General features: G+C 44.5%; 2 protein-coding genes and 2 pseudogenes across 3 annotated transcripts; 2 read left to right on the top strand and 2 right to left on the bottom strand.

Moving 5' to 3' along the window:
- The first annotated feature begins 13,054 nt into the window (after positions 1–13,054).
- Positions 13,055–13,852, top strand: LOC121405237 (annotated as a pseudogene).
- A 5,307-nt stretch (positions 13,853–19,159) lies between these two features.
- On the bottom strand, positions 19,160–25,320 carry LOC121405266 (annotated as a pseudogene).
- A 174-nt stretch (positions 25,321–25,494) lies between these two features.
- Positions 25,495–47,130, bottom strand: LOC111076103. Of its 2 annotated transcripts, none has more exons than XM_041595888.1 (3): positions 46,814–47,130; positions 46,381–46,664; positions 25,495–26,167 (listed from the first exon to the last, which is right to left on the bottom strand). In XM_041595888.1, the coding sequence occupies exons 2-3, from the start codon at positions 46,550–46,552 to the stop codon at positions 25,695–25,697; spliced, it is 645 nt and encodes a 214-aa protein (XP_041451822.1). In that variant the 5' UTR covers positions 46,553–46,664; positions 46,814–47,130; the 3' UTR covers positions 25,495–25,694. The 2 variants fall into 2 exon arrangements, with proteins under 2 accessions (XP_041451822.1, XP_041451821.1); XM_041595887.1 differs by having other exon boundaries at positions 46,381–46,661; positions 46,742–47,130.
- An 11,784-nt stretch (positions 47,131–58,914) lies between these two features.
- On the top strand, positions 58,915–62,653 carry LOC121405238 (uncharacterized protein K02A2.6-like). The gene is made up of 5 exons (XM_041595862.1): positions 58,915–59,730; positions 59,814–59,928; positions 59,987–60,167; positions 60,495–61,826; positions 62,527–62,653. The coding sequence occupies exons 1-5, from the start codon at positions 58,915–58,917 to the stop codon at positions 62,651–62,653; spliced, it is 2,571 nt and encodes an 856-aa protein (XP_041451796.1).
- Positions 62,654–72,089: the final 9,436 nt, after the last annotated feature.

The following is a 72,089-nucleotide window of genomic DNA, read 5'->3' on the forward strand; positions in this document are numbered from 1 at the left end:
TAAGGAAATACGTCCGCAGCTGCACCAGCTGCCAGAAGTTTAAAGCCCAGCAACGCAAGCCGGTAGGTCAGATGCTCACTCGGAAAGCAGAGGAACCATTGGCAACACTATGTGCCGACTTCGTTGGACCACTACCCCGATCCAAGAAAGGGAACACCATGCTGCTCGTATTCCACGACACCTTCACCAAATGGGTAGAACTGGTGCCGCTCAGGAAAGCCACCGTCGCCACCTTGGAGCTAGCTTTCCGTGAGCGGATGCTCAGCCACTACGGCGTCCCGAAACAATTCGTGTGTGACAACGGTACCCAGTTTACGAGCCGGTCGTTCCAGACTTTTTTGCAAACGGCAGGGATAGAGTTGCAACACACCGCCCCGTACTTTCCCCAGGAAAACCCCACGGAACGAGCAAACAGAATGGTCAAAACCATGATTTCTCAGTTTGTGGGAGAGCACCAGAATACTTGGGACGAGCTAATTCCAGAAATCTCACTCGCCGTGAACTCCAGTGTCCGGAACTCCGGAGACAACCGGATTTAGCCCAGCCTTTCTACTATACGGGAGAGAGCCACGCTTACCTGGAGCCCTGTATGATGAAGTTACACCTGGCACAGGAAGCCCGCCTGACACCGCGCTCCAGAAAACAGCGCGACTCAAGGATGTATTCGCGATAGTGAAAAATAACATCCAGCGAGCCTGCCACGAGCAGGCAAGACACTATAATTTCCGTCGAAGACAATGGCACCCCACGGTGGGCACTTTGGTACTGATGCGACAACATCATCTGTCCAACGCCACTGACGGCTTCGCTGCAAAACTGGCCCCGAAATATAACGGGCCCTACAAAGTTCGAGGATTTAGGTCAGCCAACATCAGAAAAATACAACACCTCAGAACCCGGAAAAAGAAAATCGCTAACATCAATGATCTGAAAGAATACCACGAACACGACACGGGAGAAACTGCGAACGAAGCAGACACCACGGCCGACCTATAAACAAACAGAGCGGTAAGTGGGGCATGACCGGTCACAAAATATGGCTGACGGAACCCAAACGATCGGCGGACCCACATCGAAAAGGCACCGACCCCTAAAATGCAAGCTCCGCACGCCACGCGCGGACAAACCATCCCGGAAGAAAAATTACCTAAAAAAAAAAAAAAAAGACCCTCAATCTTGCTTGTCACACCCCAATACTTTTCAGAGAGGGGAGGTAAGCTGAAAACACAGCAGAAAGGCCAACACTGCAGCAGTAGAAAATATAACGTTACCGCCGCCACGCTAAAGTGACGAGATTAAAAGCGACGAGTCCGGAGACTCGGCACAAGCCAAAGGACAGGAAAAAGGCGAACCTCAGCACCCGCCAAGCGACGCCACTAATCTCTCCATCACCCACCCGGAAGAAAGGGGGGGGGGGTGTAACGAACCATGGTTCTAGCCATGGCTCGTCACAAACGGCGAAGGCTCAGCGCATCCACGCTGGCGGGAGACAATAATCTAACTGATATACACAGAGCTAGCGAACCATGGCTCTAGCCACGGTTCTCCACAAATAGCGGTGTGTCAGCACCCCGGAAATAAAATAGTCTTAAGCAACGCACGCAGTTACTAAAATTAAGAACTCTCGATCAGCGAAAAACACAGCACGAAATTCTCGGTCACCCACTTCTTGGCGATATTTCGCAACCACTCGGCCTCGAATCACAGATATCACCTTCGCGATGCGGAGGTAGCAAAAACCCAATTTCCAACTGCAGCCCGCACCTTCCGGGATGCAGCCTCAGCAAAAACACACTGCCCCACTAACAATTGTCAACGAAGCACCAAGCTTCGACCTAATTACCACACCCTACAATTATTGTTATCCAATAACCTTAAGTCAGCAAGAATTAATTATTTCCGGGTCTCAGGTGCGATCGCCAGCTGCATAAAAGGGCCAAGATCGGTTGAAAGAGTAGGCAGTCCATCAGCCCAAACACAAGACACTGCACAAGGCAGTCCCTCAGTCACACACCCAAGACACTGTACTAGGCAGTCCATCAGCCCAAAACACAAGACACTGCACAAGGCAGTCCCTCAGTCACACACCCAAGACACTGCACTACGCAGTCCACCAGCGAACCATTCAACTACGAGTTGAAGTAGCAGAATTTAAGTGAATGAAGAAAAACAGAATACTAAACAAAACCCAAGAACAATCCAACAAACAAAACGGTCGCCTCTTCATTTCTCGCTGCCTACTACATTCTTTTACGAGCCAGCCCGACACCTGAAGTCACCTACATACTAAAAATTTTCTTGTAGCGGACCCTGGACAGACTGATGCATACCTCAGCATGAAATAGGACCTCACAAGTGGCGCCCGAGCAGGGACTTTTTGGTGACTTTAAGGAGACGAACACCTTAATACGGAGCTTTGTGGAGTAAAGACCCACGGCCACTGAAGGAAACTAGGCTAGCAAGGATCAATAACCGTCAGGCACAAAAACGCAAAATCCAGTCGCGAGCAAAAGTGCTACAGTACCACAAACAACCCGTAAGTCAGTGCTACTAACCGCAGAAACACACCATGGAAGCCCATGGACCCTTCCATAGATGGACGACACCACAGCCACACCGCCCACATCGCGGAACAGATTCGGAAATGGGGAATCAGGTTCGACGGACAGGACGACCCTCTTACCTTTCTGGAACTACTCGAAGAACGTGCGCTCTCATATGGGGTGGACACGAATCAGCTACCTCGGGCCATGACAGAGCTTCTCACCGATCGGGCCAGCCGCTGGTACCGCACCAGCCAACTACAAGGCAGCTCATGGGCATATTTCCGCCAGGAATTCTTGACTTTCTTCTTGCCGCCACGATATTTCGAACAATTGGAGGACTGAATCCGGGCCTGCAAGCAAGCGAGAGGAGAATTGTTCAAGGATTACCTCATCGAGATACGGCTACTCGTGCACCACGCCGGGTACGACGCAGCCAAGGAACTGAACAGGATCCACGATAACGCCCTGCCAGCATACCAGATGTACGTGCGGCGACACGAACTACAAAGCTTAGCACAGCTCACAATGTTGGCCACCGAGTTCGAGAGCATCCAAGAGCGGACCATCCCGACCACTTTCGCACCCCCGCGTAACACTCCAAGATACGCAAGGCAGGCTTCAGAGCATAGGAATTGCGACTCGCACCAGACGCCATTTCTGAGTCCCCATTGGGAATCGACAGACACACCAGGGAGACCACCAGCTCATACAAACAGTACGGTGAATCCCGACGTAGCCCATCACATGATCACGACCCCCATCACCAACCCACGCGCAGCCTGTCGCCGGTGTGGTGAAGCGGGGCATGCGGCATACGACTGCCATAATCCCTCCATCCTATTCTGCTGGGAATGTGGCAAACGCGGCACACGGACCGTAAATTGCTGCCGCCTAAACACGTCGGAAAACGACATGCGTCCCCAACTGACACGGGATCAGCCGAGAACGACGCCTCCTCCAACCCGCGACAAAAGAACTCTATACACGTGAGCAACGGCCGGATAGTGGCGATGGTGACCATAGGAGGACACGCAACGGAAGCCACAATCGACACCGGGGCAGCCAGAAGCTTCATCAGCGCAAACCTCGCCCGACAACTAGACAACAACACCAACCTGCAAGATGCATGTGTCCGCATACGCCTGGCCGATGGCTCGGTCAGAGAGATCTCGCAAGTTCTACTGGCGCACATCAAGCTGGATCAACGAGAGGTTCAAATCCCGCTCCTGGTCCTGCCAAATATGTTGGGACAAGTCATTGTCGGCATGGACTTCCTAGGTGCCACCGAAACGACGATCCAATGCGGCTCCACGCTGCTACAGCTACGAGACCATCGCCCCATGCCCACTGAACTCGTGCTTACTACCATCCACGTACAAGACGCCGAACCCGGATGCCAGAAACCCCAACAAATCGCAACGAACCTACGTCTACGACCTACCACAACGCACACGGCACCCAATAACGCAACGCAGCACTTGACACCCAAACCAATGGCAACGAAAACGAAACGCCGGCCCACAACGGAGAACACGAATCCAAGGCCAACACCAGCAAACCGCAAGCAAGCAATCGGGAGAACGAGTCCCACGGCCACTACGGAGCAACCGCGTCCTAGGCCAACCACAGGGGACACATACCCCAAACAAACCACGAGGATCTCACACACGAGACAAACACACTTGAACCCGGCGCTCGACACAGGAAGCCCAGGTTCAAGACAAGCAACAGAGCAAGCACGCACAGAAGCCACAACGGAAGAATTGAACGCACGGACACCCTCAAAACCAACCACCAGCATCGAAAAAGGACAACGGCAACCACCATCCGACAGCCCAGCCACACGGGAAGCAGCCACGCTAACCCCACGCTGGACGGGGCCCATAATCGAACTGATCTCCACAGAGCCCCTCAACGAGGGCCCGGAAACCAGCACGATGCCCCCACGATGCCCAGACCGCCGCCCTGTCCCCCCCACTGCCGACGCCACACCGATCCTCGCCAACGCAATGGAGTACCTTCCGCGTACTGACATGATTCTTAGCGCCATGCAGCGAGCCATGCCTAGAGCCTTGTCCGAGATCTTCGTCGCCCACACAAGTCGTTGCTGCGATACCAGAGGTGTCATCGCGACTCACCTGTTCACGTACCAGTCTGGCTGTAGTATAACACGAGTACTACACCCGGCGTACCAAAACATCGTACCCATGGCCAACGCCACCCCGATCGTCACCCACATAAGCGACTACCAACGGAGGATCGAAACGCCCAGCGCCTTCGACACAACCCTCTTACCCGAAGACCCCAGCCAGCCATTTGACTCCGAAGCCGCCGATCCAACCGAACATGAGCCCGAACCAGTCCCGGAGCCGTGGCCGCCGGACTTGGCCCCGCAGATCCAAGCATTTACATTCGACAGACCCATCCTGCCGAAAGACCCGAATCAAACCTTTGACCCCGGAGCCACCGAACCCACCGAAGACGACCCAGAACTGCCCACGGATCCTTGGCCACCCGACATAGCCCCGCCGATCCAAGAATGCCTGGACAAAGAACTACCAAAGAAAACTGCCGAGAAAACCATCGTCATATGGGATAAGCGACCCACCAAGCAAAAACCAACTACTGTAATGTCCTATCTCAGGCTGAGGTATGCATCAGTCTGTCCAGGGTCCTGAATTACAAGATATTTCTTATTCACGAGGACTTTATCGGGAAAACCAGGAACTTTGCCAGCCACTGAAATGAAATCACAACACTTTTTGGTTCTTTTAATTTTAATGGATTTCTTTATTCTTCCGTATTATTATTCTACCTGGTTATGTTATGTTTAATTGTTCTACGACGCGTATGGGGGTTTGACTGACTGCCTCCTACGATGGCTGGTGGACTGCCCTTTTCTTCATGCAAGGCAGTGCCTTTTATAGATCGGCCGGCCTTCGATTTTCCCATGAATGTCTTACAGATATCTTATTTCTACTTCAGAATGTGGGAAGTGTTCTTACATAAATATATATTGCCGAATTATAGTCTGCGCGTGCAGACGGGCTGATCGGTAACAGAAGGTTACCTAATCATTAGCCCTGCAGTCAGTGTCCAATATTCCCGGTAAGGAAAGTCGGAGACTGCTGACTGGTTCGCGCATGTGGGGGGTTTGCCCGGTAATCGAAGGTTACCTAAGCAATCGCCTCCCAACAAGTGTCCAATGTCCCAGGTAAGGTGATCGGTGTGCACCGGTAGCGTGGGAAAGGTATTTTGTTGGCACTTCGGGAATATATTGTTAGGAATATTTATTTATTTAATATTATTTTAGGTACTTATTACGTAAGCCCCTTGTACTGGTCTCCTGTCTTTTGGCGTGTGCTGAGTTTGCATTTTTGCTGGGTGTTGATCGCTTCACTTGGGAGTAGCGTTGGCTGCGTCGTCTGCTTGTGACGAACCATGGGATCCATGGTTCGTTACACTACAAAGCACCCAAAACGGCAGAAAGGCCACGATCACAGCAGCAGTAGAAAATATAACGTGACCGACGCCACGCTAAAGTGACGAGATTAACAGCGATGAATCCGGAGAGTCGGCACAAGCCAAAGGACGGGATAACCTGGAAAAAAGGCGAACCTCAGCACCCGCCAAGCGACGCCACAAATCTCTCCATCACTCACCCGGAAGAAAGGGGGGCGTGTAACGAACCATGGTTCTAGCCATGTCACAAACGGCGAAGGCTCAGCGCATCCACGCTGGCGGGAGACAATAATCTAACTGATATACACAGAGCTAGCGAACCATGGCTCTAGCCACGGTTCTCCACAAATAGCGGTGTGTCAGCACCCCGGAAATAAAATAGTCTTAAGCAACGCACGCAGTTACTAAAATTAAGAACTCTCGATCAGCGAAAAACACAGCACGAAATTCTCGGTCACCCACTTCTTGGCGATATTTCGCAACCACTCGGCCTCGAATCACAGATATCACCTTCGCGATGCGGAGGTAGCAAAAACCCAATTTCCAACTGCAGCCCGCACCTTCCGGGATGCAGCCTCAGCAAAAACACACTGCCCCACTAACAATTGTCAACGAAGCACCAAGCTTCGACCTAATTACCACACCCTACAATTATTGTTATCCAATAACCTTAAGTCAGCAAGAATTAATTATTTCCGGGTCTCAGGTGCGATCGCCAGCTGCATAAAAGGGCCAAGATCGGTTGAAAGAGTAGGCAGTCCATCAGCCCAAACACAAGACACTGCACAAGGCAGTCCCTCAGTCACACACCCAAGACACTGTACTAGGCAGTCCATCAGCCCAAAACACAAGACACTGCACAAGGCAGTCCCTCAGTCACACACCCAAGACACTGCACTACGCAGTCCACCAGCGAACCATTCAACTACGAGTTGAAGTAGCAGAATTTAAGTGAATGAAGAAAAACAGAATGCTAAACAAAACCCAAGAACAATCCAACAAACAAAACGGTCGCCTCTTCATTTCTCGCTGCCTACTACATTCTTTTACGAGCCAGCCCGACACCTGAAGTCACCTACATACTAAAAATTTTCTTGTAGCGGACCCTGGACAGACTGATGCATACCTCAGCATGAAATAGGACCTCACAAGTGGCGCCCGAGCAGGGACTTTTTGGTGACTTTAAGGAGACGAACACCTTAATACGGAGCTTTGTGGAGTAAAGACCCACGGCCACTGAAGGAAACTAGGCTAGCAAGGATCAATAACCGTCAGGCACAAAAACGCAAAATCCAGTCGCGAGCAAAAGTGCTACAGTACCACAAACAACCCGTAAGTCAGTGCTACTAACCGCAGAAACACACCATGGAAGCCCATGGACCCTTCCATAGATGGACGACACCACAGCCACACCGCCCACATCGCGGAACAGATTCGGAAATGGGGAATCAGGTTCGACGGACAGGACGACCCCCTTACCTTTCTGGAACTACTCGAAGAACGTGCGCTCTCATATGGGGTGGACACGAATCAGCTACCTCGGGCCATGACAGAGCTTCTCACCGATCGGGCCAGCCGCTGGTACCGCACCAGCCAACTACAAGGCAGCTCATGGGCATATTTCCGCCAGGAATTCTTGACTTTCTTCTTGCCGCCACGATATTTCGAACAATTGGAGGACTGAATCCGGGCCTGCAAGCAAGCGAGAGGAGAATTGTTCAAGGATTACCTCATCGAGATACGGCTACTCGTGCACCACGCCGGGTACGACGCAGCCAAGGAACTGAACAGGATCCACGATAACGCCCTGCCAGCATACCAGATGTACGTGCGGCGACACGAACTACAAAGCTTAGCACAGCTCACAATGTTGGCCACCGAGTTCGAGAGCATCCAAGAGCGGACCATCCCGACCACTTTCGCACCCCCGCGTAACACTCCAAGATACGCAAGGCAGGCTTCAGAGCATAGGAATTGCGACTCGCACCAGACGCCATTTCTGAGTCCCCATTGGGAATCGACAGACACACCAGGGAGACCACCAGCTCATACAAACAGTACGGTGAATCCCGACGTAGCCCATCACATGATCACGACCCCCATCACCAACCCACGCGCAGCCTGTCGCCGGTGTGGTGAAGCGGGGCATGCGGCATACGACTGCCATAATCCCTCCATCCTATTCTGCTGGGAATGTGGCAAACGCGGCACACGGACCGTAAATTGCTGCCGCCTAAACACGTCGGAAAACGACATGCGTCCCCAACTGACACGGGATCAGCCGAGAACGACACCTCCTCCAACCCGCGACAAAAGAACTCTATACACGTGAGCAACGGCCGGATAGTGGCGATGGTGACCATAGGAGGACACGCAACGGAAGCCACAATCGACACCGGGGCAGCCAGAAGCTTCATCAGCGCAAACCTCGCCCGACAACTAGACAACAACACCAACCTGCAAGATGCATGTGTCCGCATACGCCTGGCCGATGGCTCGGTCAGAGAGATCTCGCAAGTTCTACTGGCGCACATCAAGCTGGATCAACGAGAGGTTCAAATCCCGCTCCTGGTCCTGCCAAATATGTTGGGACAAGTCATTGTCGGCATGGACTTCCTAGGTGCCACCGAAACGACGATCCAATGCGGCTCCACGCTGCTACAGCTACGAGACCATCGCCCCATGCCCACTGAACTCGTGCTTACTACCATCCACGTACAAGACGCCGAACCCGGATGCCAGAAACCCCAACAAATCGCAACGAACCTACGTCTACGACCTACCACAACGCACACGGCACCCAATAACGCAACGCAGCACTTGACACCCAAACCAATGGCAACGAAAACGAAACGCCGGCCCACAACGGAGAACACGAATCCAAGGCCAACACCAGCAAACCGCAAGCAAGCAATCGGGAGAACGAGTCCCACGGCCACTACGGAGCAACCGCGTCGTAGGCCAACTACAGGGGACACATACCCCAAACAAACCACGAGGATCTCACACACGAGACAAACACACTTGAACCCGGCGCTCGACACAGGAAGCCCAGGTTCAAGACAAGCAACAGAGCAAGCACGCACAGAAGCCACAACGGAAGAATTGAACGCACGGACACCCTCAAAACCAACCACCAGCATCGAAAAAGGACAACGGCAACCACCATCCGACAGCCCAGCCACACGGGAAGCAGCCACGCTAACCCCACGCTGGACGGGGCCCATAATCGAACTGATCTCCACAGAGCCCCTCAACGAGGGCCCGGAAACCAGCACGATGCCCCCACGATGCCCAGACCGCCGCCCTGTCCCCCCCACTGCCGACGCCACACCGATCCTCGCCAACACAATGGAGTACCTTCCGCGTACTGACATGATTCTTAGCGCCATGCAGCGAGCCATGCCTAGAGCCTTGTCCGAGATCTTCGTCGCCCACACAAGTCGTTGCTGCGATACCAGAGGTGTCATCGCGACTCACCTGTTCACGTACCAGTCTGGCTGTAGTATAACACGAGTACTACACCCGGCGTACCAAAACATCGTACCCATGGCCAACGCCACCCCGATCGTCACCCACATAAGCGACTACCAACGGAGGATCGAAACGCCCAGCGCCTTCGACACAACCCTCTTACCCGAAGACCCCAGCCAGCCATTTGACTCCGAAGCCGCCGATCCAACCGAACATGAGCCCGAACCAGTCCCGGAGCCGTGGCCGCCGGACTTGGCCCCGCAGATCCAAGCATTTACATTCGACAGACCCATCCTGCCGAAAGACCCGAATCAAACCTTTGACCCCGGAGCCACCGAACCCACCGAAGACGACCCAGAACTGCCCACGGATCCTTGGCCACCCGACATAGCCCCGCCGATCCAAGAATGCCTGGACAAAGAACTACCAAAGAAAACTGCCGAGAAAACCATCGTCATATGGGATAAGCGACCCACCAAGCAAAAACCAACTACTGTAATGTCCTATCTCAGGCTGAGGTATGCATCAGTCTGTCCAGGGTCCTGAATTACAAGATATTTCTTATTCACGAGGACTTTATCGGGAAAACCAGGAACTTTGCCAGCCACTGAAATGAAATCACAACACTTTTTGGTTCTTTTAATTTTAATGGATTTCTTTATTCTTCCGTATTATTATTCTACCTGGTTATGTTATGTTTAATTGTTCTACGACGCGTATGGGGGTTTGACTGACTGCCTCCTACGATGGCTGGTGGACTGCCCTTTTCTTCATGCAAGGCAGTGCCTTTTATAGATCGGCCGGCCTTCGATTTTCCCATGAATGTCTTACAGATATCTTATTTCTACTTCAGAATGTGGGAAGTGTTCTTACATAAATATATATTGCCGAATTATAGTCTGCGCGTGCAGACGGGCTGATCGGTAACAGAAGGTTACCTAATCATTAGCCCTGCAGTCAGTGTCCAATATTCCCGGTAAGGAAAGTCGGAGACTGCTGACTGGTTCGCGCATGTGGGGGGTTTGCCCGGTAATCGAAGGTTACCTAAGCAATCGCCTCCCAACAAGTGTCCAATGTCCCAGGTAAGGTGATCGGTGTGCACCGGTAGCGTGGGAAAGGTATTTTGTTGGCACTTCGGGAATATATTGTTAGGAATATTTATTTATTTAATATTATTTTAGGTACTTATTACGTAAGCCCCTTGTACTGGTCTCCTGTCTTTTGGCGTGTGCTGAGTTTGCATTTTTGCTGGGTGTTGATCGCTTCACTTGGGAGTAGCGTTGGCTGCGTCGTCTGCTTGTGACGAACCATGGGATCCATGGTTCGTTACACTACAAAGCACCCAAAACGGCAGAAAGGCCACGATCACAGCAGCAGTAGAAAATATAACGTGACCGACGCCACGCTAAAGTGACGAGATTAACAGCGATGAATCCGGAGAGTCGGCACAAGCCAAAGGACGGGATAACCTGGAAAAAAGGCGAACCTCAGCACCCGCCAAGCGACGCCACAAATCTCTCCATCACTCACCCGGAAGAAAGGGGGGCGTGTAACGAACCATGGTTCTAGCCATGTCACAAACGGCGGAGGGTCAGCGCATCCACGCTGGCGGGAGACAATAACCAAACTGATATACACCGAGCTAACGAACCATGGCTCTAGCCACGGTTCTCCCCAAACAGCGGTGTGTCAGCACTCCGGAAAATAAAATAGTCTTAAGCAACGCACGCAATTACCAAAATTAAGAACTCTCGATCAGCGAAAAACACAGCACGAAATTCTCGGTCACCCACTTCTTGGTGATATTTCGCAACCACTCGGCCCCGAATCACAGATATTACCTTCGCGATGCGGAGGTAGCAAAAACCCAATTCCCAACTGCAGTGCGCACCTACTGCGATGCAGCCTCAGCTAAACACTCTCATCAAAACACACTGACCCACTAAGCAATTGTCAACGAAGCACCAAGCTTCGACCCACTTACCACGCCCCACAATTACTGTCACCCAATAATCATAAGTTAGCAATAAGCAATTATTTCCGGGTCTCAGGTGCGATCGCCAGCTGCATAAAAGGGCCAAGATCGGCCGAAAGAGCAGGCAGTCCATCAGCCCGAACACCAGACACTGCACTGGCAGTCCCTCAGTCACACACCCAAGACACTCCACTACGCACCCCACCCCCCAAGCCGCACTACGCAGTCCACCAGCGCACCATACAACTACAAGCCAGAGTAGCAACGTAAAAGAATTAAAGTGAATGAAAAAGAATACTGAATAAAACCAAAACCAATAAACAAAAACTCTCGCATCATCATTTCTCGCTTGCCTACTGCATTTTTCAAGCCAGCCCGACACCTGAAGTCACCTACAAACAGCGGACCCTGGACAGACTGATGCATACCTCAGCCTGAAATAGGACCTCACAATTTAGTCAACACGGTAAGTACTTTTCAGGGGTTTATTCTTTTAGTGAGGGTAAAATTCGTGAATATTTATTAATATTTTTACATTGAATACCTTTAAATTTACTAATTTTAAAAAGAGATTCGTGCATACTATGATTGTAATTTAAATAGTTTAATAAAAATACTAATTTGTGCTATTAGTGATATGAATGAATTCATTTTAAATCGTGAAATATTTATCAATTTGTAGAATTAGATTTGTTAATTTAATTTCTATTAGATTAATTTGTTTTTTGTTAAGTTTATATTTTTTATTATATAATATAGTTGATTTTATTGAATTTGAATTAGTTTCATTAAATTCAATAAGAATTGTAATGACTTTTTTATTTGATTGACTAAGTTTATTATTTATATCTTTTGGTATAATAATTGCTTCGTTGGTAATTTTTTATAGAAAAGATTATATAAGAAGAGATGAAAATAATATTTTCAAAATATTAATCGATTTATTTTATTAGTTTTAATATTTTTTTGTCAATATTATTAATAATAATAATAATATAATAATAATTACACTGGTCAACACGATTTTTCCTCAAGGAACAAAACCAACTTTTTATTAAAGATTTGGGAAATAGAAATGGTTTGATGATATTTTTTTTTTTTTCTATGGCAGAACTTTTTTTTGAAGAATTTTTGAAAACTGGTATTTTTTTTAAAGCTTTTTTCAGAGGTAGCGTCTGGTTGTAAAGAACTTTGCTATTTTGAAAAGGTAATTAAAACAGCTAGAAGTGAAGCCTAAATACTTTGTGATTTCAGCTTACCGTCTGGGAAATATAAAGCATTGAAATGCAAAAATGATGATTTTTGTGCGGTATTTTTTACGACATTTTGACTTTAAAAACTCAGGAAAAGTCGAAAAAAAATTATATCCTGTTTTGTCTATTTTTTTGTGTAGAGGTGCATTAATTTGGCGTCGTTTAATCGCTCATTACAATCCATGTAGAGACTTTGGAGCTAAAATTCGTTAACCAAACCTAAAATATGGAAAAAATGAACAAAAAATACCTTTTGGAAGGTTGCGGGCCCAACTGCCAATTGGGAACAAAGCAAACGAAAAAGGGTTGTACATTTGGTACCTGATCGCGTTCCTTTGTTCCCAATGGGTAGCTGCGCCTACCCTAGTTTCTGCTTTAGTTCATTCTTCTACATTGGTAACAGCTGGAGCTTATCTTTTAATTCGTTTTAATATTTTGTTAAGAACTTCTTGGTTAGGTCAATTTTTATTATTATTATCTGGTTTGACTATATTTATAGCTGGTTTAGGGGCTAATTTTGAATTTGATTTAAAAAAAATTTTGCTTTGTCAACTTTGAGACAGTTAGGGTTGATAATAAGAATTTTATCAATAGGATTTTATAAATTAGCTATATTTCATTTATTAACTCATGCTTTATTTAAGGCTTTATTATTTATATGTGCTGGGGCTATTATTCATAATATGAATAATTCTCAGGATATTCGTTTAATAGGGGGTTTAAGAATTCATATGCATTTAACTTCTGTTTGTTTTAATGTTTCTCATTTAGCTTTATGTGGAATGCCTTTTTTTGCCGGGTTTTATTCTAAGGATATAATTTTAGAAGTTGTTATAATTAGAAATATTAATTTGTTTTCATTTTTTTATTCTTTTTTTCTACAGGGTTAACTGTTAGTTATTCTTTTCGGTTAGTTTATTATTCAATAACTGGTGATGTAAATTGTGGAAGTTTAAATATATTAAATGATGAAAGTCGAATTATGTTACGTGGTATGATAGGGATATTAATTATAAGAATTATCGGGGGGTAGAATATTAAATTGATTAATTTTTCCTATCCCTTATATAAGTTATTTACCTTTATATATAAAATTATTAACTTTATTTGCTTGTATTTTTGGGGTTTATTTGGTTATTTAATTTCTTTAACCACTTTGTTTAGTTTAAATAAATCTTTATCAGGGTATAATTTATCAGTATTTTTAGGATCAATGTGATTTATACCTTCTATTAGAACATATGGAATAATTTTGTATCCATTAAGTTATGGTCAAATTGTTGTTAAAAGATTTGATCAAGGGTGATCAGAATATTTTGGGGGTCAACATTTGTACCAAAAATTAGTAAGTTATTCTCAAACTTTGTTTTTAATACATAATAATAATTTACAAATTTATTTAATATTATTTGTATTCTGAGTTTTAATTTTATTTAATTTTTTATTATTTATTTATTCAAATAGCTTATATTTAGACACTGAAGTATGACACTGAAGATGTTATGGAGATTAATTAATCTTTGAATATAGTGAATTATATTTAGTAATTTATAAAAAAAAAAATATTTTATTTTTACAATGAAAATGTAATGTTTTGTTTAAACTATATAAACAGAAGTATAAATGGAATCTAACCATTAAAAGAAAAAAATTAGCAGCTTTTACTTGATCACCATACTTCCTTAATTGGATTTTTTACTTAATTGTATCATTAACAGTGATAAGCCTCTTGTGACGCCCAGCGCCACCACAAAAAAAGCGCCGGCGCCACATTGCAACATACAAATTACCTACAATTACAGACATTACCATTACATATAAGCATAGCACATATCACATACCACCTATTATCACATATTTATAAGCGACACAAAAACCATGAAGTTCCTTCCAATAAATAACTAAGAAAAAAACGTTAAACATTTAAATTCAAATCCAAACCAGGAACACGCGCGCCAAAGACTAGTGTGACCAACGCGCACCGAACACGGTCACACTAAAAGATGGGCTGGGACGCGTTATGGCAAAAACCAGAACGCGTTAGGCCCATATCGGGGCACCCACAGCTGATCACCGGCAATAAAAGGAGGATCGCCAGATCGAATCGGGGCAGTCCAAATCGGAAAGCCCTGGTCCAAACCTCTGAATCCTCTCCAGAGTGTGTCAAAACCTCTGAATCCTCGCCAGAGTGTATCCAGACCTCTGAATCCTCTCCAGAGTGTGTCCAAGCCTCTGAATCCTCTCCAGAGTGTGTCCAAGCCTCTGAATCCTCTCCAGAGTGTGTCCAAACCTCTGAATCCGCTCCAGAGTGTGTCCAAACCTCTGAATCCTCTCCAGAGTGTGTCCAAACCTCTGCCTCAATCTTCTCCTCGGAGCGTGTCCAAACCTCCGCATCAGTCTTCTCCTCGGAGTGTGTTCAAACCTCCGCATCAGTCTTCTCCTCGGAGCGTGTCCAAACCTCCGCATCACTCTTCTCCTCGGAGTGTGCTCAAACCTCCGCATCAATCTTCTCCTCGGAGGGTGCTCAAACCTCCGCATCCATCTTCTCCTCGGAGCGTGTCCAAACCTCTGCACCAATCTTCTCCTCGGAGCGTGTCCAAACCTCCGCATCAATCTTCTCCTCGGAGCGTGCTCAAACCTCCGCAGCAATCATCTCCTCGGAGCGTGTCCCAACCTCCGCACCGATCTTCTCCTCGGAGTGTGTTCAAACCTCCGCCTCCATACTCTCGTCGGAGTACCCTCGAACCATTCGACCTCCAAACCCGCGCAGCACGTCGCAAACAGCCACGTGCGGCCGAGTAGCCAAAACCGAAGGAAGACACGTCCCCACGATCCAACCTATTTCCAACTCTGTACAATTAAGACCAATAAAGAAACTTTTTTTAACTTACTACTTGCTTGCGTTATTCTTGAACCGAGATATCCCTTTCAGCTACCACAGCCAGAAACCTAACAAATTTCTGTGAACCCGGCGCGGCGAGCATACCCCGGCCGAAGCAACGTCACACTCTTTTTGGCTTCAATTAAAGAATAAGGGTAAAATAACCTAAGATTAGGTCGAAACTAATTGCAATAAATCGCTTCATATTCTTTAAGGTAGATTGGGTTACCAATACTTTTTGAATGCAAATCAAATGTTATAATTAACTACAACCCTGATTAATTTGATCAGTTTAGTATTCCTTGAATTCATTCGTGGTATAAACAAATTAGTAAGATTAAAATAAAAATAATTAATTTTGTAGTTCAAATAAAAATATTTAAAAATTTTAGAATAATAATTATAGGTAAAATTAAAGCAATTTCTACATCAAAAATTAAGAAAATAATTGTGATTAGGAAAAGTCGGAAGGAAAATGGCAAACGTGAGGAAGATATTGGATCAAATCCACATTCGAAAGGGTATTTTTTTTCTCGGTCGATTAAAGATTTTTTAGACAAAATTGAAGCTAAAAATATTACAATAGTAACAATTGTTAAAATTAAAGAAGCAATTAAAATAATTGAAAAAATTATCTATACTGTTATTAACAGACTTTATGATTGGAAGTCATATATACTTTTATATTATATAGATATTAATATATAATTAACCTCCTCATCAGTTAACTGTGATGTATAAAAATAATCAAACTACGTCCACAAAATGTCAGTATCAAGCTGCTGCTTCGAAACCAAAATGATGATTTTTTGAAAAGTGGTTATTTAAATGACGTAGTAAACATACTAATAAGAAAGTTGTCCCAATTAAAACATGGACTCCGTGGAATCCTGTCGCCATATAAAATTTTGAGCCATATACTGAGTCTGGGATTGTAAATGGTGCTTTAATATATTCATATGCTTGTAGAATAGTAAAATAAACTCCTAATAATACAGTGAAAAATAGCCCTTGTGTAGTTTGTGAATGATTTTTTTCTATTAATCTGTGGTGTGCTCAAGTTACTGTAATTCCTGATGCCAATAAAATTGCTGTATTTAATAGAGGAATTTGGAATGGGTTAAAAGAAATAATTCCTATTGGGGGTCAAGAAGCTCCAATTTCAATTGCTGGGGATAGTCTTCTGTGAAAAAAAGCTCAAAAAAATCTTTAAAAAAATAGTACTTCTGATAAAATTAATAAAATTATTCCTCATCGTAATCTAATAGTTACAGCATAAGTATGTAATCCTTGGTATGTTCCTTCCCGTGATACATCTCGTCATTACTGATAAACTCTTAAAATATTAATTACATTTCCTAAAAAAAATAATGAAATATCATATTGATGAAATCATTTTACTATTCCTGATACAGTTTTTATAGCACCAATTGGTCTTGTTAAAGGTCAAGGTATAGAACACTAGTCAACACGATTTTTCCTCAAGGAACAAAACGAACTTTTTCTTAAAGCCTGGTATTTTTTTTTTAAGCTTTTTTCAGAGGTAGCGCCTTTTTTTCACATAGCTCTAGTATCTTACGTCTGGTTGTAAAGAACTTTGCTATTTTGAAAAGATAATTAAAACAGCTAGAAGTTAAGCCGAAACACTTTGTGATTACAGCTTACCGTCTGGGAAATATAAAGCATTGAAATGCAAAAATTATGATTTTTGTGCGGTATTTTTTACGAAATTTTGACTTTAAAAACTCAGGAAAAGTTGAAAAAAAATTATATCCTGTATCCTCTATTTCTTTGTGTATAGGTGCAATAATTTGGCGTCGTTCAAGGTATCGTTTATTAAAATCTATGGAGAGACTTTGGAGCTAAAATTCGTTAACCAAACCTAAAAAATGAAAAAAATGCACAAAAAATACATTTTCGATGGTTGCGGGCCCAACAGAAAATAAATTTGTTATCATTTTTAATTTATTGAATTTAAATTAATATTTTTTAATTCATTTGATTTAGGTGAAGATGGTATATAAGAATAATAATTAATTGAGCAGAATAAAATAAATGTAATAGAAAATACAATAAATAAAAGTAATCATCTAGTTGGGGCTTTTTGTGGAATCAAAAAATATTAAAATTGTAATAATTTTAGTTTGACATACTAATGTTATATATTTAACTAATTTTTTTCATTAGAAGTAACTGCTTATTTACTATAAAATGGTTTAAGAGACCAGTACTTGCTTTCAGTCATCTAATGAAGAATTTACTCTGTTCGAAATTCATTTAATGAAATAATTTACAGGAACACTTTCGATTACAATAGGTATAAAACTATGACTTCCTCCAAAAATTTCTGAACATTGTCCATAAAATAAACCAGGTCGGTTGATAAAAAAATTAGTTTGGTTTAATCGACCTGGGGTTCCATCAACCTTTACACCTAAAGCTGGTACTGTTCATGAATGAATTACGTCGGCAGCTGTTACTAAAATTCGAATTTGAGAATTTATTGGTAAAACAATTCGGTTATCTACGTCTAATAATCGAAAACCATCGTTAGATAATTCATTTGTTGGAATTATGTAAGAATCAAATTCAACATTATTAAAGTCTGAATATTCGTAACTTCAGTATCATTGGTGCCCAATACTTTTTAAAGTAATTAATAGCCTTTTTACACTGGGCGCGTCTGCTATCGATATCGGCATAGACGCAATGAAGCAGAAAAGGCGTTTACATTGGAAGACGTGCGTCTTGAATTTGGATTTGGGTGTTTGATGACAAGGAAAGATACACAAATTTTTGAAAATCAACAGAATTAAGCAAGACGTCAGGAAAATGGACGAAAAAGAATTGATTCTCATATTTAAATATTATTTTCAGACATTTCATTGTAGAGTTTGTGGGAGTTCTTCTTCAAATTATGAAAACCACCGAAGTTCGTCTCTAGCAGTGTCTTAATGGCATCAGGGGGTCAGAAAAATTTCATATGATAATAATACAAACAGTTTCAAGTATTTTATTTAATGACTTTATGTATATTTTCACCTTTTTGCACAATCATACATTTTTAGCGCCAAAATCTGATTTTTGATTTTTTTGTTGTTATTAGTGGTGATAGTTGCGCTGATAGGCAGAAAATACCAAAAATGAGCGAAATCAATCGAATATACCGAATAGACGCACATGAATCAGACACTGACGCAACTTTTTGCCACCACTAGGGCCCTATGCTTAACCTATGTAAAAAAAACTGCGTCTTCGCCAAGACGCAGAGAAGCATGACGCAGCCCCAGTGTAAACGGCCTATAAAGGTTCATTAATTTCGTCTAATAAGTATAATAGTCGAAGAGAAGGTATAGCAATAAATAACAAAATAATTGCTGGTAAAATTGTTCAAATTATTTCAATTAATTGTCCGTGTAAAAGAAATCGATTTACGTATCTATTAAAAAATAATATAAATATTAAATATCCTACTAAAACAGTAATTATTACTAAAATTAATAGTGCGTGATCATGAAAAAAAATTAATTGTTCCATTAGAGGAGAGGCTCTATCTCGTAAACCTAAATTAGCTCATGTAGACATTAATTTTCTAATAAAAGTAAAATACTTTATATATGGAGCTTAAATCCATTGCACTAATCTGCCATATTAGAAATTAATTAGTTAATAATGGTAGTTCAGAGTAACTATGTTCAGCAGGTGGTGTATTTTGGTATCACTCAATAGATGAGCATAGTTGTACAGGATAAATTACTTGTTGAGACACTAGACTTTTTCAAATAATGTAAAAAAAGAATAAAATTCCTAGTAATGAAATTGAAGACCCAATTGTTGAAACAACATTTCACGTGGTGTAAGCATCTGGGTAATCTGAATAACGTCGTGGTATTTCTGCTAATCCTAAGAAATGTTGTGGGAAAAATGTTAAATTTACACCAATAACTGTAATAACAAATTGACTTTTTAATAATTTATTATTTATTGTTAAACCTGTAAATAATGGGTATCAATGAATAAAACCTGCTATAATAGCGAATACAGCTCCTATTGATAATACGTAATGGAAATGGGCAACTACATAATATGTGTCGTGAAGAATAATATCAACAGTTGAATTAGCTAAAACTACTCCTGTTAATCCTCCAACGGTGAATAGAAATACAAACCCTAACGCTCATAAAATAGCTGGGGAATATGTAAGTTGAGCTCCATGAAGGGTAGCTAATCAACTAAAAATTTTAATCCCTGTAGGTACAGCAATAATTATAGTAGCAGAAGTAAAGTAAGCTCGGGTATCCACGTCTATTCCTACTGTAAACATTGTTGAAAATTACCATTGTTATCAATGCACGCGTGTATTGACACACATATGAATATTTACATGTATGGGTGAGAGACGTGTCGAAGCAACGTCTTCTTATCTTCTTTTTATTTTTTGTTTTCTTCTTTGGTTTCCATCTGCCTGCGAGCAGAACTTCTCAGCCAGTCACAAATAAACATTGCAAATGAACGAACGCAACGGCTACGTCTTTTCTGTTAAAATATAATTTCCACGGCATTGGTCAAACTCTGTTCAACAGGTTATGGGTCCAGGATCGGATATTTAGATCGGAAAATAAAAGAGATTGTTTTAGTTAGGAACTAAAAACATCGGTGTGACTCAGAAAGAAAACGATAATCAGCTATGAGCGGAATTTATCAAATAGACATATTGGAGGAGGGAAACTATGACTCATGGTCCATTCAAATGCGGTCTGTGCTGGTGCACGCGGAGTTGTGGAGTGTGGCATCTGGTGAAGCATCTGGTGATGTCACAGCATCGGATGTCCCTGAAGGTGCAAGGGCCAAGGATGAGAAGGCACTGGCAATGATCACGCTACGTGTGAAAACTTCACAATTGGGATACATCAAGAACTGCAAAAAGTCGGCTGAGGCATGGAAAAAATTAAAAGATGTCCATCAACCAAGTGGACCAGTACGAAAGGTTCAACTGTACAAGAAATTGCTAAGCAAGCGCATGGACCAGAGGCAAAGCATTTCAAGCTACATAAACGAATTTATTGATATTCTCGATGGCCTTAGTTCGGTAGGAATCGACCTAAATGATGAACTTCGCACAATTGTTTTGTTGTCGAGCCTTCCAGAACATTATGAAAATTTTGTAGTCGCCATAGAGACGCGCGACAGTCTCCCATCTTTTGACGTTCTATGTATAAAACTGAAAGAAGAAGGCGAGAGAAAGGGAAATTCAGAAGAACAAAAGGAATGCGCAACAGCATTTGCTGCAACGCAGAAGCCGGCCGTGCAGAGAGCGCAAAAGAAGAGAAACAAAACAATTATATGTTTCAAGTGTGGTGAGCACGGGTATATGAAGGCTCAGTGTAAGAAAGAGAGCTCAAACGAAGGAAAATCAGCAAGAGGAGAGAACAAGCAGTGCAGCCTATTAAATGCGATGGACACAGATAATTTGAAAAATAGTATGTGGTGTTTGGATAGTGGTGCGACGAGCCATATGTGTTGTGATAAGCAGTTATTCACAAAGTTAGAAAAACACACAGAACTGAATGGCCTGGCTGACTCCGGTTTTCTAAAAGCTGAAGGGAAAGGAGAGGTTCAGCTGAAGACATATCTATGTACGCTGTCGTTAAAAGATGTTCTCTATGTTCCCAAAATGAATGGAAATTTTTTCTCCGTGAGCAGCGCAGTAAAAAATAAATGTTTTGTCACTTTTGGGCAAGAATATGCGAAATTAGTCCAGGACGGTGATTGTATTATAAAGGCAAACAAGGTTGGAAACTTATATATGCTTCAAGGAACACAAAACAGCTGTTCTGTTGCGATTAAGGCTGATGGTGCTTTGTGGCATGAAAGGTATGGCCATTTGAATATCAGCAGTATGAAAGACTTACAAACCAAAGGAATGGTGCGTGGCATTGAAAATATGGTTTTCCCAGCAAGTATGAGTTGTAAAACTTGCATGCTCAGCAAGATTCATGCGCAGCCATTTCCTGTTGCATCCACCAACAGAGCGTAAGACATTTTGGAATTAATTCATGCAGATGTGTCCGGACCATTCGGCACACAATCACTTGCTGGATCGAAGTACTTTCTAAGCTTCATCGATGATAAATCAAGACGTATATTTGTGTACTTTCTACGTACTTTCTACTTTCAATAAGTTTGTCGAGTTTAAAACACTGGTTGAACGGCAAACGGGAAAAAACCTTAAATGTATCCGGAGCGACAATGGCGGTGAATTTTTCAAAAAATCGTTTGATGAATTTTTGAAGAACCATGGGATCGAGAGGCAGCTGACAGTTGCCTACACTCCACAACAAAACGGCGTTGCTGAGAGAGCAAACCGCACCCTGGTAGAGATGTCAAGGTGTATGCTGGTCCAGTCAGGATTAGGCGAATCCTTGTGGGCTGTGGCAGTCAACGCAGCTGTATATGTACGGAATCGATCACCAACAAGTGCGCTGACCAGAATGACGCCTATGGAAGCGAGGACTGGTAAGAAACCTTTTGTTGGTCATCTAAAAGTTGTTGGCTCCATTGCAGTTGCCTTGGACAAGGGTCCAAGGAAGAGTAAGCTTCAACCAAAAGGCAAAGAATATCGCATGATTGGGTATTCGGTAGCAACTAAAGGCTATCGACTGTATGATCCGGTGTCCCATCAGGTGATTGAGAGGCGAGATGTCCTCTTTAATGAGCTCCAAGGCGACAGGGATGCAGTCGTAATCGAGTTTCCTATGAAGGAAGTTACCATGAAGTCGGAAGGTACTGAAGGAAACGCTGATGAGGGTGACAGCGACGATCCTGATGAGAATGACAGCAGCGATGGAGGAAGCAATGTCGACGACAATACCAGTAGCTGCGACTCTAACGCCTACGAGAGCGCAACTAAGAAAGCAGACTCAGATGATACGGTTCCTCGTGTTGGACCTGGCAGACCAAGTGTGATTCGAACAGGCAAACCTGGCCGCCCGAGAAAGAAGTACAACATCCTTGGTTCTCTGGTTGCCAGCAACGTGAAGATTTCATTATCCTATGAGGAGGCATTGAAAAGTACTCAAGCATCACAGTGGTCCGAAGCGATGCAACGTGAATATGAATCAGACATGGCAGTTGGCAGACCTACCAACAGATCATCGGGCAGTTGGATGCAAATGGGTGTATAGCCTGAAACGCGGTAAAGATGGCCAGATTGAGCGGTTCAAAGCACGGTAGGTAGCAAAAGGTTGCTCCCAGCAGTATGGCATAAACTATGCCGAAACATTTTCACCAGTTTGCAGACTGGAGAGCGTGCGATTTATTCTCGCTCTAGCAGCAGAATTGAAATTGTTTGTCAACCAAATGGATGTGTGCACGGCATACCTCAACAGTGACCTGAGTGATACGGTGTACATGAAGCAACCACAAGGGTACATTGAACGATCTCACCCAACTAAGGCGTTGTTGCTTAGAAAGGCAATATATGGATTGAAGCAATCAGGAAGGGAATGGAATGCTAAACTAAATGTCGTCCTTATTAAAGTGGGATTTTTTGCCTGCGATAATGAGCCTTGTCTCTACCAGCAAGTAGGGAAAGGTAACTTATCGTTAATCCTGGTATATGTTGACGATTTACTTATAGCATGCCAATTCAAAGAAGACTTGCTCAGTATTAAATCGGCAATTTCCAATTCGTTCGAATGCGTTGACAAAGGTGTTCCAGAGCTGTTTTTGAGTATGGAGGTGCACCGTGATGGTGAGCTTGGGCCTATCACCATAGGCCATTCGCAATATATCAAGGAACTATTGCAAGCTTACGGCATGGAGAAATGTAGACCAGTGGCTACTCCGTTGGATGCGGGTTTCCAGGTAGATTGTACTGATGGGCAGTGTCAAAGAGTTGATCCTGTCAAGTATCAATCCATGATTGGTGAGCTGATGTGGCTGGCACTCACAACCAGACCAGACATTTTGCATTCAGTTGCAAAGTTGGCTCAGAGAAATCAAGATCCACACGCTGAGCATCTGGCTGGCGTAAAACACGTTCTAAGGTACCTAGGAGCAACGGTCAATTTCAAATTACACTACAAAGAGTGTCATCAGCCTCTGACTGGATATGTGGATGCGGATTGGGGCGGAGACCGAACTGACCGGAAGTCCTATACGGGCTACGTTTATTTTTTAGCAGGTGGTCCAATTTCTTGGTGATCCGAGAAACAACGAAGCGTGGCACTTAGCAGCACGGAAGCAGAATACATGGCACTGTCGGCTGCGTGTAAGGAATCTATATTCTTAGGGCGCTTGATTATCGAAATCGGTTGTGGAGATAAAACTACAGCAACTACCCTCTATGGCGATAATCTGAGCGCGTAGGAGCTGGCTAAGAACCCAGTTCATCACTCAAGGACCAAGCATATTGATATAAGATACCATTTCGTTCGTCAGGTTGTAGAAGAGGGTCAAGTTAACTTAAAGTATGCTAGTACAAACGAAATGATTGCTGATGTCTTGACCAAGAATCTCCCTAAGAGAAAGCCTGTAGAATTTACTAAAATGTTAAGTTTAAATTGAATCAAATGAATTTGTAAGCATGCTCGCATTGAGGAAGGGTGTTGAAAATTACCATTGCTATCAATGCACGCATGTATTGACACACATATGAATATTTACATGTATGGGTGAGAGACGTGTCGAAGCAACGTCTTCTTATCTTCTTTTTATTTTTTGTTTTCTTCTTTGGTTTCCATCTGCCTGCGGGCAGAACTTCTCAGTCAGTCACAAATAAACATTGCAAATGAACGAACGCAACGGCTACTTCTTTTCTGTTAAAATATAATTTCCACGGCATTGGTCAAACTCTGTTCAACAAACATATGATGGGCTCAGACAATGAATCCTAATAATCCAATGGCAAGTATTGCATAAATTATCCATAGTGATCCAAAAGTTTACTTTTTTCCTGATTCTTGACTAATAATATGAGAAATTATTCCAAATCCGGGTAAAATCAAAATATAAACTTCTGGGTGACCAAAAAATCAAAATAAGTGTTGGTATAAAAAAGGGTCTCCTCCTCCAGCTGGGTCAAAAAAAGAAGTATTTAAATTTCGGTCAGTTAATAATATAGTGATTGCTCCGGCTAGTACTGGTAAAAATAATAAAAGTAAAAGAGCTGTGATTACTACTGATCAAACAAATAAAGGTATTCGGTCAAGAGTAATACCAGAAAATCGTATATTAATAACAGTTGTGATAAAATTTACTGCTCCTAAAATAGAAGAAATACCTGCCAAATGAAGAGAAAAAATTGCTAAATCTACTGATGCTACACCATGGGCAATCCCAGATGATAAAGGTGGGTATACTGTTCATCCAGTACCAGCTCCATTTTCAACTATTCTTCTTACTAATAATAAAGAAAGAGCTGGGGGAAGTAGTCAAAATCTTATATTATTTATTCGTGGGAAAGCTATATCGGGGGATCCTAATATTAAAGGACTAATCAATTACCAAACCTTCCAATTATAATAGGTATTACCATAAAAAAAATTTGATAAACGCATGAGCTGTAACAATTACTTTATAAATTTGGTCATCTCCAATTAGAGCTCCTGGGTGTCCTAATTTAGATCGAATTAAAATTCTTAGAGATGTTCCGACTATACCAGCTCAAGCTCCAAAAATAAAATATAATGTTCCAATATCTTTATGATTTGTAGAAAATAATCATTGTCGCGATTAAGTGGCTGAAGTTTAGGCGATAGATTGTAAATTTATTTATAAGAGTTATTCTTCTTAATCAATGGTCTTATAGTCAACTGTTGGAAGCTGCCGAGCTTTTTCGGCAACTCTGACTCCACATTTACAATAATTTACTCCGTTGGTTAAGTTTACAAATGTTTTTTATTTTCACGACGGGTTACAAATGGTTTGAGGCCGTGGCCGTGAACTACGACTCGATGCGTTCGACGAATCTTTGGACTGCACCGAGAACAGGGCGAAGCAATGCACTATAAGCAGTACTGGCATATGTGCGTGTGTACGGGAGCGTACTGAGAGAGCGATAAGTATAAGCAGTATAAGAGATGATGTATGACTATATGATATTAAGAAGAACTATTATCGGCTGCTGCTCCGAACATACTCCCCCCCGTTGAAAGACTAGGGCTTTTAACAGGATCCTCAACGGGTAGGACGCACAGCTTGTTGACAGCTCGACGAGTGGTTCCAGACGGTGTTCTCAGGACGGCAACTCGCACAGTGCCATCAGCTCCAGCGATGATGTCGATCACCCGTGCTAATGGCCACTTCAACGGCGGCAAGTTTTCGTCCTTTATACAGACGATGTCGTTGACTTGGATCGATGGCTGCGGTGTGCGCCATTTGGCACGTTGTTGTAGCAGAGTCAAATACTCCTCACTCCAACGCTTCCAAAAGATCTGCTGAGCACAGGCGACTCTTTGCCAGCAATCTAGTCTGTTAAAGTTTAGATTTGTAACATCAGGCTCGGGAAACTCCATCAGCGGACGACCAATTAGAAAATGTCCTGGTGTAAGGACGCCAAGATCTTCAGGGTTTTCTGAAATTGCGAGAAGAGGACGAGAATTTATTACAGCCTGGATTTGGCAGACCAATGTCCGCAGCTCGTCAAAGCCAAAGAGTGACGATCCCAGGGAGTGATATAAATGCTGCTTGGCCATCTTCCCTGCTGCCTCCCACAAGCCCCCGAAGTGGGGTGAGCGAGGCGGGATAAACTTCCAATTGAAGCCATTGTTGATGCAATGATTATGAACTGCATCACGATGCTTCTCGCTCATAAACAGCCGCCGAAGGTCCTCCAACTCGTTCCTTGCGCCCACAAAATTGGTGGCATTGTCCGACCAAATGCATCGGGGTATGCCGCGCGTGGCAACGAAGCGTTTGAGGGCACTCAAAAATCCAGCAGTTGTGAGGTCCTTCACTAATTCCAACCAAACGGCCTTTGTTGCAAAACAGATGAAGACGCTGATGTAGCATTTTGTAGGCGTTCGAGTGCGGCTATCTGGCTTGTAATAGAAGGGACCACAGTAATCGATTCCAGTGACGCTGAATGCAGGCGAATCCTGCACTCGATCCTTCGGTAGGTCAGCCATTATGTGTTCCACAAGACGAGGTCTCGACCTGCAGCAGATGATGCATTTCCGCAACGCTCGAGCAACAGTTTTCATGCCGCCGATGGGCCAGAACTGCAAGCGAATAGATCCCAGTAGAGACTGCGGCCCAGCATGGTGATGCTTCCGATGAAAGTGGATGATGATGGCGAACGTCAATGGATGATCCCTGGGCAAAATTATTGGGTGGCGTGCATCGAAGCCAAGAGTTGAGTGCCGCAAGCGGCCACCAACACGAATCAAACCAACGTCATCTATGAAAGGCGAGAGAGATATAATGCTGCTGGAGGACTCCACACAGTTCCCCTTCTGCAGAGCACGGCACTCAGAATACAAGTGGGCCCGTTGAATGATGCGACACAGCAAATGCGATCCTTAGCGAAGGTCTTCAGACGTGAGATCAGGTGACTTTTTCTTACTGATGAACTTATTAACATACCCAAAAATGCGCATCATAACTCCGAATGAGTTTAAGTGCTTAAACGAAAGCGTGATGTCGACACGCACAGACGACAGCAATACTCGATGCCTAATTTCCGGAAGACTGAGTTCGGGCGAACAACGTTCAGGCCAGCTACTTCTTTTGCCTTGCAAGAAAGAAGGTCCATTCATCCACAACCTAGACTGCAAGAGCTCCTGAGGCGCTGATCCCTTTGAAAGAATGTCAGCCGGGTTCATTTCAGTTGGTACATAGCGCCAATCCATGCCCCTCGTAAGTTGCTGTATTGCGGAAATCTTGTTAGACACAAACACGTTGAATTTGGATGGTTCCTCTCGCAACCAAGACAGTACCACAGTTGAATACGACCAGCAATGGATCGGGCAGTCGAAGGTATCGATTTTCCTAATTTCGCGAAGTAAATTGGCTAACAGGAACGCTGCACATAGCTCAAGCTTAGGCACCGTGAGGGTTTTCAATGGTGCAACTCTAGCCTTCGAGCAAAGCAAATGTACCTCATCGGCGGTATCCCTAAACGAACGAGCGTAGATACAAGCCCCATAGGCCTGGAGGCTGGCATCACAAAAGGCATGCAACTCAAACCTTGCCTTAGGTTGAAGTATATAACGCGGAAATGTAGCATTACCCACAGTAGCGAAGTCCTTGCAAAACTCAGTCCAAGCCGATTCCAGTGGCTGAGGAAGACTTTCATCCCAATGCAGCTTGTCTCTCCACATGCGCTGCATGATGATTTTCGCTCTGGTCAATGTGGGTCCAATCAATCCCATAGGATCATAGCACCGTGCAATGGTTGACAACACCGAACGCTTAGTGTAAAGTAAACAGGAACTTGTCCCTCTGGGGTTCCCAGATGAGTCCAAGCGCCTTGGTCACATCGCTGCCATCATCGAGCTTCAGAAAACTTTCCCTTTCTGCCTCAGGGACGAAGAACATCAGGAGAGTTTGAACACCATTTCCTTAACTGAAAATTGCCACAAGCAAGAAGCTCCGTGGTTTGACGCATAATATCCAGCACTTCCTCGACTGAATTTCCTCCAGAAATCATATCGTCTACGTAGAAGTCCTGTAGAATGGTTTCCGAACCCAATGGATACGAAGACGACTCATCCATGGCCAGCTGATGCATAGCTCGAATAGCTAAAAACGATGCAGGCTTAGTCCCATAGGTGACGGTGTTTAGCTTGAAGATCTTTATATCGTCGTCAACAGAGTCCCTCCACAAGATGCATTGGAGCATGGTGTCGGGCATTGAGACACGCACGCACCTATACATCTTACCGATATCGCCTGTAAAAGCAATGGAAAATGTACGAAATCGAAGGAGAGTGTGAAACAGCTTGGATTGAATGGTGGGACCTGACATAAGCAGATCATTCAACGAGAGACCAGATGTGTTAACTGCAGAGCCGTCGAATACGACTCTCAGCTTTGTCGTGGAGCTATCCTCTTTAATGACGCAATGATGCGGCAAGAAATATCTGCACTTGTGTCTATCTTCATTTGGAACCAGAGACATATGATCAAGGGACAGGTACTCCTTCATAAATGCCGAATATTTCGAATATAAAACTGGATTACGCACGAACTTGCGCTCCAAATTTTCCAACCGCCGCTTTGCTTGCAAGTAGGAATCGCCCAAGGACTCCAGACTTCGCTTCATGGGCAAGCTAACAGAATATTCTCCTGAGGGTAATCGAGTGTGATGTTTCACAAAGTGGTCCTCGCAGTGCAGCTCCTCCTTTGTTGCCCTAACGATTGGCTCAAAGATGTGCTCCACTTCCCAAAATTGACGAACCAACTCATCGAGCCGAGTGCTGTGATTGATGTCATCCGAAGATTGGGTTGCGATGAACGACGAGTTATTGAGGGCCGAGTGCCCGCCACCAGAAAGAATCCATCCTAGATGTGTCTTCTGCAGCAACGGTAGTCCAGGCGCCAGCTGAATTTGCCCCACACACAGCAACTCGAAGAAAAGTCCGGCTCCGATGAGCAGGTCAATCCGCTGTGGCTTATGGAACGAAGGGTCAGCAAGCTGGATATTCGACGGTATAGGCCAACCAGCAGTGCTAACTGTGATGCTAGGTTGATGGTCCGCGATCTTCTGGGCAACGACGGCAGTGATGCTAGTGGTGAACTCTGAAATCCGCGATTTCAGAACGAGATCCACCGAGATACCTTCTGTTGGGAAGCTAGCATCTCCTATGCCAGAGACAGCGGTAAGCGATTTGGTTGTTCGAAGTTTTAGCTGATTAGCTAGGCGACTAGTTATGAAATGCAATTGCGATCCCGAATCCAAAAATGTGCGACATGGCACGAAAGTTCCAACGCTGTTTTTTACTATATCGACGGCGGTGGCTAAAAGCACAGCATAAGATGGACTGTGGGATGTAAAAGCTTGAGGCAAGGAGGGTGATACTGCAACCATGGCGTTACGACTTGGTTGTGCTGGTGAGGCTTCAATTGGAGGAACAGATTGGGCAGCCTCTGTTGGACGAATGAAATGCAAAAGAGTGTGGTGCTTCGATCGGCAAGTGCGGCAGGGACCTGATCTACAATCTCTCAATTGATGGCCTTTTCGTAGGCAATTAAGGCATAGCAAGAGCCTCTTGGCTTCCAGGCGACGATCATTCGGCGATAGAATTGCAAACCGTTCACAATTGGCAATCATGTGATGAGTACTCTCGCACAGTTCACAAGAAACTGGAGCGTTCGATGCTACAAATGTCTTTCTTTGATGCGTACTCACAGTTTTTCCGGACTTGCCAACCTGACCATCTTGTCCTTGTCCTTGATCCACATTTTCAAGCGTGCGACATCTTTTTTCCAAGAATCCAGACAGTTTCTCCCAAGATGGCAGCTCTTGATTCGACGAAGACTCCTCCCATCTATTTTGAGAGGCTTTGTCCAGCTTCTGAAGAACAGTCTGCACGATAATGCAATCCGCCACTTCTTCCTTGCTGGCAAGCGACTCCATAGCACGAATATGCGATGTAACTCTGTCGGTCAATTCTCTCAACCTGCCCACCGATGCGTCAGCCTTCTCCAACCCAAATATCCCTCTGATGTGTGCCTGCAAAATAAAACGTTTATTGTCAAAGCGTCGCTTCAGAATGTCTAATGCTACGATATAATTAGCTTCATTTATTTCCAACGAGCTGATGGTATTCAGGGCTGCGCCACTCAAGCAGGAACGTAGATGCTGCAGCTTTTCGATAGGGCTCAGCTCAGACTCCTTGTCAATAATCGTGGTGAACATTGAGAAGAAATTGGCCCACTCCGTATAAATTCCACTGAATTTGGGCAGGACCAGATGAGGTAACCGAGATCGATTGGACATTATGACGATTGACTGCGATTCACTAGAGTTGGCGTTGAATGTGGAACAATGCTTATTACTCGAGCGATTTCCAAGCTCGCGCTGAAGAATGGTCCTCAACGACAATATGGACGAGTCGAATTTGGCAGGAATTTCACTGGACATTGACTCAAAATCCACTTCCTCCAATCTGGTGTGTGCCACAACAAAATTTGACTTAAGCTCCGTCAATGATTCCAACAGCCCTCGCAAGTCGTATTCATCCATTTGACGCAACTTTTCACTATCCATCTCTGTGCGTATGGACTCTAGCCGATCGAAAATAGCTCTAGCCTTCAGTCTCATGAAGGAAATACGAGATACCGGAACAGGGACTTGGGTGCTGGCTGCATTCGCACTAAAACTTTCGCCCGATGGAGCAGCGCCAAATGTCACAGAATCACTTTCATTGTCCATAGCAAACGATCCACTCTTTCTGCTATTCTTTTTCTTGCCCATGGTTTTGGTTATAGAAAACGGTTGACGCGGAGGGTGCTAGTCGATCACAATTAAATATTATTACGCAACGCGCGAGTTCAAACGAGTTCAAAACGAGTTCAAACGCCTTTGCGTTCACTTTTTTGGCACTTATATATGCGATAGGTATGCACCGGTAAAAGCAACGAAGCGACGACGGAAAACCAACAATTATGCAAAGAGAGATGTACTCTGCTTTCGAGTTCGAATTTCAGAGAGTTATTACTGCAGCCTCTCACAAGAGCTGGCTGAAGCAAACGACCAAAGAGTAGGCGAAGAAAACTAACGGACCACGCTTAGAACTCTATGCAGCCAGTCTCGACAGTGCGTTGCGCAGGCTGAAGAAGACGGTGAAAGAGAATACGAAAACGAATAGCGGGCCGCTAGAACTGCTAAGGTCGGTCACAACGACTTTTTGTTCGCTACTTTTTCACAAATGTCACGTTAAACCTTCAAATTTGGATTGATTGAATGGTTTAAACACTTTTAACGCACTGTAAGTCCACGGCAATCACGTCGGGGTCACCAAAATGTTGGAAGCTGCCGAGCTTTTTCGGCAACTCTGACTCCACATTTACAATAATTTACTCCGTTGGTTAAGTTTACAAATGTTTTTTATTTTCACGACGGGTTACAAATGGTTTGAGGCCGTGGCCGTGAACTACGACTCGATGCGTTCGACGAATCTTTGGACTGCACCGAGAACAGGGCGAAGCAATGCACTATAAGCAGTACTGGCATATGTGCGTGTGTACGGGAGCGTACTGAGAGAGCGATAAGTATAAGCAGTATACTGCTCCGAACAGTCAACAATGACATCAAACTCCAATTTTGATGGAGTAAAAATTACTAAGACTTAAAGGAATTCCTATATTTACAGCTTTGAAGGCTATAAGTTTTATTAACTTAAAGCCTTAAAGTATAAAAAAAAAAATAAAGTAATTAAAGGTAGCCCAAAAATTCAAAAGAAAGTAAAAATTAAATATAAATTTGTGTTTATATTATTAAATTGTGTACTAATCGTTCAATTATTTTCGTAATAATTTAGTATAAACGCTGAATAACGAATTTGTAAATAAACAAATAAAGTAATTAATGTAGATATTATTATAATTTTTAATGAAAAATTAATATACCGGCGGAGTAGTATTCTACCAGAAGGGCCACCCAAGCCGGGCAGGTCATGGGGGTGCGCAGAAGCCAAAAGTAGTTCACCCTGGTGGTAGGGATAAAACGCATCCGTAATGGGGGAAATGTCCGATAACGATTCAACAGTTAAGGTGCAGGGAGTCGGAGGCCCAGTACCAGCGGTGATTGGGGGTGCGAGCGCAGGCCCCCCGGCGTCCATATCCTGTGACTGCAGGAAACCCGAAATGGCAGTGGAGTGCTTGGCTGCCAAATCGATAGAGGATCTGGAACCGGGAACCACAGACGGAAGCTTCGTCTTCATTGGTCCCTCAGTGTCGGAGGCAGAGTTGACTACGGCCTTCTCTCGACTCGGATACAACGAGGAGCCGCAGAAGGCGGAGCCTCAAGTCACGGCTTCCAACATCCAGGTCGACTCGGGTCCACCAACTGTGACGGACGAGAAGACGGAGGCTGAGACCCTACGCAAGCGGCTGTCGGGATACAGGGCATCGGCAAAATACCTTCGTGGTATAATCTAACGACCCCCCGATATGCTGACCGCGAGGGAAAGGAGCCTCAGGAAGACGGTACCTTCACAGAGAGCAGCCAAGAATCCCTGGAGCTCCTCATGAGTACTCACTTCCCAGGTTGCTCAGATGTCACCGGTGACGAATCCAACGCCACCAACGACACTGATGATTATCAAGGAGAGGAAACCGAGGAACTCATACGAGATATAAAGCACCAGACAAGATTATCTGGGCCATTAAATCATTCAGTCCCTACAAGTCACCGGGACCGTATGCACCTACTACCATGGCTGAAGAAAATTTTCAAAGGATGCTTCCTCACTGGGTACGTCCCCCGTGGGTAGAGGGAGGTGAGAGTGGTCTTCATCCCCAAGGCAGGAAAGATAAACCACATCTTCCCAAAGGACTACAGACCCATCAGTCTATCCTCATTTTTACTAAAAACGATGGAGCGACTAATGGATCTGTATATTAGAACCAAGCTAGATAAACAAGGGTTCAGTAAAGCTCAGCACGCCTACCTCAATGGTAGATCAGTTGAGGCCGCACTACACGAAATTGTTGGGCATATCGAAAAGATATGTGCAACCTGGTCCTCAACGACCTTTTTCTTCAGCTTGGGAGGAGGGGGTATAATGCCACGGCCTATGCGGATGATCTAGTAGTACTGGTAACGGAGGAGGCCACTACGAGCCATCATCTCGCAGATGATGGGCCGAGCAAGAACGAGATCGGACAGGAGGTGGAACATCACACCCAACTGTGCTATGCTAAGCTTCTAAGCTTCAGGAAGAGTTGGGTGCGAACACTGACAGGAGACTGCCCCACAATGACTTCTGCCGCAGCTGCGGGGACGAGGAGGAAATAGAGAGCACCTTCTCTGCAACTGTCCTGTACTTATAGGAGGCGTCACCGAATACTGGGCGGCGCCTTCTACGAAGACCTGGACAGCCTGGCAAACATGCGTATAGAGAAACTGGTGCTCTTTATAGAGGCCTCGGGATGAAACCTCCCTAGGCACCGGACAATATCCCGTGACGAGTGTGGGCATCACAATGGGCAGACTTGCCTCCGAGTGACCTCGACTTCGGTCGAGCAGCCCTATAAACCTAACCTAACCTAACAATTATTATTTCTGTTTTTATTGGAAAGTAATTGTGTTTAATTAGTGTCTCCTGTGCTGTTAACTGACCGTTAAATCTGTCCACTATCTGTGCTCTATCTGCAAACGCGATGTTGAGTGTTTATTTTGTAAATATTTTATATTGTAAATAAAGTCAATTTGTCCTTTATCTCTGTCTCTGTGCTTTCGTATTCACATCCTTGTTCTTGTTTATCCAGGCCTTGTACGTCGCACTCTCTCTGAGCCACTCTCAATTTGAATGTTCGCATCGCTTTTCAAACTTCGCCTCGCCTCACACGTTCTTACATTGATGCTCTGCATTTGCTGCTTCTCTGTACCTGACTTACGCTTTGTTCTTTATTTCGTCTCTCAATGTTTCAATAATAATAATAATAAACAGCTCTGCAGCTCAACGGCAAGTGTTCACATACTGCTGACTATGTGACGCAATGGCACATTTTACGTGCGCTGACTTCGGTTCTACTGGTGGACGCGTAGTCGACTTGATAAAGTCTCGTTGTGGCCTCAACTAGACTTGTTGGGACTGCAGGCCGATTGAAGGCGACATGCGGGTCATTATGAGACAAACTCATAATTGATTCGCGGCCGTCAACGTTTCGTAAGTTTATATCTATGGAGTCTCACTTTAAATTAAAGCATTTTAACTGAGTCCCCGAAGAGAAAGTAGGGTAATAACTGTCTACCCTCTAGTCATAATAGTGTCTATCTTTCAGTTCCTGGGACACCCTCAATCCCAGTGACTGAGGAACCTACTTCATCACCTACCGTCTCCCCAGTGCCCGGATCTGACTGCGATGTCAGACGAGCCAGTCTACGATCCCGTCGGCTGCGTTTCTGGACCCGCACTCAAAGCTGCCGACGCTGCTATCAGATTGGTTGTGGATGTTCCGTCTAACACGGCTATCATCGTCATCTCTGAAAATGTTTTCGGATTCAGCTCCTCGGATTGAATCTTCTTTGCCGTTGACGCCTAATAATCCTATCACCCCTTTAGCCACACTAACGGAAGTTCTGGTTAGAGACTTTATCTATTCTAAACATAAAATTGATAATTCCTCTGGTCTGGTAGTTACTTAATTTAATTTTAAAGTCAAATTTCCTCCTTCAAAATTCTGGTTCCAGATTAACATGTCTGTTCCGAGCAGCAGCCGTTAATAGTTCCTAAGAAATTCATATCACATAGTCACACATCATCTCCTATACTGAAAATCGGTCTCTCCCCTGCAGTTCCAAAAGTCCTTTTTCACTCGTGATTCATTCGGTGAATCACTCATGGCATGTCCTTAGCCACTGGTGATTCACTGGTGAAAGTCCAGATGAAATTTGTATGGACATGTCCGCATTCGTCACTCGTGAAACTTCATATGAGATTGTCACTGAATTTTCTAGTAATTTCACTGGTGGCTTATACGTTTAAGCCGTGGGTGAAATCACCCAAGACATGCCACGAGTGAAATAGTCGGGCGGGGCATTTAAACATTTTTTTGCCGCAAATCCCGTTTAGGTTGTACTCCTGGACTACTGTTTTGTCCAGCACACTTTTGAGGCACTTAGACAATGGGTCCTTCTCCAACAACTTCGGAGCTTTTTTGATCTGTAAATAAATAAGTCAAATTGCATATATATTTTGTATTAAATTCAAAATCCAGTATTTACAGTTAAATGGGTTTCCTCGAGCGAAAAAAAACACGCGCAGCGACTCAGTCGGTTAACCACGCGGCTAGAATGTTCTAGAAACTAGATTTTTTTTTTCTAGCGAAACCCATGTAACAATTTAATTTAACTAACAACGCACACTGTAATCTCTGAATCCACTTACCTGATTTTAAAAAACCTGACACTGAAAAACTACTTTTAAAAGGATTAACCATCTAAATAGACGCACAACAACAAAAAATCACAGGCTCCCGCAACAAAATATTGCACCAATTGAACGGTTTTTCTCCCATCATCTCTTTGAGGACACGAAATGAGCGAGAGTAGAAGAGTTAGGGTCGAATCTATGGATATCTGCTTCTCTTTCTTATGTGTCCGCTTCGATCTGCAGCAGTTGAAGCTGGGCAGAATTTCATGCTGACGTCGTCGTCGCTGCCTTTGTCGACGTCGAGCCCGAACAATTTTTCCTATGACACTTTCATGCCGTGACAGCCAGAACTGCAGGGTCAGTACGTTCCCGTACCCACACACATATGTCATTACTGCTTATAGTGCATTGCTTCACCCTGTTCTCGCATCAGTCCAAAATATTTGTCGAACGCATCGAATCGTAGTTCACGGCCACGGCCTCAACCCTTTGTAACCCGTCGAGAAATAAAAAACCTTTGTAAACTTTACCAACGGATTAAATTATTTGTAAATGTGGAGTCAGATTTGCCAAAAAAGCTCGGCAGCTTCCAACATTTTGGTGACCCCGACGTGATCGCCGTGGACTTACAGTGCGTTAAAAGTGTTTAAACCATTCAATTAATCCAATTTTGAAGGTTTTACGTGACATTTGTGAAAAAAGTGGCGAACCAAAAGTTGTTGTAGCCGGCCTTAGCAGTTCTAGCGGCCCGCTATTCGTTTTCGTATTTTCTTTCACCGTTTGCTTCAGCCTGCGCAACGCACTGTCGAAACTGGCTGCATAGAGTTCTAGGCGTGGTCCGTTAGTGTTCTTCGCCTCCTCTTTGGTCGTTTGCTTCAGCCAGCTCTTGTGAGAGGCTGCAGTAATATCTCTCTGGAATTCGAACTCGAAAGCAGTGTACATCTCGAACGTTCTCTCTTTTGCATAATTGTTGGTTTTTCGGTCGTCGCTTCGTTGCTTTTACCGGTGCATACATATCGTATATAACAAGTGCCAAAAAAGTAAACGCAAAGGCGTTTGAACTCGTCTGAGCTCGCGCGTTGCATAATCATATTTAATTGTTATCGACTAGCACCCTCCGCGTCAACCGTTTTCTATAATCGAAAACATGGGCAAGAAAAAGAATAGTAGAAAGAGTGGATCGCTTGCTATGGGCAATGAAAGTGATTCTGTGACATTTGGCGCTGCTCCATCTGGTGGAAGTTTTAGTGCGAATGCAGCCAGCACCCAAATCCCTGTTCCGGTATCACGTATTTCCTTCATGAGACTGAAGGCTAGAGCTATTTTCGATCAGCTAGAGTCCATACGCACAGAGATGGATAGTGAAAAGTTGCGCCAAATGGATGAATACGACTTGCGAGGGCTGTTGGAATCATTGACGGAGCTTAAATCAAATTTTGTTGTGGCACACACCAGATTGGAGGAAGTGGATTTTGAGTCAATGTCCAGTGAAATTCCTGCCAAATTCGACTCGTCCATATTGTCGTTGAGGACCATTCTTCAGCGCGAGCTTGGAAATCGCTCGAGTAATAAGCATTGTTCCACATTCAACGCCAACTCTAGTGAATCGCAGTCAATCGTCATAATGTCCAATCGATCTCGGTTACCTCATCTGGTCCTGCCCAAATTCAGTGGAATTTATACGGAGTGGGCCAATTTCTTCTCAATGTTCACCACGATTATTGACAAGGAGTCTGAGCTGAGCCCTATCGAAAAGCTGCAGCATCTACGTTCCTGCTTGAGTGGCGCAGCCCTGAATACCATCAGCTCGTTGGAAATAAATGAAGCTAATTATATCGTAGCATTAGACATTCTGAAGCGACGCTTTGACAATAAACGTTTTATTTTGCAGGCACACATCAGAGGGATATTTGGGTTGGAGAAGGCTGACGCATCGGTGGGCAGGTTGAGGGAACTGACCGACAGAGTTACCTCGCATATTCGTGCTATGGAGTCGCTTGCAAGCAAGGAAGAAGTGGCGGTAGTATTCTCGTGCAGACTGTTTTTCAAAGGCTGGACAAAGCCTCTCAAAATAGATGGGAGGAGTCTTCGTCGAATCAAGAGCTGCCATCTTGGGAGAAACTGTCTGGATACTTGGAAAAAAGATGTCGAACGCTTGAAAATGCGGATCAATCCATGCAAGGACAAGATGGTCATGTTGGCAAGTCAGGAAAAACCGTGAGTACGCATCAAAGAAAGTCGTTTGTAACTAGTCGCCTAGCTAATCAGCTAAAACTTCGAACAACCAAATCGCTTGCCGCTGTCTCTGGCAGAGGAGATGCTAGCTTCCCAACAGAAGGTATCTCGGTGGATCTCGTTCTGAAATAGCGGATTTCAGAGTTCACCACTAGCATCACTGCCGTCGTTTCCCCAGAAGATCACGGACCATCAACCTAGCGCAGTTAGCACTGCTAATTGGCCTATACCTTCGAATATCCAGCTTGCTGACCCTTCGTTCCATAAGCCGCATCGGATTGACCTGCTCATCGGAGCCGGACTTTTCTTCGAGTTGCTGTGTGTGGGGCAAATTCAGCTGGCGTTCGTGCGTAATCCAGCTCTATATTCGAAATATTCGTCGTCTCTGGTATCTCTGGTGCCAAATGAAGATAGACACAAGTGCAGATATTTCTTGCCGTATCATTGCGTCATTAAAGAGGACAGATCCACGACAAAGCTGAGAGTCGTATTCGACGTCTCTGCAGTTACCACATCTGTTCTCTCGTTAAATGATCTGTTTATGTCAGGTCCCACCATTCAAGCCAAGCTGTTTCACACTCTCCTTCGATTTGGTACATTTTCCATTGCTCTTACAGGCGATATCGGTAAAATGTATAGGTGCGTGCGTGTCTCAATGCCCGACACCATGCTCCAATGCATCTTGTGGAGGGACTCTGTTGACGACGATATACAGATCTTCAAGCTAAACACCGTCACCTATGGGACTAAGCCTGCATCGTTTTAAGCTATTCGAGCTATGCATCAGCTGGGCATGGATGAGTCGTCTTCGTATCCATTGGGTTCTGAAACCATTCTACAGGACTTCTACGTGGACAATATGATTTCTGGAGGAAATTCAGTCGAGGAAGTGCTGGATATTATGCGCCAAACCACGGATCTTATTACTTGTGGCAATTTTCAGTTAGGGAAATGGTGTTCCAACTCTCCTGATGTTCTTCGTGAAGTCCCTGAGGCAGAAAGGGAAAGTTTTCTGAAGCTCGATGATGGCAGCGATGTGACCAAGGCGCTAGGACTCATCTGGGAACCCCATAGGGACAAGTTCTTGATTACTTTTGCACCTCAAATCGGTGTTGGCAAGCACACTAAGCATTCGGTGTTGTCAACCATTGCACGGTGCTATGATCCTATGGGATTGATTGGACCCACATTGACAAGAGCGAAAATCATCATGAAGCGCATGTGGAGAGACAAGCTGCATTGGGATGAAATTCTTCCTCAGCCACTGAAATCGGCTTGGGCTGAGTTTTGCAAGGACTTCGCTACTGTGGGTCACGCTACATTTCCGCATTACATACTTCAACCTAAGGCAAGGTTTGAGTTGCATGCCTTTTGTGATGCCAGCCTCCAGGCCTATGGGGCCTGTATCTATGCTCGTTCGTTTAAGGATACCGCCGATGAGGTACATTTGCTTTGCTCGAAGGCTAGAGTTGCACCATTGAAAACCCTCACGGTGCCTAAGCTTGAGCTATGTGCAGCGTTCCTATTAACCAATTTACTTCGCGAAATTAGAAAAATGGATACCTTCGACTGCCCGATCCATTGCTGGTCGGATTCAACTGTGGTACTGTCTTGGTTGCGAGAGGAGCCATCCAAATTTAACGTGTTCGTGTCTAACAAGATTTCTGCAATATAGCAACTTACGAGGGGCGTGGATTGGCTATGTCCCAACTGAAATGAACCTAGTTTGTGGAGGAAAGGACCTTCCTTCTTGCAAGGCGAATGAAGTAGCTGGCCTTGCGGAAATTAGACATCGAGTATTGCTGTCGTCTGTGCGTGTCGACATCACGCTTTCGTTTAAGCACTTTAACTCATTCGGAGTTATGATACGCATTTTTGGGTATGTTAATAAGTTCATCAGTAAGAAAAAGTCACCTGATCTCACGTCTGAAGACCTTCGCAAAGGATCGCATTTGCTGCGTCGCATCATTCAACGGGCCCACTTGTATTCTGAGTGCCGTGCTCTGCGGAAGGGGAACTGTGTGGAGTCCTCCAGCAGCATTATATCTCTCTCGCCTTTCATAGATGACGTTGGTTTGATTCGTGCTGGTGGGCACTTGCGGCACTCAACTCTTGGCTTCGATGCACGCCACCCAATCATTTTTCCCAGGGATCATACATTGACGTTCGCCATCATCATGCACTTTCATTGGAAGTGCAGGATTCGCCTGCATTCAGCGTCACTGGAATCGACTACTGCGGTCCCTTCTATTACAAGCCAGATGGGCGCAGTCGAACGCCTACAAAATGTTACATCAGCGTCTTCATCTGTTTTGCAACAAAGGCCGTTTGGTTGGAATTAGTGAAGGATCTCACAACTGCTGGATTTTTGAGTGCCCTCAAACGCTTAATTTCCACGCGCGGCTTACCCCGATTCATTTGGTCGGACAATGCCACCAATCCCTAAAAATCGGACGGAACACGGCTCTACTCCAACAATCTTCACACCGATACAGTCACTCCATTAAATATTCACGTGCAAGAGACATATATGGTACAAAGACAATCACGAGCAAATCTACACCTAACCACACATACGGATGCATACACACGTACAGACTAGGGTCACGATTTGGTTGTGACCCCATATTTATTTATTTATTTATTTATTTCGTCCCAAAAGCGTTTGGGAGTTCACAATCAGAATGAGCTTATGCATGAATACCACGCCATTGCAAATTCTGCGATGGTGTAAAGAGGGTAGGTTCATTAGTTTTAGCCTAGATAGGTATGGTGGAAGGAGTCTGTTAGAGTCCCAGCTTAGATGCTCAAGGGCGAATATTAAAAATTGTTTTTTGAACGGATTCAATAATAATTTGTTGCTCCTTGTATTGTGGACTCCACATACAAGAACAATACTCTAATATCGGACGAACCAACGAGACGTACAGTGCTTTAGTTATATACGGATCGTCAAACTCTTTTGACCAACGCTTAATAAACGCTAGAACTCCCTTAGCTTTGTTAACAGTTGAAGCAATATGGCTATTAAAACATAGCTTGTGATCGAAAAGGACTTCCAAAGTCATTTGATGTGGAGATTCGATCCAGAACATGGTGTCCTAGAGAATAGGAGACCAAATGTGGTGCACGGCGGTGAAAAGTCATAAGTTTGCACTTAGAATGGTTCAAGAAAAGTAGGTTATTTGAACACCAAATGCTTAATTCATCAAGGTCAAGTTGTAGGCGAGTATGCAAGTACCAGTCGGAAAAGGAAAAACTAATTTTAACGTCATCAGCATACATTAAAGTAACAGAGTGCAAAATAACTTGGGGCAGGTCGTTCACAAACAAATTGAAAAGAAGCGGACCTAAATGACTTCCTTGAGGAACTCCAGAGGTTACTTTCACAACATTCGACAAGACATTGTTAAACAAAACACGCTGTATGCGATTCGACAGGTACGATGATATCCAATTTACAAGATTTGTGGGAAAACCTAATAAAGAGAGTTTATGGATCAGCAAAGTATGATTAACAGAATCAAAAGCTTTACTGAAATCTGTAAAAATGACGTCAGTCTGCAAGCCACTTTGAAATCCTCGGTTGATTAGAGACGAGAATTCTAAAAGGTTAGTAGATGTTGATCGATGTCTAAAAAAACCATGTTGCGTCGGGGATATAATGCTAGAACATGCCTGTTGCAAGTGACGAGTAACAAGGTGCTCGAGCAATTTCGGAATGGCAGATAGTTTAGCAATACCACGATAATTTTCGATATTAGATCAGGACCTTTTCTTGTGAAGAGGAATAAGGTAGGATTCATTCCAGATCATGGGGAGGCGAGAATGCTCCAGGGATAAATTAAATAAGAAGGTCAAAGGATGAGATAGGGCTTGAGCGCAGTATTTTAAAATACAGCTCGGAACTTTATCTGGACCCGCAGAGAAACAGATGTCAATTGATGACAACCCTTCGAAGACTGTACTTTCATCAAGGAAGGGAAGAAACACGTTATTAACATGAGCTAGATGATATGGATAAGGGGTGGAGGAGTCATAATTATCCGAGGAGTACGTCGATTGACAGAAGGTGGCAAAAAAATTTGCAATTCCTTGATCTGAAGTTTCTGTTTTAGACTGTAACTGAAGGGAAGAAGGGAACGCGTTAGACTTGCGTTTTGAGTTGACGAACGAAAAGAATTTGTTGGGATTACTACGGAAATTTTTGCCACATTGGGAAAGATATACGTTATAACATTTCTTATTGACCTTAAGAAATTGAGAGCGAACCGAAGAATATTGAGCAAAGACAGACAAAGAACCAGTTATCTGGTACTTTTTATCTGGTACCGCTGTCTCTGGCAGAGGAGATGCTAGCTTCCCAACAGAAGGTATCTCGGTGGATTAAATAAGAAGGTCAAAGGATGAGATAGGGCTTGAGCGCAGTATTTTAAAATACAGCTGGGAACTTTATCTGGACCCGCAGAGAAACAGATGTCAATTGATGACAACCCTTCGAAGACTGTACTTTCATCAAGGAAGGGAAGAAACACGTTATTAACATGAGCTAGATGATATGGATAAGGGGTGGAGGAGTCATAATTATCCGAGGAGTACGTCGATTGAAAGAAGGTGGCAAAAAAATTTGCAATTCCTTGATCTGAAGTTTCTGTTTTAGACTGTAACTGAAGGGAAGAAGGGAACGCGTTAGACTTGCGTTTTGAGTTGACGAACGAAAAGAATTTTTTGGGATTACTACGGAAATTTTTGCCACATTGGGAAAGATATACGTTATAACATTTCTTATTGACCTTAAGAAATTGAGAGCGAACCGAAGAATATTGAGCAAAGACAGACAAAAAACCAGTTATCTGGTACTTTTTGTAGAGCCGAGATTTTTTATTTTTTATGTAAGACAGATACTTGGAAAACCACGGAGGCTTAGAAGAAACAAATACGGTGACTTCAGGGACGTAGGTATCGAGGGCAGAGTATAATGTTTCGTAAAACAGATTGACAGTAGGCTCTATATGAGATGAGGACTGAAGAAAGGACCAATTAACTTGCGAGAGATGTAGACAAAGATCGATAAAATTAGTTTTGCAAAAACATTTTATACGACTTTTTGAAGGTAAAATGGTGTTAGTAATAGAGACCTCGAAAAATATAGATAAAGTAGGATGATGCGGATCTTCAGGAAAAGATATCGGACTGCCTTTTAAAACCGTTGTACGAGAGGCATCGCTGACAAAGATGAGATCTAACAGTCTATCTCTATTATTTCTGACAGAGTTAATTTGGGCAAGCGAGACGTCAGTTACCCCCTCGACGAAATCATGTTGACTTCCAGGTAGCAACATGTTTGAATCATCCTGTTGCCAAGATAGAGATGGGATGTTGAAGTCACCCATAACTAGTATCTGATCAGCACAGCCTAAAGCAGAAACTACAGATCGAATTGCAGAAAGGTGGTTCAAATAAACAACTTCATCAGATCTGGGTGGGATATAAGAACAGGTCAAAAAGATATATGCTGTTCCAATACGGACTTTGACTGCAACGAATTCGATACCATGGATGTTGTTGAATGGAAACAGCTCGGATGCAAATGCCGTTTTCACTGCAATAAGAACCCCACCAGCGAATGATGGACGATCCAGTGGATTTTTGAGGCAACTACTATGTTGTTAGGCGTGAGAAAGGCTGGATCCTCCGATGGCGGATGGACATCCATCGGTGAAGGTTGGCCACTAGGACTAGAAAATGAGTCCATCGGTTGTAGGTGAGAGGCAGGCGTTCCACTAGGTAAGACCAGCAGTAGGTTGCTGTTCGGTATTTTCCTCCTTGGTGACTCGCTCAAGAGTTTGAGGACCAGAAATTGCGATTCCAACGTAAGGAACTTCTCGTTGAGAGCATTGAATTGCTTCCGAACATCTTGGATACCATTCCTCGTTTGTCTCATAAAGGTGCGCATTTCCGCCTCAATCTCCCTGCAGGTCAAACATGACCAAGTAAGACCCATGCGTTTAGATATTAAGTCATTAAGACGTCCAAAGTGACCACCTCCAGCACATTTTATATGAGCGTAATTATCACAAAGCCAGCAGCTGAGGTAGGAATCACCGTTAATGGTGCCACCAAATTCGCATTTCTTTGCACTGCAGATAAGAGCCATTTTCAACAGCTGTTGGGTCACTGTGCACAGCGAGAAAAAAGACGCACTGAGAGGACAAGCTAGATGAGAGACTAGGCAGCAGCAGAGGCAGCAGAAAGAGCACGATGATCAGCAGTTATGTATGTACGTATGTATGTACATATATACAGGGCAGACGGCGCAGCGAAGTGACGAAAGCTAACGGCGAACTCCAATAAAGCAAAGCAGAGGGGCTGAGATATTAGTCCATAAACGAAGAATGCAGGCGTAGTATGGTGAGAGTGAGAGCCAGAGTGCAGCTCGCGTGAAATCCAGAGAGTGAGTAGGCAGTGCAACGGATTATGCGCGAGAACGGCGAGTGCAAAATTGCAATGAGTCGATGAGTCAAAGCAAAGCAAAGCAACCGATCGAATAGCAATAACAATTGTCTAAACAAAAACAATGCAATGCAACGCTCCACAGTTAGATGTATGTATGTATGCATGTTTGTTCGGCAGCCACAGAAAAATTATAAGTTAATAAATCAATTTAAAACACTGAGTATACACAAGCTTTATAAAATATGAATATGTGTGTAACTCCGATACTTAAGACCAAATTGAATTAATTACAGTTTATAAGTTTCTTTTTTTTTTTTTTGATTAGGCGAAAAATGCGAGAGCGATGCAGAAACACGACCGGCTTGCTTGAGTATTTTTGGTATTCTTTGAACGTATTTATGTGTGATCGATCAAATTAGTTTTTGTCTAGTGGAATAGTTGTTGATGAGTGACTCGGAAATTTTCAAAGGGTCGGGAAAAACAAGGCGTAGTCCGGAGGCACAACGCCGATACCAACCCTAAAAAATGCCGACGACGCGGTCCCAGGACGGGAAAACCGTCGGTAGGCCGGAAGTGGCGACTCAAGGGACGGACAGCGAACACGAGTTGCTGTACTTAGGAAACGCTGAGGCTGGGGCAATAGGAGGTCAGGGAACCCGTAAGTACCAGGAGATATCCCCGAAAATAAGATCGGCGATAAATGCGGCATTCGTCCAAGCCCATGAGACGTACCGAGCTTCGTTTGGGCAGCAAATGGAGGCGCTAAGGTCATCGGTGAAAGCCGATATGCTAGAGTTCATGCGAGGAATCAACGCCGTAGTAGGCTCGCTAAAAGCGGAACGAACGCCGAGTGATGTGGACAAAAGGAATCGGTTCGATCCCCGATCGCCAGCCAGCCAGTCCAGGAAGAGGGGAACCGCAAGCGCCTTCGTACCAACAAGCACAGCCAACACACCTATTCGTAGACAACCGCACGTTAGAGTCTGAGCAGAGGTCCCATGCGGAACAGAGACCGGTAGATGATTGGTTGGCAAACACAAGGGGCGCAGGAACAAACCTTAACCGGAATCGTCCAAGCAACGGGGAGGCCAAGCTGGATCAAGTGCAGATTCGTTGATGGGGACTCAGCTTCGATGGCGATCCAAAGGGGATGCCCGTGGCGGAGTTTATCTTCTGGGTAGAGCATTTACAGTCAGTATACCAGGTAGAATTTTCGGATCTTCTGAAAGCCTTTCACACATTGGTAACCGGCCATGCGAGGGATTGGTACTGGATGCACGTGAGGACGGTAGGAGTTCCGGATTGGCCGAACCTGCGATATGGACTACAGCAGCGATTTCAATTGCGGCGAACAGAATTCAAGCGGGGGCAAGAGCTCAGGGAACGCCGACAACGACACGGAGAGTCGACGTATCTGTATATTCAGGAGATGCTAGTGTTGAGGTCGAGGTTGCTGAATCCCTTCTCGGATCACGACCTAATAAAGATTATTAAGGTTAATGTCAGAGACGCAGTGTCGCGAGTCATTTACCCGATGCAGATAACCAATATGCAGAAGCTAAGGGAAGAATGTGCAGACACCGAGAAGCTGCTGTCGACGCGATGGGCGAGAAGCGGTCCAGATCATGGGACGAACAGGCGTAGAGAAGACCACAAGGTGTATGAACTTGAGGTAAATAATCACGACCCAGATGGACCGGCAGAGGCGCTGGATGCAGTCTATAGGACGAAGGAGTCTGGGGGCGATCGCACACAGCTGAAGTGCTGGAATTGCGCTCAGCTGGGGCACACATATTTTGAGTGCGAGTCAGCAGTGCGGAACATTTTCTGCTATAAGTGTGGGCTGGCCGGGATAATCCTTCCCAAATGCCCGAAATGTCCACCGGGAAATGCAAAAAGGAGCGCGACACAGGAGGAGCCGGGTTCCAAGTCCATAAGCAATCAGTAATTCCGTCCTCCAACATTAATTTACAGTCACCTATAGGGGACATACCTAGTATTAAGGATAAAAACATATATAGTACAATCTTTAAGGTAAACCAGGCAGTGCTACCTGGGGCAAGATGGTCGGAGCGTAAGCCGTTAGCAGAAATGCAGCATCGATACGAGCAGACCCGGAAGAGGATAATGGGAGACGAGGTGGAAGAGATCGCTCGAACAGGTTCAGCCAGAACACAGAGAGCTCGGGTCAGGTTCCAGGCACGCCAGAGGAGGAGACGCGGCATATGTGCAGCAATCCGCTCTGCACTGAGCCAGGATGACCGACCATTTACGCAAGTGAGCCTGGGCTCGATGAAACTGATGGGTTTGCTGGATACAGGGGCATCAGTCAGCCTGCTGGGAAGAGGTGGAAAGGAGTTAATTGACGAATTAGAACTGAAACTTCAAGAGTCCACGAAATCCTCAGTACAAACCGCAGGAGGCACGCCTCATCAAATCCTGGGTCATGTGACGGCATTGATGACCTACGGAGGCCAGAAGCATACCATGGAATTGTTCCTGTGTCCCTCGCTGAAACAGCCTTTGTACCTGGGAGTCGATTTCTGGCAAAAATTTGGACTGGCGCCGCAGATAGTAAGCCGGGAACAAGGAGAAGAGGTAGCTGAAATCGAGGCCGAACTGCTGACGAGGAGTAGACCGATGGAACCCCACGAGTTGACACACTCCCAACAGACACGGCTGGACCAAGTGAAGGAGAAGTTTCGGTCGTTCGATGCACACGGTCTAGGGAGAACGAAGATCGAAAATCACGAGATACGCCTAGTCGAGGGGGCAGTACCCGTCAAGGAGCGCTTCTATCCGGTATCCCGGCAGTGCAGGAGTTGTTGTTTGCGGAGGTTGATGAGATGCTGCGCCTAGGAGTCATCGAACTCAGCGAAAGTCCGTGGAGCAATTGGGTGATGCTAGTGAGAAAGCCGGGAAAAACCGATTATGTTTGAATGCGCGGAAGCTAAACAAGCTAACAATCAAGGATGCTTACCCACTGCAGAGCATCGAATCGATCCTGAGCCGGGTGGAGGACACCGTGTTCATTAGCAGCATTGACTTGAAGCACGCCTTTTGGCAGATGGCAGCCCGAAAGTCGAACGTATACAGCATTTACGGTGCCAGGGAGACCACTCTATCAATTTAAGTCGATGCCGTTCGGATTGTGCAACGCAGCACAGCAGCTGTGTCGATTAATGGACCGCGTGATTCCCCAGCGAGTACGAAGCCATGTCTTCGTATATTTGGATGACCTGCTAGTCATTTCCCGGACGTTCGAGGAACACATGAAGCTGTTGGAGGAGGTGGCAAAGTGTCTCAATGAGGCGAATTTGACAATCGGGAAAAAGAAGTCGAGGTTCGTATATAAATACCTGAAGTACCTAGGGTACATCGTAGGAGACGGCGCACTGAGGACCGATCCGGAAAAGGTACAGGCGATCACGCAGATTCCGATGCCGACGAACGTGCGACAAATTCGGAGATTTTTGGGGACAGCCGGCTGGTCTCGCCGGTTTATTCGAAATTTCTCGGCATTATCAGCTCATCTCACAGACTGTCTGAAAGGGAAAGGTTCATTTAAGCTCACGGTAGAAGCGAGCGAGTCGTTCGAGAAGCTAAAAAAGCACTTACCAGCGCTCCCTTGTTACGCCACCCGGACTTTAAGAAACACTTTTTTATCCAGTGTGATGCGAGCCACGTGGGGATTGGAGCAAGATTCATCCACAAGTATGAATTACAGCGTTCCTGAAAAAGAGTGTTTAGCTGCGGTGAAGGCAATAGAGAAGTTCCGGGCTTACGTAGAGCTGATGCCATTCACGGTGATAACGGATCACGCAAGCTTGCAGTGGCTGATGAAGTTCAAGGCGCTGGATGGGAGACTAGCTAGATGGTCATTAGCTCTCCAGGCGTATGATTTCGAGATAGAGCACCCCAAGGGGAAGGACAACGTAGTCGCGGATATGCTGTCCCGTCCGTTTGACGTAGAGGCGATCGACTTCCTGGACTTCGACACCACAGCATTCGAAGCCGAGGAATACCAGGGGAGGATAGAGACAGTTCAGCAGGATAGGGACAACTTTCCAGACCTGAAGGTGGAGGATGGCCTGCTGTTTAGGCGTACACAATTTGCCCGGCCAGAGTTGGAGGAGTTCCAGTGGAAGCTGTGGATTCCAGAAGCACTGACGAACACGCTGATCCAGGAGGCACACGATAGCGACGTGGCAATGCATGGAGGTATCGCGAGGACACTGGGACGCCTGCGGCAGTATTACTATTGGCCCCGTATGACAGTACAGGTGAAGGCGTACGTGACCGGCTGTGAAACCTGTAGGGAGACAAAGCACTCAACGCAGATTAAACGTCCACTCATGGGGGCGGAAACAGTAACCGAGAGGCCGATCCAAAAGCTTTATCTTGATTTTTTGGGTCCATATCCTAGAACGAGAAGCGGGAATGTGGTCATACTGATAGTCCTCGACCACATGTCGAAATATGTTTGGCTAAAAGCCATGTCGAAGGCCACTTCCGCAGTCGTAATCCGATTCCTACGAGAAGAGGTCTTCCCGCAGTTTGGAGTGCCCGAAACGGTACACACCGATAATGGCAAGCAGTTTGTGTCGGCGGAATTCACACAATTCCTGAACAAGAGGAGCATTACCCATATGAGATCGGGGAACTATGCCCCTCAGGCAAACGCAGCAGAACGCGTAAACCAGACAGTCCAGGCAGCCATCCGGACATACGTAGGCGACGATCATACGCGCTGGGATGAGAAGCTCACGGAGATACAGTGTGCGGCCAGGAGTGCGATACACACAGGCATCGGCACGTCACCATACTTCGTGCTGTTCGGACAGCACATGTTCACCAGCGGGCGGGACTACAAACTAGCACGGAGGCTGGGAGCCCTGAACGATGCGCAGGTATCACTCGTGGCAAGACAAGACCAGCAGGAGATCATCCGCGATGAGGTCCGGAAGAATTCGCATGAGGCCTACAAGAGAGCGAAGAAACGGTATGATCGAAAGGCAAAAGAGATCCGGTACTTACCTGGACAGGAAGTGTATAAGCGGAACTTCATATTAAGCAATTTTAAAAACAATATCAATGCCAAGTTTAGTCCGAAGTATGGAAAGTGCAGAGTGGTCCGGAGCTTAGGAAACAGCTTATATGAACTGGAGACACTGCAAGGGGCACGGATAGGAGTGTTCCATGCTAAAGATCTAAAGCAGTAGCCCGGTCATATAAGTCGGTAGAGCGTGAGACGAGGATCTCAGGGTGTGGGCGATGGCCTACATTTGAGCTGATAAGATCCGGAAACCGCCTAGGTTTTGCACTCCCGTTTCGACGGCAGGACCTTTAAACGGGAGTGTGGTGTTATGGACGGCTTTTTTTGAAGGAGCCGTTAGCCGATAGGGCTGGAGAAGGAGAGGAGACAGCGGCCTCTGTTGTGGATCCTGGGAGGCTGTAACAAGGTTGCAAGGAGGGAGCAAGGTGGCAAGGCTGGAAAAGAAAAAACGAGGCCGTGAAGGTTAGATTCCGAGGGTCAGTTTCTGGGAGAGATCAAAGCAGGCCACATGTGCCTATAAAAAAAAAGAGAGAAGAGTTAGAGAACCAAATTAAATAAGACAGTGGCGAGAAACTCACAACGGCAACAGTATCTTCAGGACGCAAATTCGGCAGCGGGACCAAAACCCGGCCCCGACAATTGAAGCCAGGAGACGACGACGGCGCAGGAAGGAGGAGACGACTGCAGCGGACACGGCAGACCCCAGGCCGGAAAGCCACGAGACGAGGACTGCGGGCCGCACGGATCCGCCCATCGACAGACGGCAGCCTGATCCGCAACAATCAGCCTGATCCGCAACAACCCGCCCGTTCCACCACATCACACAGTCATACACACATCACTCACAAATCACACTCCACCGAACCCGCACGTATACCCCATAACACAAAATAAAACCAAATTAGCACCCTGCACTCATCAATCACATTCCTAGCTAGTACCCCACATATCCCTTTACACAAACGCCGATTCACGTATATTCATTTTTATCCCGGAGACACTCTTTACCAACAAAACCAAAAATATAGAGAGTAGAGATCTGCAATAGAATAAAGAAGAAGAAAATATAGTAAAACAGATAATTTTTGTTCGTTTCAAAATTTAAACGGAGGCTATTTTTTCACTCCCGAACGACACACCCCTCCCCGATCCATTTTTATATAATCCAACTTACGTATGCAACTTACTAACAAGAGCTCTTTTTAGTTTAAGATTATTTATTTCATTCATTCTGTTTCAGTTTGTTTACGTTTTGTGGTTTTCGATCAAAAAAAGGGGCTGCCACGTCGGATGAAATAGGTTTTGTATGTTTTTTTTTTTAATGTTAGTATTTTTTTTATGTTAGTATATATTTTCGTTATTTGAGTTTAGTAACAGTATAAAATGTTATAGGAGATAAGTAGATTTATAGCCTTTTTACACTGGGCGCGTCTGCTATCGATATCGGAATAGACGCAATGAAGCAGAAAAGGCGTTTACATTGGCAGACGTGCGTCTTGAATTTTGATGTGAGTGCTTGATGACAAGGAAAGTAAACAAATTTTGAGAAATCAACAGAATTATGCAAGACGACAAGAAAATGGACGAAAGAGAATTGATTCTTATATTTATTTATTATTTTCAGACATTTCTTTGTAGAGCTTGTGGGAGTCCTTCTTAAAATTATGAAAACCATCGAAGTTCGTCTCCAGCAGTGTCATAATGGCATCAGGGGATCACAAAAATGTCGTATGATAATAATACAATCAGTTTCAAGTATTTTATTTCATGATTTTATGTATATTTTCACCTTTTTGCACAACCATTCATTTTAGCGCCAAAATTTAATTTTTTAACTACAAGTTTTTGTTGTTCTTAGAGGTGATAGTTGCGCTGATAGGCAGAAAAGTGCAAAAATGTGCAGTTAAGCGCAAAAGCAATCGAATATATCGAATAGACGCACATGAATCAGCGACCGACGCAACTTTTTGCCTATGCTTAACCTATGTAAAAAAAACTGCGTCTTCGCCAAGACGCAAAGAAGCATGACGCAGTCCCAATGTAAACAGCCTATTAGTTAAAATAATAAAACATGAATTTAGAAGAACATTGAAAGAAATTATGATGGAGTAGAGACCTGAGGGTGGGTGGGACGAGAGAGAGAGAGAGGAGGACCAGCCGAGATTAAATTGGGAGCGCTCACCAAATAAAACGGGACGCTCATGGAAGGGAGGGCCTCGCCATGGTCAATGACATCCACTGACCCCGCCGAAGAGAGTGCCAACGAAGAGGATTCCAACTGTTTTTTGGATGTGTCAATTGTGTGTTAGTAGATAATTTTTGTTTAATCCGTCCCCTGGGTATCGGGTCGGAAACACCCCTGACTTACCCGAGAGCTACCTGGGAGCGATATACCAGGGCGGCAAAAAGGCGGATCATAACACTTCTACATGGCTAAAAGTTGATACAAATGAAATCTATATAATCTCCAATATTCCGAGCGAAATTGCTAATGTCCCAGTATACAAAATTGTCCCATATCCAGATAATCAAAATAATATTTTAACAGAATTAATATTCGATAAATATTATGGTTACGAAGACAAAATATATAGCAAAGAAACTAAGCAAATAATAGAAGACAATTGTATAAAATTCGAATTCGTTCTCTTCCGTAGTGACCGGACCTGTTTTTGTTTTGCGCTCCGCATTTTCCTTTTGTTTAACTTAAACAGCCGATGTTTTTATCTATAATTTAACTCTCTAAATAACTTACATTAAAATCATACTTTTACCGCGGGTGCATGCCTGATAATTATGTAAAAACACAACTTATTTAATAAATTTTGTGCGTCGGTTAGTCGTGTGTTTGTGTTGTTGCTTTTCGTAAGTACGCCCTCTCATTACATTTAGCCGCTCTTTGTCGTAGTTATTGCCGTCTATCACTCTCTCTATCACCAAACTCTCAATAACTGTTCTTTCGCTCTCGCTCTTGTAACTTTTTGTGCAGTAACGCTCTCACCCATAAGCTGTTGCTGCAACCACTCTCTTCTCTCATCTTTTACCGATTTCGCTTTAAGCATTGCTCTAAGCATTTGCTCTGCACAGTGGTCTGATTGCTATTTGTTTTGAACTTTTTTTCCCGAAGTAAAAAAAATAAAAGACATAAATATGAAATTTTCTGTCGTCTGTGCCAAAAAAACCTGCAAGAAGTAGATCACTCATGACCAGCCCAATATCCCCTGCTGGCTTTGCGAAAGCGTAGTGCACGCAAAATGTGTAGGGATCTCGGGCCGTGTAGGAGACGCCATTTCCCAAAACAACGGCCTACATTATAGTTGTGAGGAATGCCGTGCTGTGGAAAACGACATGCGTTCGCTCATGAGGCAGACGCGGAGTGGCTTCAAAGAGCTGATCGTAGGCTTTAAACAGCAATATGATCGCCTCTTGGCCATGAACACTCAGTTCAGCAGTTTACAGCTGCTGGCTGAGTCTCCGAGGCGCAAGAAGTCTACTCCGCGCGACTTCCAAGTGCCGACTGCCTCATGTCCACCGGCATCTGAAAAACTTACTCCGACCACTCCCTTAGTGCAGCAGTTGATTACGTTTGCTACTCCAAGGGCAACGATCGCTGCTGGTGATGCAGATTCGGGAGCCGAATGCGTCACTTCGGAGAGTATGCAGTTAGAAATGTCTGTAGAGTCCGTGTCCATCGAGTCCGCACCCTTAACTATCCCCTCAGTTTCGCTCCCACCAGCTAATAGATGTCCAGGACCACCGGATACTGCCATCACAGGTACTAGGCCTGTGGTGCCAAAACCACTGGTGGGAGCCCCACCAAAGCGGCAAGTTTTTGTCTCGCGGCTAGCCCCTGACCTCACATCCAATGATGTGACCGCTTTTTATACAAAGCAAAATAAAAGCCGTCGGCTTAAAGGTGGAAAAATTTAACTTTTCTTACGCCAGGGAGATATCTTCCTTCAAGATAAGCGTCTCTCCAACTCAATTTGAAACCATTTGTTCCGCCAAGTTTTGGCCAGAGCATTTGGTGGTTAAAGAGTTTAAGGCTAAGAAAAAGAATAGGCCCCCCATTACTCTTCCTAGCATTCAGACCAGTGCTCCATCTCCATCCTCATCTTCCACCTCTACTTCCACCCATCCAAAAAACTAACTTCCTCTCTTGTAGTTACCTACCAGAATGCTAGAGGCTTGCGTAGTAAGCTCAGCACTCTTTTCCTTGAGAGTCTCGCATTCTCGTCCCACGTTATTGTGTTCGCCGAGACCTGGTTAAAACCGGACATACTTAGTTCCGAAGTTTTGGCATGTCGGTACACAATTTTTAGAAATGACCGTTCGTCTCGACGTGGAGGGTGCGTCCTTATTGCAGTGGACTCAAACTTCACGTCGGAACATTTCATGGTCCAGGTTCAACAAGACCTGGAATTCCTGTGCGTAAAACTGATTCTCCCAGGCTTTTCCATTTTCATAATTGCTCGTATATTCCACCTTCCTCGGATATCTTAATATACGAGCATCACCTCTCCGCTTTAAAAACTGTTTCTTCCTCGCTATCAGATAAAGACCATATGATAGTTCTTGGTGATTTCAATTTGCCAGGTACTGTTTGGTCTTCGGTAAACGAGTCTAATAACCTTGTGCCCATGTCACGACATGACTTTATCGACGGCTTGCTAGACCTATCCCTGTCTCAAGTCAACCATGTGAAAAATTCCTTGGGTCGATTGCTTGATCTGTGCTTTGTCTCGGATCCGACCATAGCGTTGTTAACCCGAGCCCTTCCGCTCAGTATACCTGAAGACTCCTACCATCCGACATTCGAAGTGTCAGTCGATATTGGCCCTACTGTATTGGATCGAATGGATAGGCTATCTGAACGTGTCCGCTGCTTTCGTAAAGCCGAGTTTACGAAGCTTAATAACCTTATTAGGGATTTCGATTGGTCCGCTCTGTACTTGTGCACTGACGTTATGAAAGGCACAAACATTTTTTACAATATACTTGACACATTTTTTGATTCTTGTGTCCCACTTTCTTGTCCGGTTAGATCTGGAAAGCCTCCTTGGTTTACCAAAGAGTTATGCAGTCTAAAAAATTTAAAATCAAGACTTTATAAAAAATTTCGAGAAGTTGGTTCTCCCTATTCTCTTTCTCACTATGTAATAGCTCGGTCAAATTTCTCCGTTCTTAACGCTCAATGCTATAAAAACTACCTATCTCGATGCAGGATACGATTTTCACAGGACCCTTAACCGTTTTACCGCACATCCATCCTCGTTATCTTTTCTCAATATGTCAGCAAACAATGATCAGGCAATTGCCGATCTTTTTGCCAAATTTTTCCAAACAACCTATTCTCATGAAAGCTACTCTGGTCAGCCGTATCCATACAGTTTACCAAGGTCGAATGGCATCTTCAGCCCTTTGTTAAATGAAAGCTCACTGCTTCATGATCTTCCGCCTAATCATTCGAGATGGATTTCTAACTACCTTCGTTAGAAAGAGTCCTCTTCAAAAACTCCTTCTCTTCACCTGTTAAGGTTACTTCTGGAGTACCACAGGGCTATCTAGGCCCCCTACTATTCACACTCTTTATTAATGATCTGCCTTCAGTATTAACAAACTCTCGAGTACTCATGAATGCGGATGATGTTAAACTTTGTGTCCAGTATAAGGACATTTCATTTCACTCTCGCTTGCAATCCGATCTCAATAACTTTCATTCATGGTGTTGTGCAAATATGTTACACCTAAATGCCTCGAAATGCTAAGTAATGACATTTCATCGCTCCAGCCCCCTTTTGGCTCCTTATAGCCTCTGCGATGGTTCTCTTGAGAGAATTACCTTGGTTGATGATCTTGGTGTTAAATTAGACCCAAAGTTAAAGTTTTCTGAACACATTTCTACCATGGTAAATAAGGCCATGGGTGTGCTTGGGTTTATAAAGAGGTGGTCAAAGGAATTTGGCGACCCCTATATAACGAAGACTCTCTACATCTCGCTTGCTCGTCCGATTTTAGAGTACGGCTCTTGTGTATGGTGTCCCCAGTACAAAGTACACCAGGACCGTATAGAATCAGTCCAGTGCAGGTGTGAGACTGCCATCTTATCCTCGTAGATTGCTTTTAATAAACCTTCCAACCTTAGCTAGTCGTAGAAAAATGCTTGGTGTGATTTTTATGCACAACCTGATTAAGGGTGACGTAGATAGCCCTGACTTGTTGAGCCGCATAAACTTTACGATTCCTATTAGATCTACTAGAAACTTCATTTCTTTGTTCCCTCCGCTTTGTAGATCGAATTATTCCTTGCACGAACCATTTAGGGTACTTTGCTCGGACTTCAATTCCCTCTACCACATAATATCAACTACTAATTCCCTTCCTCTTCTTAAATCACTAATACTAACATACCTTTCCCGTAATTAGTTATATTTTTAGCTATTTTTGCATGTTTAGCTCTTTGAGTTGTGTTTAGCTCTAATTTCCTCGAATTTTAGTCTAACACCTATCTTTCCTGCATGCTCGCGATCGGTTCGGTAACACGCGTCGCGCGTCATGCGGCAGCGCCCCTCGGTCGGTTGGGCGGGAGGAGGGCTGCGTTTCTGCCTGGGTTCCGCGCGTAACAAGCTTCGGCTTGGTGTCGCATGGGCCACTTGATGGTGCAGTCATTGCATATCAACGTCCAGACAAAAAACGAGAAGGAACGTGTGAGTCGCTTCTGGGGACGCGACTCTACTTATACCCGTACTCAGTCAGCATATACATTTTTGAGCATATAATTATTTAGAATTAAAAAAAAAAAAATTGTACATTTTTTTGCTACATCTGTTATCTACATCTACATATACTATGTATATTCTACATCTAACATGTATATTCTACATGTACCATTTAGATTCTACATCTCCTCCGCTAGGGGATGCTCGCGCACTGAACGCGGCAGAGTGTGCCAGCGAGAAGGAAAATGAGTTGCGTTATTGTTGGCAGGAGGGGGCAGGGGAAGCAACAGAAAATTAATTTCTTCATTCTGGCTATAATCCACTTTTACCACAAATCTAATATACCCCTTAACTCTTTTTTGAGTACGGGTATAAAAAGGGATTTTAAAACAAAAACCCATTAAATGTCCATACTCAAAAACATTTAAGAATTTCCAAATTAATTACGTTGAACCAAATATATTGTTAACATGGAACCTTTCAAAATCCAAATTAAACCAAAATTGTTTAGACAAAGAAATAACAATCGAAGGAAATAACATAAATAGGATTTACAACTGTTCAACCCAATTAAACGAATTCACAATAACTAATTCAATGCTAGATTTCACACAAAATGTCTATGTGAGTAATAACATAACTAAATTAGAACCATTGTCTTATGTACAGACAAAAGAAATAATTATAGAACAAACAAAATATAGTAATATATTGCAAATAGTTATAATAATAATGTTCATTTTATCAATAATAAGCATAATCGGGTATCTAATTGTTAAATTTAAGAAAATACCTAAAAATATAACTATTAAATATGTAAAACCTAAGGAAGAGGAAGAAACAGAAGAAGAAAAAAGTACCCCAGTAGTTATAGATGAAATTCCCTCCCTATACCTTAAAGTGAAAACCTGAGGACAGGCTTATATGAAATGCCGGGGGAGTAACATATCCATCTTGCCCTACACCCACATACGCATTAAGTATACGTTAAGCACTTGACATATTCATAACCACACCCACACCTATACACGTTATGCATATGCCCAGCACTCACCCTTACACCCATGTATTCGCATCTATATGAAATAAGATAAACATATAAGAAGATACCCCAACACCTGCATAAACAACGCATGATTCGTCCATACCGAAATCAACAGGAAGTCCCATGCAACCCAAAACTCTGGAATGCAATAGAACGTCGCTGACCAATACGTTATCAGCTCGTTCCCACACTCCATCATATGACTAATTCAGAATCAGTCCCACACTCTAATAGAAGGGAGAACTCTTGTAAACAATTGAGTTCTCAAGATGAAAGCTGACACCAATCACCAGCTGCGGCTGCCTGTTTCAGCCAAGCTGACGCATCTCCCAAGCCTCCCACACATGGGCCAACGCATCGGTTATCAGCCGCTCTCACCAAAACAACGCCTCTCGCAACCGAAGCTTCGACTCTCTCAGCCGAAGCCATCATCACTCATTTACGAAGACGAAATATCAGCCAAAGCCGAAAGCTTAAGGAGATAAGCTTTAAGCTTCCCAACAGAGGTCTCGAGATCAATAACTCGAGAACAAGAAGACAGTTCCGTTTGAGACTTTCTAACATTGAGTTGGGGAATTCATTATCATATCCTATGTTCTAATATATTAGTTCGGTTAAATAAAATATCTTTTTAAAAACCTACTTTTGAACGTTAGAGTCCGAGCAGAGGTCCCATGCGGAACAGAGACCGGTAGATGATTGGTTGGCAAACACAAGGGGCGCAGGAACAAACCTTAACCGGAATCGTCCAAGCAACGGGGAGGCCAAGCTGGAGCAAGTGCAGATTCGTTGATGGGGACTCAGCTTCGATGGTGATCCAAAGGGGATGCCCGTGGCGGAGTTTATCTTCCGGGTAGAGCATTTACAGTCAGTATACCAGGTAGCATTTTCGGATCTTCTGAAAGCCTTTCACACATTGGTAACCGGCCATGCGAGGGATTGGTACTGGATGCACGTGAGGACGGTAGGAGTTCCGGATTGGCCGAACCTGCGATATGGACTACAGCAGCGATTTCAATTGCGGCGAACAGAATTCAAGCGGGGGCAAGAGCTCAGGGAACGCCGACAACGACACGGAGAGTCGACGTATCTGTATATTCAGGAGATGCTAGTGTTGAGGTCGAGGTTGCTGAATCCCTTCTCGGATCACGACCTAATAAAGATTATTAAGGTTAATGTCAGAGACGCAGTGTCGCGAGTCATTTACCCGATGCAGATAACCAATATGCAGAAGCTAAGGGAAGAATGTGCAGACACCGAGAAGCTGCTGTCGACGCGATGGGCGAGAAGCGGTCCAGATCATGGGACGAACAGGCGTAGAGAAGACCACAAGGTGTATGAACTTGAGGTAAATAATCACGACCCAGATGAACCGGCAGAGGCGCTGGATGCAGTCTATAGGACGAAGGAGTCTGGGGGCGATCGCACACAGCTGAAGTGCTGGAATTGCGCTCAGCTGGGGCACACATATTTTGAGTGCGAGTCAGCAGTGCGGAACATTTTCTGCTATAAGTGTGGGCTGGCCGGGATAATCCTTCCCAAATGCCCGAAATGTCCACCGGGAAATGCAAAAAGGAGCGCGACACAGGAGGAGCCGGGTTCCAAGTCCATAAGCAATCAGTAATTCCGTCCTCCAACATTAATTTACAGTCACCTATAGGGGACATACCTATTATTAAGGATAAAAACATATATAGTACAATCTTTAAGGTAAACCAGGCAGTGCTACCTGGGGCAAGATGGTCGGAGCGTAAGCCGTTAGCAGAAATGCAGCATCGATACGAGCAGACCCGGAAGAGGATAATGGGAGACGAGGTGGAAGAGATCGCTCGAACAGGTTCAGCCAGAACACAGAGAGCTCGGGTCAGGTTCCAGGCACGCCAGAGGAGGAGACGCGGCATATGTGCAGCAATCCGCTCTGCACTGAGCCAGGATGACCGACCATTTACGCAAGTGAGCCTGGGCTCGATGAAACTGATGGGTTTGCTGGATACAGGGGCATCAGTCAGCCTGCTGGGAAGAGGTGGAAAGGAGTTAATTGACGAATTAGAACTGAAACTTCAAGAGTCCACGAAATCCTCAGTACAAACCGCAGGAGGCACGCCTCATCAAATCCTGGGTCATGTGACGGCATTGATGACCTACGGAGGCCAGAAGCATACCATGGAATTGTTCCTGTGTCCCTCGCTGAAACAGCCTTTGTACCTGGGAGTCGATTTCTGGCAGAAATTTGGACTGGCGCCGCAGATAGTAAGCCGGGAACAAGGAGAAGAGGTAGCTGAAATCGAGGCCGAACTGCTGACGAGGAGTAGACCGATGGAACCCCACGAGTTGACACACTCCCAACAGACACGGCTGGACCAAGTGAAGGAGAAGTTTCGGTCGTTCGATGCACACGGTCTAGGGAGAACGAAGATCGAAAATCACGAGATACGCCTAGTCGAGGGGGCAGTACCCGTCAAGGAGCGCTTCTATCCGGTATCCCCGGCAGTGCAGGAGTTGTTGTTTGCGGAGGTTGATGAGATGCTGCGCCTAGGAGTCATCGAACTCAGCGAAAGTCCGTGGAGCAATTGGGTGATGCTAGTGAGAAAGCCGGGAAAAACCGATTATGTTTGAATGCGCGGAAGCTGAACAAGCTAACAATCAAGGATGCTTACCCACTGCAGAGCATCGAATCGATCCTGAGCCGGGTGGAGGACACCGTGTTCATTAGCAGCATTGACTTGAAGCACGCCTTTTGGCAGATGGCAGCCCGAAAGTCGAACGTATACAGCATTTACGGTGCCAGGGAGACCACTCTATCAATTTAAGTCGATGCCGTTCGGATTGTGCAACGCAGCACAGCAGCTGTGTCGATTAATGGACCGCGTGATTCCCCAGCGAGTACGAAGCCATGTCTTCGTATATTTGGATGACCTGCTAGTCATTTCCCGGACGTTCGAGGAACACATGAAGCTGTTGGAGGAGGTGGCAAAGTGTCTCAATGAGGCGAATTTGACAATCGGGAAAAAGAAGTCGAGGTTCGTATATAAATACCTGAAGTACCTAGGGTACATCGTAGGCGACGGCGCACTGAGGACCGATCCGGAAAAGGTACAGGCGATCACGCAGATTCCGATGCCGACGAACGTGCGACAAATTCGGAGATTTTTGGGGACAGCCGGCTGGTCTCGCCGGTTTATTCGAAATTTCTCGGCATTATCAGCTCATCTCACAGACTGTCTGAAAGGGAAAGGTTCATTTAAGCTCACGGTAGAAGCGAGCGAGTCGTTCGAGAAGCTAAAAAAGCACTTACCAGCGCTCCCTTGTTACGCCACCCGGACTTTAAGAAACACTTTTTTATACAGTGTGATGCGAGCCACGTGGGGATTGGAGCAAGATTCATCCACAAGTATGAATTACAGCGTTCCTGAAAAAGAGTGTTTAGCTGCGGTGAAGGCAATAGAGAAGTTCCGGGCTTACGTAGAGCTGATGCCATTCACGGTGATAACGGATCACGCAAGCTTGCAGTGGCTGATGAAGTTCAAGGCGCTGGATGGGAGACTAGCTAGATGGTCATTAGCTCTCCAGGCGTATGATTTCGAGATAGAGCACCCCAAGGGGAAGGACAACGTAGTCGCGGATATGCTGTCCCGTCCGTTTGACGTAGAGGCGATCGACTTCCTGGACTTCGACACCACAGCATTCGAAGCCGAGGAATACCAGGGGAGGATAGAGACAGTTCAGCAGGATAGGGACAACTTTCCAGACCTGAAGGTGGAGGATGGCCTGCTGTTTAGGCGTACACAATTTGCCCGGCCAGAGTTGGAGGAGTTCCAGTGGAAGCTGTGGATTCCAGAAGCACTGACGAACACGCTGATCCAGGAGGCACACGATAGCGACGTGGCAATGCATGGAGGTATCGCGAGGACACTGGGACGCCTGCGGCAGTATTACTATTGGCCCCGTATGACAGTACAGGTGAAGGCGTACGTGACCGGCTGTGAAACCTGTAGGGAGACAAAGCACTCAACGCAGATTAAACGTCCACTCATGGGGGCGGAAACAGTAACCGAGAGGCCGATCCAAAAGCTTTATCTTGATTTTTTGGGTCCATATCCTAGAACGAGAAGCGGGAATGTGGTCATACTGATAGTCCTCGACCACATGACGAAATATGTTTGGCTAAAAGCCATGTCGAAGGCCACTTCCGCAGTCGTAATCCGATTCCTACGAGAAGAGGTCTTCCCGCAGTTTGGAGTGCCCGAAACGGTACACACCGATAATGGCAAGCAGTTTGTGTCGGCGGAATTCACACAATTCCTGAACAAGAGGAGCATTACCCATATGAGATCGGGGAACTATGCCCCTCAGGCAAACGCAGCAGAACGCGTAAACCAGACAGTCCAGGCAGCCATCCGGACATACGTAGGCGACGATCATACGCGCTGGGATGAGAAGCTCACGGAGATACAGTGTGCGGCCAGGAGTGCGATACACACAGGCATCGGCACGTCACCATACTTCGTGCTGTTCGGACAGCACATGTTCACCAGCGGGCGGGACTACAAACTAGCACGGAGGCTGGGAGCCCTGAACGATGCGCAGGTATCACTCGTGGCAAGACAAGACCAGCAGGAGATCATCCGCGATGAGGTCCGGAAGAATTCGCATGAGGCCTACAAGAGAGCGAAGAAACGGTATGATCGAAAGGCAAAAGAGATCCGGTACTTACCTGGACAGGAAGTGTATAAGCGGAACTTCATATTAAGCAATTTTAAAAACAATATCAATGCCAAGTTTAGTCCGAAGTATGGAAAGTGCAGAGTGGTCCGGAGCTTAGGAAACAGCTTATATGAACTGGAGACACTGCAAGGGGCACGGATAGGAGTGTTCCATGCTAAAGATCTAAAGCAGTAGCCCGGTCATATAAGTCGGTAGAGCGTGAGACGAGGATCTCAGGGTGTGGGCGATGGCCTACATTTGAGCTGATAAGATCCGGAAACCGCCTAGGTTTTGCACTCCCGTTTCGACGGCAGGACCTTTAAACGGGAGTGTGGTGTTATGGACGGCTTTTTTTGAAGGAGCCGTTAGCCGATAGGGCTGGAGAAGGAGAGGAGACAGCGGCCTCTGTTGTGGATCCTGGGAGGCTGTAACAAGGTTGCAAGGAGGGAGCAAGGTGGCAAGGCTGGAAAAGAAAAAACGAGGCCGTGAAGGTTAGATTCCGAGGGTCAGTTTCTGGGAGAGATCAAAGCAGGCCACATGTGCCTATAAAAAAAAAAGAGAGAAGAGTTAGAGAACCAAATTAAATAAGACAGTGGCGAGAAACTCACAACGGCAACAGTATCTTCAGGACGCAAATTCGGCAGCGGGACCAAAACCCGGCCCCGACAATTGAAGCCAGGAGACGACGACGGCGCAGGAAGGAGGAGACGACTGCAGCGGACACGGCAGACCCCAGGCCGGAAAGCCACGAGACGAGGACTGCGGGCCGCACGGATCCGCCCATCGACAGACGGCAGCCTGATCCGCAACAATCAGCCTGATCCGCAACAACCCGCCCGTTCCACCACATCACACAGTCATACACACATCACTCACAAATCACACTCCACCGAACCCGCACGTATACCCCATAACACAAAATAAAACCAAATTAGCACCCTGCACTCATCAATCACATTCCTAGCTAGTACCCCACATATCCCTTTACACAAACGCCGATTCACGTATATTCATTTTTATCCCGGAGACACTCTTTACCAACAAAACCAAAAATATAGAGAGTAGAGATCTGCAATAGAATAAAGAAGAAGAAAATATAGTAAAACAGATAATTTTTGTTCGTTTCAAAATGTAAACGGAGGCTATTTTTTCACTCCCGAACGACACACCCCTCCCCGATCCATTTTTATATAATCCAACTTACGTATGCAACTTACTAACAAGAGCTCTTTTTAGTTTAAGATTATTTATTTCATTCATTCTGTTTCAGTTTGTTTACGTTTTGTGGTTTTCGATCAAAAAAAGGGGCTGCCAAGTCGGATGAAAAAGGTTTCGTATTTTTTTTTTTAATGTTAGTATTTTTTTTATGTTAGTATATATTTTCGTTATTTGAGCTTAGTAACAGTATTAAATGTTATAGGAGATAAGTAGATTTAGTTTAAATAATAAAACATGAATTTAGAAGAACATTGAAAGGAATTATGATGGAGTAGAGACCTGTGGGTGGGGGGGACGAGTGAGAGAGAGAGAAGGACCAGCCGAGATTAAATTGGGAGCGCTCACCAAATAAAACGGGACGCTCATGGAAGGGAGGGCCTCGCCATGGTCAATGACATCCACTGACCTCGCCGAAGAGAGTGCCAACGAAGAGGATTCCAACTGTTTGTTGGATGTGTCAATTGTGTGTTAGTAGATAATTTTTGTTTAATCCGTCCCCTGGGTATCGGGTCGGAAACACCCCTGACTTACCCGAGAGCTACCTGGGAGCGATATACCAGGGCGGCAAAAAGGCGGATAATAACACTTCTACATGGCTAAAAGTTGATAAAAATGAAATCTATATAATCTCCAATATTCCGAGCGAAATTGCCAATGTCCCAGTATACAAAATTGTCCCATATCCAGATAATCAAAATAATATTTTAACAGAATTAATATTCGATAAATATTATAGTTACGAAGACAAAATATATAGCAAAGAAACTAAGCAAATAATAGAAGACAATTGTATAAAATTCGAATTCGTTCTCTTCCGTAGTGACCGGACCTGTTTTTGTTTTGCGCTCCGCATTTTCCTTTTGTTTAACTTAAACAGCCGATGTTTTTATCTATAATTTAACTCTCTAAATAACTTACATTAAAATCGTACTTTTACCGCGGGTGCATGCCTGATAATTGTGTAAAAACACAACTTGTCTGTGCCAAAAAAACCTGCAAGAAGCAGATCACTCATGACCAGCCCAATATCCCCTGCTGGCTTTGCGAAAGCGTAGTGCACGCAAAATGTGTAGGGATCTCGGGCCGTGTAGGAGACGCCATTTCCCAAAACAACGGCCTACATTATAGTTGTGAGGAATGCCGTGCTGTGGAAAACGACATGCGTTCGTTCATGAGGCAGACGCGGAGTGGCTTCAAAGAGCTGATCGTAGGCTTTAAACAGCAATATGATCGCCTCTTGGCCATGAACACTCAGTTCAGCAGTTTACAGCTGCTGGCTGAGTCTCCGAGGAGCCGACTCCGCGGGACTTCCAAGTGCCGACTGCCTCATGTCCACCGGCATCTGAAAAACTTACTCCGACCACTCCCTTAGTGCAGCAGTTGATTACGTTTGCTACTCCAAGGGCAACGATCGCTGCTGGTGATGCAGATTCGGGAGCCGAATGCGTCACTTCGGAGAGTATGCAGTTAGACATGTCTGTAGAGTCCGTGTCCATCGAGTCCGCACCCTTAACTATCCCCTCAGTTTCGCTCCCACCAGCTAATAGATGTCCAGGACCACCGGATACTGCCATCACAGGTACTAGGCCTGTGGTGCCAAAACCACTGGTGGGAGCCCCACCAAAGCGGCAAGTTTTTGTCTCGTGGCTAGCCCCTGACCTCACATCCAATGATGTGACCGCTTTTATACAAAGCAAAATAAAAGCCGTCGGCTTAAAGGTGGAAAAATTTAACTTTTCTTACGCCAGGGAGATATCTTCCTTCAAGATAAGCGTCTCTCCAACTCAATTTGAAACCATTTGTTCCGCCAAGTTTTGGCCAGAGCATTTGGTGGTTAAAGAGTTTAAGGCTAAGAAAAAGAATAGGCCCCCCATTACTCTTCCTAGCATTCAGACTCCATCTCCATCCTCATCTTCCACCTCTACTTCCACCCATCCAAAAAACTAACTTCCTCTCTTGTAGTTACCTACCAGAATGCTAGAGGCTTGCGTAGTAAGCTCAGCACTCTTTTCCTTGAGAGTCTCGCATTCTCGTCCCACGTTATTGTGTTCACCGAGACCTGGTTAAAACCGGACATACTTAGTTCCGAAGATTTGGCATGTCGGTACACAATTTTTAGAAATGACCGTTCGTCTCGACGTGGAGGTGGCGTCCTTATTGCAGTGGACTCAAACTTCACGTCGGAACATTTCATGGTCCAGGTTCAACAAGACCTGGAATTCCTGTGCGTAAAACTGATTCTCCCAGGCTTTTCCATTTTCATAATTGCTCGTATATTCCACCTTCCTCGGATATCTTAATATACGAGCATCACCTCTCCGCTTTAAAAACTGTTTCTTCCTCGCTATCAGATAAAGACCATATGATAGTTCTTGGTGATTTCAATTTGCCAGGTACTGTTTGGTCTTCGGTAAACGAGTCTAATAACCTTGTGCCCATGTCACGACATGACTTTATCGACGGCTTGCTAGACCTATCCCTGTCTCAAGTCAACCATGTGAAAAATTCCTTGGGTCGATTGCTTGATCTGTGCTTTGTCTCGGATCCGACCATAGCGTTGTTAACCCGAGCCCTTCCGCTCAGTATACCTGAAGACTCCTACCATCCGACATTCGAAGTGTCAGTCGATATTGGCCCTACTGTATTGGATCGAATGGATAGGCTATCTGAACGTGTCCGCTGCTTTCGTAAAGCCGAGTTTACGAAGCTTAATAACCTTATTAGGGATTTCGATTGGTCCGCTCTGTACTTGTGCACTGACGTTATGAAAGGCACAAACATTTTTTACAATATACTTGACACATTTTTTGATTCTTGTGTCTCACTTTCTTGTCCGGTTAGATCTGGAAAGCCTCCTTGGTTTACCAAAGAGTTATGCAGTCTAAAAAATTTAAAATCAAGACTTTATAAAAAATTTCGAGAAGTTGGTTCTCCCTATTCTCTTTCTCACTATGTAATAGCTCGTTCAAATTTCATTTCATGAAATTCATTTCATTTCACTCTCGCTTGCAATCCGATCTCAATAACTTTCATTCATGGTGTTGTGCAAATATGTTACACCTAAATGCCTCGAAATGCTAAGTAATGACATTTCATCGCTCCAGCCCCCTTTTGGCTCCTTATAGCCTCTGCGATGGTTCTCTTGAGAGAATTACCTTGGTTGATGATCTTGGTGTTAAATTAGACCCAAAGTTAAAGTTTTCTGAACACATTTCTACCATGGTAAATAAGGCCATGGGTGTGCTTGGGTTTATAAAGAGGTGGTCAAAGGAATTTGGCGACCCCTATATAACGAAGACTCTCTACATCTCGCTTGCTCGTCCGATTTTAGAGTACGGCTCTTGTGTATGGTGTCCCCAGTACAAAGTACACCAGGACCGTATAGAATCAGTCCAGTGCAGGTGTGAGACTGCCATCTTATCCTCGTAGGTTGCTTTTAATAAACCTTCCAACCTTAGCTAGTCGTAGAAAAATGCTTGGTGTGATTTTTATGCACAACCTGATCAAGGGTGACGTAGATAGCCCTGACTTGTTGAGCCGCATAAACTTTACGATTCCTATTAGATCTACTAGAAACTTCATTCCTTTGTTCCCTCCGCTTTGTAGATCGAATTATTCCTTGCACGAACCATTTAGGGTACTTTGCTCGGACTTCAATTCCCTCTACCACATAATATCAACTACTAATTCCCTTCCTCTTCTTAAATCACTAATACTAACATACCTTTCCCGTAATTAGTTATATTTTTAGCTATTTTTGCATGTTTAGCTCTTTGAGTTGTGTTTAGCTCTAATTTCCTCGAATTTTAGTCTAACACCTATCTTTCCTTCATGCTCGCGATCGGTTCGGTAACACGCGTCGCGCGTCATGCGGCAGCGCCCCTCGGTCGGTTGGGCGGGAGGAGGGCTGCGTTTCTGCCTGGGTTCCGCTTCGGCTTGGTGTCGCATGGGCCACTTGATGGTGCAGTCATTGCATATCAACGTCCAGACAAAAAACGAGAAGGAACGTGTGAGTCGCTTCTGGGGACGCGACTCTACTTATACCTGTACTCAGTCAGCATATACATTTTTGAGCATATAATTATTTAGAATTAAAAAAAAAAAACATTTTACATTTTACATTTTTTTGCTACATCTGTTATCTACATCTACATATACTATGTATATTCTACATCTAACATGTATATTCTACATGTACCATTTAGAAGGAAAATTTAAGGAAAATGAGTTGCGTTATTGTTGGCAGGAGGGGGCAGGGGAAGCAACAGAAAATTAATTTCTTCATTCTGGCTATAATCCACTTTTACCACAAATCTAATATACCCCTTAACTCTTTTTTGAGTACGGGTATAAAAAGGGATTTTAAAACAAAAACCCACTAGATGTCCATACACAAAAACATTTAAGAATTTCCAAATTAATTACGTTGAACCAAATATATTGTTAACATGGTACCTTCCAAAATCCAAATTAAACCAAAATTGTTTAGACAAAGAAATAACAATCGAAGGAAATAACATAAATAGGATTTACAACTGTTCAACCCAATTAAACGAATTCACAATTCAATGCTAGATTTCACACAAAATGTCTATGTGAGTAATAACATAACTAAATTAGAACCATTGTCTTATGTACAGACAAAAGAAATAATTATAGAACAAACAAAATATAGTAATATATTGCAAATAGTTATAATAATAATGTTCATTTTATCAATAATAAGCATAATCGGGTATCTAATTGTTAAATTAAAGAAAATACCTAAAAATATAACTATTAAATATGTAAAACCTAAGGAAGAGGAAGAAACAGAAGAAGAAAAAAGTACCCCAGTAGTTATAGATGAAATTCACTCCCTATACCCTAAAGTGAAAACCTGAGGACAGGCTTATATGAAATGCCGGGGGAGTAACATATCCATCTTGCCCTACACCCACATACGCATTAAGTATACGTTAAGCACTTGACATATTCATAACCACACCCACACCTATACACGTAAAAGACATAAATATGGAATTTTCTGTCGTCTGTGCCAAAAAAACCTGCAAGAAGCAGATCACCCATGACCAGCCCAATATCCCCTGCTGTCTTTGCGAAAGCGTAGTGCACACAAAATGTGTAGGGATCTCGGGCCGTGTAGGAGACGCCATTTCCCAAAACAACGGCCTACATTATAGTTGTGAGGAATGCCGTGCTGTGGAAAACGACATGCGTTCGTTCATGAGGCAGACGCGGAGTGGCTTCAAAGAGCTGATCGTAGGCTTTAAACAGCAATATGATCGCCTCTTGGCCATTAACACTCAGTTCAGCAGTTTACAGCTGCTGGCTGAGTCTCCGAGGCGCAAGAAGTCGACTCCGCGGGACTTCCAAGTGCCGACTGCCTCATGTCCACCGGCATCTGAAAAACTTACTCCGACCACTCCCTTAGTGCAGCAGTTGATTACGTTTGCTACTCCAAGGGCAACGATCGCTGCTGGTGATGCAGATTCGGGAGCCGAATGCGTCACTTCGGAGAGTATGCAGTTAGAAATGTCTGTAGAGTCCGTGTCCATCGAGTCCGCACCCTTAACTATCCCCTCAGTTTCGCTCCCACCAGCTAATAGATGTCCAGGACCACCGGATACTGCCATCACAGGTACTAGGCCTGTGGTGCCAAAACCACTGGTGGGAGCCCCACCAAAGCGGCAAGTTTTTGTCTCGCGGCTAGCCCCTGACCTCACATCCAATGATGTGACCGCTTTTATACAAAGCAAAATAAAAGCCGTCGGCTTAAAGGTGGAAAAATTTAACTTTTCTTACGCCAGGGAGATATCTTCCTTCAAGATAAGCGTCTCTCCAACTCAATTTGAAACCATTTGTTCCGCCAAGTTTTGGCCAGAGCATTTGGTGGTTAAAGAGTTTAAGGCTAAGAAAAAGAATAGGCCCCCCATTACTCTTCCTAGCATTCAGACCAGTGCTCCATCTCCATCCTCATCTTCCACCTCTACTTCCACCCATCCAAAAAACTAACTTCCTCTCTTGTAGTTACCTACCAGAATGCTAGAGGCTTGCGTAGTAAGCTCAGCACTCTTTTCTTTGAGAGTCTCGCATTCTCGTCCCACGTTATTGTGTTCACCGAGACCTGGTTAAAACCGGACATACTTAGTTCCGAAGATTTGGCATGTCGGTACACAATTTTTAGAAATGACCGTTCGTCTCGACGTGGAGGTGGCGTCCTTATTGCAGTGGACTCAAACTTCACGTCGGAACATTTCATGGTCCAGGTTCAACAAGACCTGGAATTCCTGTGCGTAAAACTGATTCTCCCAGGCTTTTCCATTTTCATAACTTGCTCGTATATTCCACCTTCCTCGGATATCTTAATATACGAGCATCACCTCTCCGCTTTAAAAACAGTTTCTTCCTCGCTATCAGATAAAGACCATATGATAGTTCTTGGTGATTTCAATTTGCCAGGTACTGTTTGGTCTTCGGTAAACGAGTCTAATAACCTTGTGCCCATGTCACGACATGACTTTATCGACGGCTTGCTAGACCTATCCCTGTCTCAAGTCAACCATGTGAAAAATTCCTTGGGTCGATTGCTTGATCTGTGCTTTGTCTCGAATCCGACCATAGCGTTGTTAACCCGAGCCCTTCCGCTCAGTATACCTGAAGACTCCTACCATCCGACATTCGAAGTGTCAGTCGATATTGGCCCTACTGTATTGGATCGAATGGATAGGCTATCTGAACGTGTCCGCTGCTTTCGTAAAGCCGAGTTTACGAAGCTTAATAACCTTATTAGGGATTTCGATTGGTCCGCTCTGTACTTGTGCACTGACGTTATGAAAGGCACAAACATTTTTTACAATATACTTGACACATTTTTTGATTCTTGTGTCCCACTTTCTTGTCCGGTTAGATCTGGAAAGCCTCCTTGGTTTACCAAAGAGTTATGCAGTCTAAAAAATTTAAAATCAAGACTTTATAAAAAATTTCGAGAAGTTGGTTCTCCCTATTCTCTATCTCACTATGTAATAGCTCGGTCAAATTTCTCCGTTCTTAACGCTCAATGCTATAAAAACGATCGCTGCTGGTGATGCAGATTCGGGAGCCGAATGCGTCACTTCGGAGAGTATGCAGTTAGAAATGTCTGTAGAGTCCGTGTCCATCGAGTCCGCACCCTTAACTATCCCCTCAGTTTCGCTCCCACCAGCTAATAGATGTCCAGGACCACCGGATACTGCCATCACAGGTACTAGGCCTGTGGTGCCAAAACCACTGGTGGGAGCCCCACCAAAGCGGCAAGTTTTTGTCTTGCGGCTAGCCCCTGACCTCACATCCAATGATGTGACCGCTTTTATACAAAGCAAAATAAAAGCCGTCGGCTTAAAGGTGGAAAAATTTAACTTTTCTTACGCCAGGGAGATATCTTCCTTCAAGATAAGCGTCTCTCCAACTCAATTTGAAACCATTTGTTCCGCCAAGTTTTGGCCAGAGCATTTGGTGGTTAAAGAGTTTAAGGCTAAGAAAAAGAATAGGCCCCCCATTACTCTTCCTAGCATTCAGACCAGTGCTCCATCTCCATCCTCATCTTCCACCTCTACTTCCACCCATCCAAAAAACTAACTTCCTCTCTTGTAGTTACCTACCAGAATGCTAGAGGCTTGCGTAGTAAGCTCAGCACTCTTTTCTTTGAGAGTCTCGCATTCTCGTCCCACGTTATTGTGTTCACCGAGACCTGGTTAAAACCGGACATACTTAGTTCCGAAGATTTGGCATGTCGGTACACAATTTTTAGAAATGACCGTTCGTCTCGACGTGGAGGTGGCGTCCTTATTGCAGTGGACTCAAACTTCAAACTACTGTATTGGATCGAATGGATAGGCTATCTGAACGTGTCCGCTGCTTTCGTAAAGCCGAGTTTACGAAGCTTAATAACCTTATTAGGGATTTCGATTGGTCCGCTCTGTACTTGTGCACTGACGTTATGAAAGGCACAAACATTTTTTACAATATACTTGACACATTTTTTGATTCTTGTGTCCCACTTTCTTGTCCGGTTAGATCTGGAAAGCCTCCTTGGTTTGCCAAAGAGTTATGCAGTCTAAAAAATTTAAAATCAAGACTTTATAAAAAATTTCGAGAAGTTGGTTCTCCCTATTCTCTTTCTCACTATGTAATAGCTCGGTCAAATTTCTCCGTTCTTAACGCTCAATGCTATAAAAACTACCTATCTCGATGCAGGATACGATTTTCACAGGACCCTTAACCGTTTTACCGCACATCCATCCTCGTTATCTTTTCTCAATATGTCAGCAAACAATGATCAGGCAATTGCCGCGCACTGAACGCGGCAGAGTGTGCCAGCGAGAAGGAAAATGAGTTGCGTTATTGTTGGCAGGAGGGGGCAGGGGAAGCAACAGAAAATTAATTTCTTCATTCTGGCTATAATCCACTTTTACCACAAATCTAATATACCCCTTAACTCTTTTTTGAGTACGGGTATAAAAAGGGATTTTAAAACAAAAACCCATTAAATGTCCATACACAAAAACATTTAAGAATTTCCAAATTAATTACGTTGAACCAAATATATTGTTAACATGGAACCTTTCAAAATCCAAATTAAACCAAAATTGTTTAGACAAAGAAATAACAATCGAAGGAAATAACATAAATAGGATTTACAACTGTTCAACCCAATTAAACGAATTCACAATAACTAATTCAATGCTAGATTTCACACAAAATGTCTATGTGAGTAATAACATAACTAAATTAGAACCATTGTCTTATGTACAGACAAAAGAAATAATTATAGAACAAACAAAATATAGTAATATATTGCAAATAGTTATAATAATAATGTTCATTTTATCAATAATAAGCATAATCGGGTATCTAATTGTTAAATTAAAGAAAATACCTAAAAATATAACTATTAAATATGTAAAACCTAAGGAAGAGGAAGAAACAGAAGAAGAAAAAAGTACCCCAGTAGTTATAGATGAAATTCACTCCCTATACCC

This window comes from Drosophila obscura, unplaced genomic scaffold (assembly GCF_018151105.1).
Source record: "Drosophila obscura isolate BZ-5 IFL unplaced genomic scaffold, ASM1815110v1 contig_87, whole genome shotgun sequence".
Taxonomy (NCBI): Eukaryota; Metazoa; Arthropoda; class Insecta; order Diptera; family Drosophilidae; genus Drosophila; species Drosophila obscura.

Excerpts from the sequence above, each read along its gene's own strand:
- LOC121405238 (XM_041595862.1), top strand. The coding sequence starts at position 58,915 with ATGCAGCATCGATACGAGCAGACCCGGAAGAGGATAATGGGAGACGAG. Across the intron at positions 59,731-59,813 it reads GGAGCAATTGGGTGATGCTA|AGCATCGAATCGATCCTGAG; the intron begins GTGAGAAAGCCG and ends TACCCACTGCAG. Across the intron at positions 59,929-59,986 it reads GAACGTATACAGCATTTACG|CACAGCAGCTGTGTCGATTA; the intron begins GTGCCAGGGAGA and ends TGTGCAACGCAG.
- LOC111076103 (XM_041595887.1), bottom strand. The coding sequence starts at position 46,785 with ATGCCGTCACATGACCCAGGATTTGATGAGGCGTGCCTCCTGCG. Across the intron at positions 46,662-46,741 it reads GATGAGGCGTGCCTCCTGCG|GCTGACTGATGCCCCTGTAT; the intron begins GTTTGTACTGAG and ends TCTTCCCAGCAG. Across the intron at positions 26,168-46,380 it reads CTCCGACCATCTTGCCCCAG|AAAACCCTGAAGATCTTGGC; the intron begins GTAGCACTGCCT and ends TCGCAATTTCAG.